Source organism: Manis javanica, chromosome 2, assembly GCF_040802235.1.
Source record: "Manis javanica isolate MJ-LG chromosome 2, MJ_LKY, whole genome shotgun sequence".
NCBI classification, from domain to species: Eukaryota; Metazoa; Chordata; class Mammalia; order Pholidota; family Manidae; genus Manis; species Manis javanica.
The window spans coordinates 138,098,734-138,170,822 of record NC_133157.1 but is presented as its reverse complement, the minus strand read 5'-3'; the positions used below and the strand labels follow the sequence as shown (position 1 = coordinate 138,170,822).

Genomic DNA, 72,089 nt, shown 5'->3' with positions numbered 1-72,089 from the left:
ACTTTTTCTCCCCTTTATAAAAATATATTTCTAATGCCATGAAATTTATTTGACATGGGATGCAGATATAAATTAACTTCCCTGATATTCATGTATAAATGTCCCAGTAGCAAAAGTAAATAAATAAATGATTTTCTTCTTGATTGAAGAACTTTATTTTCTTGTATTAATTTATCCCCATATTCTGATTTTCTGTTTTTTACATAATAGAGCAGAATATTGATATGCACTTATCACTGTTCTAAAATCTGGTAAACAGAGTGATTAATATAGTTTCACATGAAAGTTTTGCTTGTAATGTGTACATATAATATGGTTAGTTAAAGTTCAGGTGGCCACAATTCAATACTTATGCTGGAGGCTCTGAAATGTTGACTGCTTTGACTATAGTGTTTGTGTACTTACGGCAGAACAAAACAGAGAAACAGAGTCAAGGAGAAAATGAGAAGCAGAAGGAGAATGTGTGTGTGTTTGTTTAGTTGTGAATAGTTGTAGCATCTCTAGAACCTAAATTACATTAATTTAAATTTTGTAATACCTTTTTCCCAAAATATTGCAAGAAAATTTTTCCATGGGTATCATAAACAGTTGAAGATCAGAAAAAGAAGTCCATAAATTCATAAAAAGAAATATAACTATCATAGATCTTAAATCAGGAAAAACATGAGCTCATAAAGAGTAGAGAGTAAGATTGTGATTTTTGTAATTTTAAGAAATTTTATGTAATAAATAATTTCTGACCCTCCTAGAATAAATATTTGCTGATTACTAGCTATCTTGTTTAATTTTCAGAATAATAGTCTGCAGAGAATACATTTTTATCTTCCACTATAATAAATATATGAAGATTGATGTGCCATTAATGAAAGTATATGCATTGCATAAAATACCCAAATTCAGAAGTTTGATATCTCAGAAGAATTTGCAGTTGGAAGAGAATGAAACTATTGTACTGTATGATAGGAAAATAGTGATATCTTTGCATATGTGGTATTATTAAATAGACCTACGCTTACACAAACCTGTATTTATAATGAGAAGAGTGACCAGTATCTTTTATAGACCATGAGATCAGGAAGAACTAATAGAAAGAAAGAAATCTGCAAAACCTTATTTATGTAATCTGCCTGTATCTAAGGAAAACAAAAAAACAGGTCAAACACAGCATTCGATATGCTTGTAGCTGAACTCATTTATTTCGATTGCAAACTGTCAATAAGGCAAAAACTCCTAAATCCATCTGCAAAAAAAGCAGCTCTGACATCAACTGGCAATGTGCAGCCCTGCTGTGCTTTCGAAAGCCTCCCCATGTAGACAGCCTACCAATCACTCACCCCAGCCTGTCTCCATCTCTGTAACTACAGCTGGGGTTTCAATTCTGTCTATTCAAGTCTGCCTACAAATGGACTCTCATACTTCCAATATGAACTAATTAACTGAAAAACAGGGATTTTTTTCTATTTTCTAAATAAAATTTCTATTTTCCAAACTATCACAATCAGTTTCTTTAAACAGTCACCGTTTATAATCAACCAGTAGAGATTACAGCTCTATAACCAGATTGATGAGGAAATGTGAAACAACATCAGTTATGTTAGGATAAATGCTTCCAAATATTGAGATATTGTTTCTCAAAGTGGCAAATCTTTCCTAGAAGTTTGATCGATTGTTTGGGTTTTAAAAAATTTTTAATGTAGGATTGACTGCACTAGACCAGAGTTAACTAATCCATGTTGAATTCCATTTACCCTTGAATCTTTGACTCTACACTTTTTTGGTTACAGATATATCTTACATTCTAAAATTTTCAATCCTAAGAAAACATACATTTGCAAAACCTTGCTATTTATGTTCCCTGTTGGCATTGTTATTTTTGGCATTTGATACCCATTAACATAGTTTACACTTGAGTTTGTATTTAAAATTAAAATTACTTTGATTTAATATGAACATATTTGACTGGAAAGAAAGTACATGGGAACTTGTGTAGTGAGCTGAATCAGGATTAGGATTAGAAATTGTTGAAAGACATGTGTTTGGGTGTCACATGAGGAGTAGAATACTTACCAGTGACTGTGAGAAACACGTTGGCCACAAGGCCAAGTGAGTTCCGAGCCACCCATTCATTTCCCCCTACTCATAGCCTGTGAGCAGGACTCCACCATGGATGGGGAACGACCACTCTCCCCAATCTCAACAACTGCCTAGAGAGGGAAAAATAATTGTCACCAAAGAAAATGTGGTTCATAAAAAAGAGCATCTTACATTTTGTTTAATATACTTTTATTTGTTTGACAAAGTGTGGTTTGTCTGTCTCAAAATAAAAATAAATATCATAATCCAAAGGTCATTTATGTCATTATTTAATAGAATGATTATTATAAAATCATCATTCCAATGGATGAATTTTCACAGTTTATTTCTATCTTGGTTACTCCTAAAAAAGAATTCTGACAGCAGCAACAATAAAATTTGAAAAGAAGAAAAATGTTTACAAATCCACCACCTAAAAATATCAAAATATTTTCATATTTCTGATTTTTCTTCTATTTCTTCTTTACATGTATTCAGAAGTTTTGTACAGCTGCCAAGTTTTTATACATTGGCATTTCTCAGGTAAAATTATACCTTGAAATGATAAAAATAACTACATACCGTATGAAATATTAAATTATATACATTTATAATGGGTATGGATTTATGTGCTTCTCATTATTATGCTATTAAGTTTTAAGAAAAGTAAAAAAAATGGCCTTAGGAAGCTGCATTTGGAGTGTAGTAGGGGTGGAGATGCCTCTCTTCCGCCCCTCCCCAAAGACTCATAGGAAATAGGTGGGAGATACTTTTTCAGAAAAACTCACACCTCAGTGATGGCTAGTAGACCACTATGTAGCCATAAAGGTTCAGGTGAAAAGCGTGTCCTACTTGTTCTGATTCTTGTGGTTGCCTTTGGCCTGTGCTAGAGGACCAGGCCAAGGTGATGGGGAGCTGGTTATTCAGGTAGGAGATGGGAAGTAGCAGGGACCTAGCTGGTGAAAGGGCAGAATAAAGTAGATCAGGTGGGGCAGGAGGTGGCCAGGGGCACAGGCAGGAGGGCCCAGAGGGTGTTTCCGTCAGGAAGACCCCTGAGCTTTTCTCCCCACCAGCACTGCACCTCCTCCTCAAAATTGCTCCCTTTCTATCTGCCTTCCTCATGTACTGCCAGAACTCTCAGACTAAACCCACAGTTCTGATTTTTGTTTAGTCTCTGACCTATCAGACAGCTTTCCTATAAATTCTTTATCCATATACTTTAGGTAGTTTCTGTTGCTTGCAGCAGAAGTATCCTAACTCATACTCTTCAAATTTGTGCGTTGTGGAGGGTTATTATAAAGATTAAATGGGATAGTGTTTGTAAAATGTCTGGCATATCATCAGCCCTCAATCAATTTGTTTGTGATTTGCTTGTGATTAGAAGCCACCTTTTTAAAATTAGACTCTGAGATATTTGCTGATATGATTATATAGTAAAGCATTTAGTAGAATGTCAAGTAAGTCATTAGAGACTGATTAAAACATGTATTTATCACACTTCGTATTTGTGCATAAAAGTATTTGAATTACATGATAGTGCACATGGTTTGTATGGGGTCACAGGGAAGACAGTATAGCTCAGAGAAGACAAATAGGGACTCTGGCACCTTACTACACCGATGGACAGTGGCTGCAATGGTGAATGGACGGGAACTTGATAATAAGGGTGAATGTTATAACCGCATTGTTTTTCTTGTGAAACCTTCATAAGAGTGTATATCAATGATAGCTTAATTTTAAAAAAGTTTTTGAATAATATAATATTAAGCTCAAAAGGAATTATTAAAAACAATTAGACTATTTGAGAGAGGACATGAACCTAAGGATTCAAGTTTGAGACCATCAAACTTACTCTTAGAGGGAACAGCATGTGATGTTCAGCTACAGCACAAAATAAGTGAGCTAAAATACAGGACCTTGTTATATGGTGGCAACAAAAATAAGCCAAGTGGTTGTGGAAAATAGCTTTGTAAGCTTTCACAAATTCTACAGAAAATTTTCCATAAAAACTACCATTCAAGTGTATGCAATGTCATTTATTTTTAAGAACACTGGAATCTGAGACCATTTGCTTCATTTTGATAAAAAACTTAAAATGGAAGAAGCAATTATGTTGAAAAAATAGGGCTCAAAGAACCGAAGAAGTAAGCTATGTAAATAAGGATGTCATTTCTTTAAAGTCATTCTAGTTTTGAACCCACACACATAGCTTTTTAGGTCACTTTGTTTTAATACCAAGTTTTCTTGGCTTTCTTCTTTCAGCTAATGACCTACTTTTAATCCACTTCTTAGTTAATAATTCAGAATCGTCTCTTGCTAGCCACTGAAACTTCATTTATTTTTGACAAACACATTTCTTCTGTAGAGGAATTTGGTTATGCTTATAAAGCCTTCATCACCAAGCCAATGAGAAAGGGTAAACTTTACAAAAGCCTTGAGCCATCATCAGATACAGTCACTTTAAAAAAGAACAAGCACCAAATAAACCTGCTTCAGCATAAAAAGTGTTACTTGCTTTCAAAAATCACAACAACAATAAATCAGTCTGAGAATCATTACCTCTACTTCAGTGGGTCAACAGGTGGTTATTTTGGTGGGTCAACACATCAGTCTGTGTTTATATTAACCAGCACTTTTGGCTGAATTCCTATCTTAGTCCAAGTAATTATGGCTGCAGTTCTTGAGTGTGACATGAAGTATTTATGCTCTTTCCAACCAATATGCTTTTGTCTGAGGTGGTTAAGTAAACACTGGGAGAGCTGTGTAAACAACCCAAATAATGTCATATCGGTATCAGTTTTATCAGTATGTACAAGTCAAAAGGTAGAAATCTGGATATTATCTTGGTTAGCCACACTAGTTGTTCAAAAATCAATTACTGGGACATCTGAGAGAATAAGAAACATCAAACCCAGGGTAGTGGTTATTGGGGTTGAGGTGAGAGCAGGAAAAAGGGAGAGGGAGGCACACATACATAACTCTATTTATAATATTTATTTCTTCAGATGAGCACTGGGTACAACCTTAAAAATCATTATTATTATTATTTGATACAGAAAATATTTCAATATTGCCTAGATGCTTACCAGTCTCTCTGCTCACCTTTGCATCTTTAACAAATCTCATTCTTTCAAGATCTTTTTCTTCTTTGAAATGCATAACCTTTAGAAACTTCTGAAGAGTTGTATTATGGTTGGCAATTTGTTTACTGAAAATAAATTCATTTAACACTCATTCTTGAAAATTGATGGTTATATAAGACTAGATTTATAGTGATTTTTCTTGAAACACTCTGAAACTTGATTCTAACATTTTGTAGTTTCTTCAGCTGCCAGCATGAAACCTGTTGTAAGTTTAATTGTTAGTGATTTGCCTTTTCTCTCTGTACAGTGATACCCCTATTGTGGCTATATAGTAAGGAAACCACCTGTTTAGTGATACCTCTGCAGAGACTATATAGTGAGGAAACTATATCAGCAGGGGTGCAGAACAGACCAGCTCTAAGAGAAACAAGATTGGCTGAAAGGCTGCCAAACCAGGGGGCTGAACAGCAGGGGGACCTCAGAGTAGCCTCTGAATAATGCACATGGGATCGCTGGAGAACAGCCACAGAGAAGACCCTGACAACCAGGTAACACCCCGCAGCCACAGACACGAGACAGGCACCTGCTGCCTCCAGTCTGTAGGCCAGTCCCTTGCTCTTCTTCCTCCACACCACCGCCTGCAGGAAAAATGGGAAGATAAGGAAGAAGACAGCACACAGGAACAACTGAAGCTTGGTCCTTCCCCAGTCCTTTCGGGGTGTATGGACACCAACTGCGCTGGAGTTGCTCGCTCAGTCTGCTCTGAGAGCAGGCAAGGGAAGGGACTGTGTGTACATTGTGAGATTTCAAATGAGAAAAGACGTGGATCTGGTGGTTTGGTAGCATAAAGGTGGCATTTCCTTTTCTGCATCCAAAAATTAATCCAACAGCAACAAGGAGAATGAGAAACAGAAAAGCTACCTCTAGTTTTGTTTCTAGAACGACTTGGTTTTATTTTCAGTAAAAGTCAGGGAGCTCTAAAGCACACACCACCCGTGAAGTTAAGGGAATTACTGTGAGGCCAGGGGACCAGGTCCTGACATGCAGACAGGCCTGCAGGTGTAGGAGGGGCCCAGGCCTCAGCTTCCCATGGTGAAGGGCATCTCCAGAGCAAGCTCTGGGTGCCACGCAACCAATGCGGCTTTTTCATGTGTTCACCTGTTACCCATGGATCTTTACTGAATTGTTACCACTTCTTTACTGAGAGGAAGAGCCATCTTTTCATGTTATATTCCCATATGAAATTGAATCAGGTTATAGATTATAAATTGTGTTAAAATATACTATCTGCCTACTATTCTACTTATGGTAGCTTCATTTTATATCTTACTATTTAGTATGATTGGTCCTCCGTAAGTATGGCTATTTTTCAGAATTTTCCTGGTTATTCTTTCTTGTATCTCTTGGATAACTGCAATGATTTTCTCTCCAAATCTACATTAAACGATAGTAATGATAGCAGAAATCCTTGGTCTACTCCTTTCTCTAATGAAAATATTTCTATCCCTTTTCTGTTAAGCAGGATTCTGGCTAAAGAGTTCAGTTGATCTATTTTACTATGTTCAAGAAATATCCATTCAGAGCTATGTTATTGAGAGTTTTTAATGAGAAAAAATGAATTTTATCAAATGTCCTCTTAGTCTCTGTAGAACGAATTATGATTTTTATCCTTAAATCCATTAATATATTAAAATATATTAATCGTATTATCCTTGAATTCTGGAATAAACACCATTAAACTGTGGACTGATTATTTTTTAGTGTGCCACTGGATTCTTTATGATCTGTGATTATATTAATTTATTTACATTACTGGATTTTTTGCATAGATACAAGAGATAGGTTTTCTTTTTTTAATATGTTAATGAGTTATTAGGATTATGTTATCAAGATTATGTTTTATTAAAAATATTTGAATAGTGTTCACTATTTTCTAGTCCCTGAAACAATTTAAATGGAACTAAAATTGTTTGCTTTTTATAGATGTGATGGTTTTCCTTGGGAAACCACGTGGCAATATGCTCTTATTGGAGGGAACTGTTTTGCAAGTTTAATATTCAGAATAATTAACAATCTATATAGCCACGCCGGGGGGTAAGAGCCTGGTATCTGCACTGCTCTGATCTTTGGTAACTCTTTTTCTCCCCTGCCATATTCTGTTTACATTTCCACATCTTCCTGTATTAGTTTTCATTAATTATATGTTTCTATAAAATTACTAGTTTCATACAATGTTTGTAATATTTGCACAACCCTGAGCAAAATATTAATAGAAACAGGAGAATCACTGCATAACTAAAGGTTGGAAGCATGTCTGACAAGTGAATAGATAGTGTTGAAAACACAGTGAAGGGCACCAAGGATAGAAATGAGATAGGCAAGTGAATGATGTGGAAACAGAGTTCAAAGGGATTGGAAAGAAGAATGAAGATCTAGAAATTAGGCAAAGGTGATCCAGCAAAGGAGTATTCCCCAAACACTGTGGTCTAAGGAATACCTCACACTTAAAATTATTGAGATGCTCAAAGACCTTTCATCCCTGGATATATATGCAGCTTTGTTCACTTTTTAGAAATTAAATCTAAGATCTTTAAAATTTATTTGCTTATTTTAAAATTAAAACTATAAACTCATAAAATTTTTAGGTCAATAACACATTTCTATGATTAATTTTCCAAAAATACAATTAGTGAGTGGCATAGTTCTGTACTTTGCAAATCTCAGTAACAGAATAACTGCTTTTTAATTCAATCTCTTGCAACTATTCATTTTGGTTTAAGTAAATGTATAAAATATGGCCTCAGAAAGCCAAATATTTGTAAAAAGTAGTGATATTTTGAAAGCCTTATCAAATAATTGTGAAAAATCTTTGATATTATCCCAAAATTTGACAATTGGCAGGTTCTTTTGCTAATTTCCTTCCTTGATAGGAGGGTCAATTTAATAAAAGTAATAATTTCTCACTGTTTTATCAATAATATTATCAAGCAAAATTATCATTTTCCCCCACTGTAAGTGAAAAATGCAAAGATCACCAGAACAGTGTGGTGCCAATGGCTTGGTTCACGTTATGGCACTGGCATTTTTACCCACCATTACTTTTATACCATCAATGCTAATGTCAACCTATCAGAAAAGGCAATAACATCCTGGTACTATTATGAGATAGTTTGAACCTAGAAATCACCCTGTCAGGGTCTCGGGAATCCCTCCACTAGCAATCCACAGAACACACTTTCAGAAGCGCCGCAATACAAAAAAATGGGGTCTGCAAAATATTATCAGGGTAGTTATTGAAAAATAAAAGATTATTGTTCCTAATCGCCAAGCTAAAGTGGTTCCACTTGTTATGTTTACCTGAATTCATTCCCTCTACCCTCCCCACCATTGTGGATGTTCAGGTCTCCCAACACATTACCTGTTTATACTCGGATCCCTAAGAGTTTCTTATTCTTAGTGTCTCTTCACTCCAACCTTAGTGGCTATTCACTTTGGGATGATTAATATTCTGCAGAATAGATCTGATAACACTTTCAATAGTTCCATAGCCTGAAGTCAATATGTGATATGTTCAGCCTCAACCATCCCACTGTCCCTCCCTGTGGTCCTGTGCCCCTGGCCCACTCACACAGTCCATGTTCAACATATACAGCTCTCTGTCCTTGGAAACACTTGTTTCTTTGTATCTACATTTATACTTATTGCTAATTATATTTTGTCTGCTGTGGATATTTGATAAATTTATCCAACTCCTCTACACCTGTCAACAATTAGACTAAATGGTATATTCTAAAATTAATTTCAACAGGGGAATCTTATGATATCTTAGAGAGCCAATAAAAGGAGACCTCCTTAGGGAAGGAGAGTTGCTGCTAACCTGGGATCCAAGGATCAATGGTAGATACCTACTAAGATAAGAGAGGATATAACAAAAGAGGACAAAACTAAGAGCAGTATATTTAGCATCTTCATGCTGTATTTTATCTGATTAAAATTTATTGATTTGATATGTCCTCCCTTTTAAAATGGCATTAATGTAAAAACCTCCTAGTTTTTTAGTTGAGTGAGCTGTAAACCGATTCAAAAATAGTGTTAAACATTCTACAGACCAGCCTTCAGCTTTTCCTCTTCAACAGAATGAGCCAAAGAACGGGGAGTGTCCAGGGGCACGGTACATCCTTTATCTTTCTACAGCAGTATTTTCAAATCTCCTCATGCATTTGAGTTACTAGTTACACACCCTGCCTAATATCTTTTCTGCTCTCATAGAACCTCAACTTTCATAAAAGAAGGAAAGCATTTGCTGTTTACTGTGTCTACCATATAATGAGAAAGTAATCAATCATATTGGTTCCATGTAGATTTATGTCTATGTCCCAACACCATGAGCCTTTCAGCATCACTAATATTTCTTCTCATGCCCAAATTGCTGCATCTGATGGACCTTTGTTTCTACTTTCCATGTGCTCTTACTAAATGTGTGTTACCTCTGACTTTAGATCTACTACATCAAACAAATTACAGCAAATTTGTGGAGAAACTTGAGAAATTATATTTAAATGTAAAGCAGTGCAGAAAATGAAATTTAGATACTGTATATATTGTAACTAAGTTCCTTCATTTCCACATAAGCGAGGAACTAAGAAGAAATTTCAGTAGTATTTGCTAACAACCATTTTTCATTCTTATATTGGAATTAACTTTAAAATTTTAAACTTTGAGTTTTTCTCTTCTTACATGACAGTTAACAATAAATTATGGACATTTAATACCACCTCATACCAGAATATTACTGTTTATGATAAACCAGAGTTTTATATTTTACAGGATGAAGCAGGGTATCTGCAGGATATTTCCAGTAACTCTGAGCATAAAAGATACATCAATATAAGACCAAGATTCAGTCCATCAGCTGTGCGAAACTGTACTCTTCTGTGAGACAGTCTATACACCTATGGCTAATTACTTAGCTTTAAAAAAAATGTTGCAAAAAAACACAACGTGGTATTTTTAAAGAAAAAAATGATATTAATAATTCTTAGTAGTAGAAATAAAATTGTAAAGTATAAAAGGAAGACTGATTGGAAAAAATTATCAAACTGGCAATTTCTTAGGTCCGGTGCAATAAAAATACCTAAGTGATGTGTGTCAAGGACACATAGAGGTGCTCACTTGAGGATGTGTAAACCAAGACACGTCAGGCAGTACCTTCGGGTTTTACACTCCCAATGGTTGACTGCGTGGCATTCATATGGACCCTGACAGTGATGCCTTGTGTGGTCGGTCATTCTCCAAGTACCTAGGAGAGAACTGCCTGTGGAGACTCCTGAGGGAGCGGCCCTCCTGCAAAGAGGGAAAGGAAGAACTGTGGTTTGCCTCTGTGTGGCTCAAAGAGCGAAAGCTAGGATTGCGTGGCTGTCCTGTCCAGGAAAATGATGGGCCCTGCCTTTCAGGAAATCCCTGGTGTCAGGCAATTCTGTGTGGTCCCCGCACACTGCACCCGGGAGCAGTGGTGCCACCTTAGCCAGCCCCCCAAGGAGAGGCCCAGCCTCCTCCGGAGTCCCCACCTTCACGCTTGCCCCTAGGCTTTACTCACCACTTAGAGTGCAAATTTCACAACTACTACACTAATCTTATCAGCCTTGCTCTCCGTGGCTTCCTATTACTCTTAGAATAAAAACTAATTTGTGGAAGATAAAAACAAAGCAAAACAGAATGAACCAAACAGCAGTTGACTCATAGACCCAGAAGTGACTGGTGGTTACCATGGAGAGGGGTTGGGGTAGGTGGATGGAGATGGTGAAGGGGATAAAGGGGCACAAAAATTCTCAATCATAATATAAGCTGGTCATGGGGATGGTAGTACAGCATGGAGAATATAACCAATGATTCTGTGACATCTTTCTATGCTGACAGATAGTAACTGCACTAGTGGGGATGAGGATTTAATAATATGGTTAACTATTGAACCACTGTGTTGTATATGTGAAACCAATATAAGGTTGTATATCAATGATACTTCAATAAAAAAAACCTAACATTCTTAACAGGCATGTGAGGCATCGCAGAGGTGAGCTATGCCACCTTCCATAACCCACTGCCCTGCCCCTTACTTAACGTGGCATAAACAAGGCAAAATGTGGCTAGCAGAGAAATTATTTTAACATTTGTTTATACTAATAGTTTTTATTCCTGGATTTTCTCCTCCCAAATTACTAAATGCAATATTCAAGTACATAACCTTACATGTTTATCACATGTAAGCAGTATTTGGAATATAAAAACATTACTGGATCATAGCATTTAAAGTCTGAGGCAGCATGTCAAGAATGGCAATTCTGCTATGCTCATGCTGTCAATGGTCACAGCCACACCCCAGGCCACCACTGCACCTCTGAGCTTGTCCTAAGCCTACACTCCTGATGGTCACTCACAAGTAAATGTGTTGCCATTCTCCACTAGTCCAGTGAAAATGTGGGACTTATTAAGTATTTTGTTATAGAAGGAAAAAACAATAGCTAAACTTTATTGAATAAGTACACAAATATGCTAGTTACTCTTCTAAATGTTCACAAGTATAAGCACATTCAAATAAATTCCCACGACCACCCTATGCTGGAGGAAGTATCATTACACCCAGTATACATACAGATGAGGGAACTCTGGTCAGCAGCAGCTCACGTATTTGCCCAAGTTCACACTACTAGGAAATGAGGGACAGGGGATGGGAACCTGGGCTTGGTGGATCCAAAGTCTGCCCCCTACTCACTCTAAACTTCTAAAGACCAGAACAAAAATTTTAGCAAAACAAATTCACCAATGTTGATATATTTAGAATGAACCTAATACCTGAACTAATTCAGAAGTTAGGAATTTCAAGCTCAGAGAAATCTTAGACAAACTCCCTCTTACAGATTGTTGACCTTGTCCTGTAACATCCTAGGACTCCCTGAAAGTGCCCTTCCTGGGACGGTGGCTCCCGCCTGCCGGACTCTGCTTCCTACTCATACTCCAAAGACAGCAGCTGTCTTTCATCCATCCATCCAATATGACAGAGTTTCACTTGTGATTGCATTTCGCCTATAATTTCATTTCATACTAAGAGAATTATGCCACTTTAAAAAATATCTAAAACGCTTGAACTTTCAACAGTTTCATTTTAAAAATCAGGGAACTGAGTCCCAAAGAGAATAATGTCAGGAAGGCCCCATATTCAAATGTTGAAACTTTGAATGTACAGAATTGTGATGATATATTTATATCAGAGATGACTTTCTGTGTGATGTTTGCATACCTATGATATAGCTATGATGATTGCTTTAATGATTTTTATACTCTTGTTGAAAAGAAGTTCTTGATTTCTTCCCACAATGATGGTTGCATATGGTCACACCTGCTTTTTTCCAGGTCCTTATTGGAGGTGGGTTGCATTCAGCTTCACAAAGAAATTCTACAGTGTGACCCTCTGGCACCACTTGATCCTGGGGGCTTAAATCCTTTTGCAGAGGAGCTAAAGAGAATGAAAATTTGCATCAAAATTGAAAAGTGCTTATTCATACCAGGGGGAAAAATGAAATATGCTTAAATATGTTGCATAATTAAAATTTGTTTCCAATTACTGATCACTAAGGTGTGATAAGAGTGTGTAGGTGCTTGTGTGTGTTTGTACCTGCTGAAAAGAAGCATACATATCTCATATCTGGTGTGCAAAGCACAAAAGCAGTCACTAATAAGAAGAAATTATTTCTAAATCTTATGGGAGCTTCTTCACTCAATTAAATCCTCACAGTTTTTATTTACTGTGATAGACACATTTAAAACTACAAATCGTATCTAAGTCATTAATAAAATTATTTTCTCTGGACTTCCGAACATATAATAAAATTTGAAGCTAGCTGCTCTATTAACTTTAGAAATAAATCATATGGCCCTCATAATGAATGTTCTTATAACACAGGATATAGTACCTGTGAATAATTCACAGTTAAGTCAAAATCCAAAGATTTCCAAATAGATCTTTCACGATTGAATTTATTTCAATAGTGAACAGCTAAACAGCATATACAGTTATAGAATCTGTTCATTAGTCTTATATTAATATGAAAAATAAGTCCATATGGTCATTTAAAAAGGGCACAATTGATCTCCAATAATACCAAAATTTTTCTAAACAACTTTCTGAGATGGCCGAACAGGTCCCTTCTCTTTGTTGTTAGATCTTTGCCCATTCCCTGCTACTCCTTGCTCCCACCCACCATCTGAAAATACAAAAACCCTAATAAAATAAATAAAAGTTGGCAAAATATATTTGTTTCAGGTTTCACATTGTATGCAAGAATAAAGATTTTTAAAAGTTTCAATTTTAAGTAAGGTGCTAGGCTAAATTGTGAAGGTAAAAGATAAATTATAAGGCCACGCAAATTCATGAAAGCCTTCAGGAATGCCTGCAAGATGCTGCTACTATAGCCCCAGGAAAGTCGAGCGAGAGAAAAACTCACAGGACAGTCATCTTGGGCTCTGTCTTCCACAGATGAAGAAATTCAAGTGATTGAACTGAATCATTCTAATTAATTAATACACCGTAGAGATAGTATGAGAATCTAGGTCACTCACATTCTTTCCAGAACATTATACTAACTCCTAAAATTGCTAGGGATTTTAAATGGACAAAAATATTTCTACATTAAAAAATGGACTCATGACACAATAAAAGCTGTATAACAAAAGCAGGTCATACTTAATTCAGATGAGTCATTTAGTCAGCACCAGCACTGGGAAATTTGATTTCAACTTTTTAATAATAACTAAAGCTCACAATTAGCCAGGTTTAGATAAAAAGCATTGTTACATATAGTTCATGTGTTCTCATAGAAAAAAAATTTTTTTTAATTCTCCAATATTCTACACCCTATAGAAAAAAAAGAAAAACTTTAGTAAATGATCATTTCATGTTTATACCTAACAGCTTGCTTGGGCAATGAAGAAAATGGGGAGAAAACCCACAGGATGAACATCACAAAGGCAGGTTGTGTAGATGGAAGGAATTAGATGGGATGGTGACTTGACATTTCTGGGCCTTCTTCCACTTAAAATGGTGGCCATCAGTTCCACCACCAGTGATAAAAGTGTTGCTTAGGTCAAGTTATGGTGCCTCATACAAAAAATATATATATATTTTATTTAAATTGTTGATGGCTATATTAACACTGTGATTCACACCTCTCACTGAAGCTTTTTTCCCCCATTGCATTTATCATTTGTTCTGCCAAAGGGAAATTAAGCTCTGGGTAATCGTCATCTTGGCTTAAATGGACATGGAAAGAACTAAAGAAAATTGGTAGAAAAGTTTGAAGATGGCACAAAACAGGTATCTCTTAAAATATTTAGTCTGCTCTAGGCAAACCAAAGAAGCCCCTTTTATAAATGTATTGAATGATTAATAGACTATTTCAAGACCAATCAAAAACCTGTACACACAGATCTACAAATAACACAAAAGCACAGTTGCAAGGGACAAAATATAAGCAGATGGTGATTTCAGTGCAAACTATCAAAAGGAAATCCTTAGCTTATTGTCCTATGAGAAATGAACAGGACCATAAATGTTGTTAGGGTGTAGTTAAATATCAACTGATGCAGATGGACAAATAGGCATAAAAGAAACTAAATGCAAGAAGCTGAGAAACAAAAGGCTAACACGGTGTGAAATGAGATTGTTGTAAGGTAATGCTTAATTATGCATTATGAACTAAATAACAGACATTAAATATAAAATAATGCAAGCAAAACAAAAATCAAACCTTATTTCTGTGAAAGTATTTTTCAGTCTGGAAACACTGAAAAACTAAAAGCAAAGTCCTTTGAAAGTAATTTCTCCCAGGAGTTACCAAAGACTTGAAGAAAATTTCCATTTCTACACCTTCTTGGACTCTAGAAAGTGTTTTTCATGCTATTAACATTCTAGGGGAAACACAATTTTCTCCTTAGATCTATCGGTGGAAACAAGGAATCAATTGATCTACTGCTACTTAAAGAGCTGATGTCAGACAAAACAATTCAGAAACATTGACAAATGCGGGAAACCCAGCCAGGATAAAGCACTGGGCCTCCTGGTGGACCACTCAGGCCTGAAACTGCTCCAGCTCCAGCACTGAACGAGGCTTGTCAGTCCCACATTTCTGAACTGTTTTTGTTCTCTTTCTCTGGATGTGGTTTTCTGTAGATGACATCCTATGCAAATATGTTAAGTAAAATAATAACATTTCTTAACTAAATCATCATGTCCATGGCTCAGGAATTCTCTTAAAATAGATAATTGTATATTATCATGCTCTTGTCAGCTGATAAAACAGTTTGGGATAGAGCAGGCTCTTGGCATTGCTACTGTGGCACTGTATTCTGCAGTCTACTAAACCTCTAAGCCCACAAGGAGTACTGAATGCACATGGGCACACACATGCACACACAGCCACACCCACACACATAACAACTACAGCAGAGAGGGAGCCTCGGGTCAAGAACAGAAGGAGTTCTTTACAGCATGATGACCTATCTGTGCTTGTAAATCATTATGTTGAGAATAGTTTCATTATTGCTTTTGTTATACCACCCAGGCTATTTGTAAGAGCCATCAGCATATTCTTTAAGCTACAGTGTGTAGAAAATAAATTATGGACATAGGGCATAACCTTTTCACTTTATCTGGAGGGTCGTTCCTGCACCTATAGAGTATTCTGAAGCACAATATCTTTTGACAGTTTGCTGTCAGATTAATGGCATTTGGATAAAGACTGAAGTGAAAAAAAAATCCAGATTTTAATGTAAAGGCCATTAATTTTTTAAATTCTATAGGGTCAAAAAATAAATAGCAAATAAAAATCTCTCTGCTGATTTACATGATATTATTTCTTAAGTGGAAAAATAATTTTCTGAGTGTGGCAGCATGAACATTTCAATCACGACCTTCTGCGCCCATACCTTATACAGTCATGTTTGCCGTAGCTTGAACAGAGCCTTGGTTGTGTTGGCACGACAGGGAAATCGCCCATGAACCCGCAGTGTGATGCTCTGTAAGTAGAATCCTCTGGAGGTAGCCAGGCACCTGCATCCGTCCAGTGCCTCTCCCTTGCCCTGGTCCAAGTAATATGGAGATGTGGGTGCCCTGTGGCCATACAACCCAAAGCTGCACTGGTGTCACTTAAAACCCTCTGTGTATTGGGGCTGGATTACAAAACTGGGCTTGGCTAAGGGAAAGCAAACAAGACAGAGACAGCCAGTAGCTTTAAGAAGGTTTATTTTCTCTACATTGTGGTTTTATGATGATTATATTTTCAAAATGCCTCTTTACTAAGTTTTATGCTAAAATTTCAAATATGCCTTTATGCTAAAGCACATTAAATTCTCAAATCAGTAAATCCAAAATAAATAAAGTCTAGATTTAATAGAAATACATGATTAAAAAAAATAATGCTGACTTGGATGCTATGAGGCATCTGAGACACTGATAGTGCCTACCTATTTTTCCTTATCTTAGTTGCTAAATGTTCAAATGTCCTGTTTAAAAATGCCTCCTTTCCAGACTCCCTGCAGCTGGGGGGATCTGTGTGATACAGCCCTGGCAATGAGATGCAGGCATGAGTTTTCTTCCCTAAAACAAGGACAATGTCTAGCTCTCATGGCTCTTCCTCCTATTTGCTGCCTGGAACCTGGGCATGAGCCTGGGCTGTAGGAACCTCCTGTGACCAAGCAGTGACAGGTATGAGTGGGAGAGAAGAGTCCAACATGCAAAGGATGGAAGAATAGAAGGATGTCATTGGCGCTTTGGGCTCTAGTGGCAGCTCTGTGCAGATGACTCCTGCACAGCTCGTGGCCTCTAAATTAATGCTCACACTCCCACTGTGCATTTAAACCACATTTTCAGTTACTTTCAGCCAAATACAAATTCTTTCACCAAGCACCCTTGTAAATACAAGATTTAGACTTCCACATAAGACATCCATACTAGACTTCTGTAAAGACTTTCCAATCTTATTGACTCATATATGAATTTCATCTTTTCTGGGTTTGGGGAAGGGGTCTCAGGCAGAAATTAAAGACTTATTAGGTATTAAAAATGCCTAATTATTGGATCTAAGTTTTGGGAGCTCCTTAATTCCTGAGATGAATATACCCTGTAAAGATAAGTTGATTTAATCTAATTTAAAAATCAAGATCTAATTCGATTTTAACAGTCTTGAATGCCTTGAGTCTATTAGGAAAATGTAGAAATTGAAAAGATGCACAAGACACATTTCTTTGCTTATGTACTTATGTCATAGCTATAAGAACAGAAGACAAAACATGTAGTCAGTAAAACTACCCTATGCCTTGAAAACCATTTTCAAGTTAGATGTAAAGTCCTAGAGAAGAACGTGTGCCACACGAGGGAGGGTGCTTAGGAAAAGCATGATAATAACTGAGGTAAGAATTTTTGACATGAGTCAATGGCAGCAGAAATGGAAAAGAAGATAATATGATATATCTTGAAACTAAATTTGTAGAGACTTGAAGAAAAGGTAGCAGTAGAGGCTGAATCTGATCTGTTTGGTGGCTATTTCAACAGAAATGGGAAACATGAGATGACGGGTGCTTGAGGAATGCAAAAAATTCACACATAAAAATGAGTGAGAAGGCAGGGGAAATATCTCAGGAAAGGTATCAGCAATAAAAACTATGGATTGTTTTTATTAATTCTTCAAGCTTGAATGCTTGGGATTGCTTTAGAACTCAAGGCAAGCTGCAAAGAGGCAGAAATGTAGTTAGGCAGGGCATGTGGAGGGGCGCAGGAGGGCTGGGCTGTGCAGAGCAGCACATTTCAGGGAGCTGTAGAAAGCAGGACGAGGGCCTTAGCAAATGACCAGAGGGCGTCAGGGTCCAAACCTCCTGTGTGTGGCAACAGCCTTGAAGCGCAGGGAAAGAGGGTGAGGCTCTGGAAGAAGCTAGCGGGTTTGCCAGCTAAAAATTCCATTCGAACTAGGAAAGGAGTTTCCAGTGCAGTTGATGTCCAGCTCAAATACATATTTATCCTGGATACCTCTGCTCTTGGCGCCATTGTCCTGTTCCTTTCGTCACCGCCCGTCCCTGCCACCATCCCCCTGCTTGCACTCCAGACCACTGCCAGAGAGATCTTTGTGAAAGAAAAATCCAACTCTGATCACTCTGATGGTGCAGCCTGATAACTGACTCTGCCTTTCACCTCGTCGAATCCCAAACCTCATGTGACTCCCAACCCTCCCAGGCCCAGGAGTGTGCCCTTATTGTCCTTTCTATTAAAATAATATTTCAACTCTATTTGTCTGGCTTTCTCCCACTTGTCCTTGCTTTCAGCCTAGGTGTCACTGGTCCTGGAAAAACCTTTCTTGAGTGAACACTGCTTTCCAAATCTGTTCCAAGGGCTCCTCCTCTTTTAGGAGTGTGTTGGAGCCAGTTACCAAATTTTCAGGATTTTGCCAATTGGTTGTTCCACACAGCCATTGTTCGGAATTAAATGACACGAACTTACAACTAATAAATTTCATTAATATCAAAGACCCTTATAACTATCCCACACTTTACTGTTATCTGGTGTCGAGATGATTTGCGCGTGTTGTGTGTGCACACAGAAATACACTGCTGTGGTGTGCTTCTCCGCATCTCCTCCCTGCTCCACATCCAGTCATGTCAGTAGCTTGGAATGGGCCATGGTGGGATTATTTATGTAACCCAGTGAAACAGTTGGCATCTCACCTGCATACTCTGTCCCCTTTGCTGCCTTAACCTTTTGGCCAAAAGAAAAAAAAAAGGAAAAAGGCTTCTGCTCAGCCTGCAGCACTGCACTTAGGCTTGTTGATCATCAAAAGGAATTTTTTTTTTTCGAATTTAAGATTTCTACAAATAGCTCCTTCCCCAAAGCTTGCTTCCTTCAGCAGATAGGGAAATATGTATAAACATAAAGACTGCCCTATCAGAGAGTTTTAGGGACATCATGAGCAGACCTGGGTCAGTGAGACTCAGCTTAGGACACAGAGCTTCTCAGCTCATCTCGGACCCTCTCTGGTGCCCTTGTCTGCAGCCTTGTCACTCCTAACTGCCTCCATTACTGCTCCCCCTTGCCTTGCATAGAAGAAGCTTGGAGCTGACATGATGGGGCTTTAGGGCATGCCCACCATCTTCTCAGTCTGCTGGCTTTCTGTATAAAGCTGCTTTCCTTTCCCCAACATCTTGTCTCTCGACTTATTGGCCTGTCACATGGCGAGTGGCAGGAGCTCAGACTCAGGAACATTTATAGCATGGAAACTGCCAAATGCTGCAAGTCAGGGTTTCCTCTTAACCCACAGAACCAATTTTTAAACATTTCTCAGCGCACAACTCTCCTCTAAGGGGAGTTTATAGGAGAGGGGCTCTAACTTTCTCTGTTGCCTCTAATCCCTCTCCTTACCCATCATCAAACTAACCATTTTGTTGAATGATGGCAATCACCTAGTAGACTGTAGGATCAGTAAGGCGAGAAAAATTTGTCACAGTTATTGTGTCTGGTTTATATCAGCTGTGGACATTATGGCAAAGCTCCTGGAAAGCTGAGGGGTTGACCTGTGTGCATCTAATAAAGCTTTGTTGAGTGAATTAATTAGGAATGAAGGACTGAGTGAAATGTTTAAAGGATGATGTTCCTGCCCAGGTGCCACAGTTTCCCTCTGCTCAGGGTGCTGGGTGATCTTCTGAGGAACCTAAGCAGGTAACAAAGTCAGGACAGCACCTATGGTGACTGGAAGAGACTAGAACTAAGGGAGGAAACTAAGCTTCAAGAGAAAAAAAAAGTCAAGTTTCTCTAAAACAAGATTATATGGTGACATACAATGGCAACTGTCTCCCTTTTAAGCATCACATACTTTAGAGGCTCTAGAAAGTCGTTCTAATGGGAATACCTGCTGGCTAACTGATGCGCTTACACTGAGTTCAGTCAGGAAGGAGGAGCTTTACCTGGAGGAGTGGAGTATCTGGGCCTGGCCTTCGGTGTCTTTTCTTCCCCAGATGAGTTTCAGACCACACATTGATATGCACCTTGGTCTGACTCGTGCATGTTTTCGATCACGAGTGTTCCACCATCAAACAAATCAAGTTGAATGTTATCTCCCAAATCCAGTGAATGGCTGGAAACATTTGGTTTACATACATATTATTTAATTCCAACCATATTTAAAACTCTAAAAAATACTTGAATATCAATGTGTTAATTTTTTCTTCACAGTCCAAATTATTTTAAATAAAAATTCTACTGGTCCCTTCCCATTTCTGAAACCACACCCTGAACACAGATTTCAAGTCATGACATGGTAGAAGGGAAAGAGGTCTCCATGCCCTGCCTTTCCGGGCAGTATGATTTAGGCACTAAGGCAATCTCTCCTATCTGAGGGACACTCCTGCAGAGTTACGCCTCTGAATTCCCATTTTGAAAAAAGAGCAGAGGTAGTTTTACCTGTTGTCTGTGAGTTGTTCACTGTACTTTCGTATTTTTTCAAAGTGTAAAAGAAATACATTCAAACCAATATTGCACAAAGCCAAGTGTAATTATATGGCTTCACCTTAAATAAGTACACCCCACTTGCCCAGTTGTTAAATGTTAAGCCCTCTTGACTGACCTGGACCATCTTAGAAACACTAGGAAAATGCCATCTGTCACTTTTAATGGAAAGTCCTCAGAATACAAGCAGTGACAAATTCCATCCAGAACATTTGGACATATGACATCACATTACGTCAATAACCATGAGGGAGGGAGTGCTGGCATGGGTTGTTTTTAGCAATAAATGCAAACCTACCGACACACAGCATATGTTGGACATTTTTGCAGGGCTTTTTTCTGGCCAGGACTTTTTTTCTCCTTGGAATATATTTAATGATCATGTGTGAAGAGGAATACAGATGTTCACACAAGCATGCTTAGTACTAGTGAATGTATTAGGTGTAGAAAGGAAATCTACCCTCCCCACCATTCATCACTCAACGAACATTTATTAAATACCTACTGTATGTCACCCACCAATAACATCCTTCATAGAGGAAAAAGTCTGTTTGAAGAATCCACTTTCTTTCTTTAATTCATTTGCTTTACAGAGTCTCTGAATTCCAGATAAACATTTGTCTACTAATTTAAAAATGTGCAGATACTGAAGAATAGTAACTTAGCCTATTTTCATATGTATATAAAAATGTAAACATGGTAAAATGATGGAGAAATCATCTTGTTCAGCAATTTTTGTCATAAAAGATAAAGAAACAGACAATGGCCATATTGCACTTTTGATTTTTAGAGTAGAGCAGGAGAGAAGACAGTACAGAAGCACTCTGTTCTTCACCCACTGAAAAGCCTAATTAGAAGAAAAAGTATGAATTAGTCAAATGAGAAATTCAAGTTGTTATTTTTGAAGTGAATAGCTTTAGGGAGAACATTGCTTTTGAATGACCAAGCAATGCAAGATGCAGACAAAGACACTAGATACTGGAGGTTCCTGTAAGTATAAATTGCCAGAGCTTTTCCTAGTGTAAATTACATGCAGTGAACATCAGAAAACATGTTTGTTAAAGTGTCTGAATTCAAAAAGCTCATTTAATATTAAGCACCTTAATGATTTTAAGCACAATTCTAAAATCATCTAACACTGAACCCAATCAAGACTATTTGCAAATGAACATGCCAGTAATGATGGAATTGCATCTTTTCTGAAGATGCTTCAGTTTCCTTAAAAATCTATTCTAGGAGCCTCAGAGTTTCATGAACACATGGAGGTTCTGGGACAGTGTCTCACTCAGAGAACATGGGGATGTTCCACACACCTTCTCAAATGCCTACCCTGTGTATCACTTCCTTCTGGTGTTTTTTTTTTTTTTTTTTTTTTTTTGAGAGGGCATCTCTCATATTTATTGATCAAATGGTTGTTAACAACAATAAAATTCAGTATAGGGGGGTCAATGCTCAATGTACAATCATTAATCCATCTCAAGCCTAATTCTCGTCAGTCTCCAATCTTCTGAAGCATAACGAACAAGTTCTTACATGGTGAACGAATTCTTACAGAGTGAATAAATTCTTACATGGTGAACAGTACAAGGGCATTCATCACAGAAACTTTCGGTTTTGATCATGCAATATGACCTATAAACCATCAGGTCAAATATGAATATTCATTTGATTTTTGTACTTGATTTATATGTTGATCCCACCTTTCTCTTATTATTATTATTATTTTTATTTTTAATAAAATGCTGAAGTGGTAGGTAGATGCAAGATAAAGGTAGAAAACATAGTTTAGTGCTGTAAGAAGGCAAATGTAGATGATCAGATGATCAGGTGTGTGCCTATGGACTAAGTATTAATCCAGGCTAGACAAGGGCAGCAAGACATCCACGGATGCAGAAGATTTCTCTCAAAGCAGGGGGGGTGAGGTTCTGAGCCTCACCTCTGTTGATCCCCAAATTCTCACCTGATGGCCCCCCTGCGACTGTGCCTGTCTTAGGTTGTTCCTCCCTTGAGGAATCTTACCCGTCTCTGGCTAACCAGTCATCTTCCGGGGCCATACAGGGAAATGTAAAGTTGGTAAGTGAGAGAGAAGCCATATTGTTTGCAAAGGTTAGCTTTTTACTTCTTTGCAGATTTATGCCCTGTGGCTTCTATGCCCAGCACTTGTCTCGAGGTATCTTTACCACCTGGAGGAATTATGATACTCGGTAAATTCGATATGAGGCACGAATTCTATTTAAGGTTTGTAATTAGGAAGGAAGAAGAAAAGCTATAGATGTAGCATATGAAGGAAACTTGGGAGGATTGATTATTTCTTTGACATATCTTCTTGTATAGTACCTTAAGTATGTATAGGTTTTAAACTACTAACTAATTTGCACACACATATTAACATAATAGGAATACGGTGACATAAACAAAGCAAATCTATAATTACCAGCCATCTCCAGTGAAGCCAAGAAAACCATTTAGGCACCCTAGGCATTTGTGAAAATTTATCTATGATATGATGGATATTTTCCAACTGTACTTGAACCATCAGACAAATTAAAGCAGCCCATTTCTGGGATCTGTTCACATCCCATATGTTCTTTTAACCATAGATAGTCTATAGTCATGAGATTTTGGGGTGCTACAACTTGCACCCCTCCCAACTCCTGGTTGAGTTCCAACAGTACAGATCCAGTCAAATTCGTTGTCTCACTGTATGCACATGCCAGCCTAGACATCTCCCTCCTCCTTCTTATGGCAAGTCCAGGAGACGGTGGGCTGGATGCAGCCACAACCGCAGCATCGTCCGGATCCCTGTGGAGGCTTTTTGATGATCATCCCCCGGCACGAGTCCTCCAGAGAGTGCTGATGCCGGAAGCTCCTCCTCATATCGTATCTTAGTTCATTTTCTGGGTATCCAAGCTAGGCCTTGATCTTCTGCGTAGAAACAAACAGACCCTTTGCCCACACTTTGACATGCCCTCTATACCACTGTGCAGAACTCATTGGAGGTCAGCACACAGTAACTGCTTTTTTTTTTTTTTTTTTTAATTAAGAGAAAGGAATATTATCAGAAAAGAGTACCTCCATAGCTGATCATCTGACACCCTTTAAGTGATCAACATTAAGGATATTTAAAGCATGCGTTGATCTTTGATTTACAAATAGTTTTATCCTGTTAAGGAGTAATCCCCCTTTTCTTTCTTTCTTTCTTTTTTTTTTTAAATTTTTAATCTACACTTACCTGAAGAATACTATGTTTACTATGCTCTCCCCTATATCAGGTCCCCCCTAACAACCACATTACGGTTACTGTCCATCAGCTTAGCAAAATGTGGTAGAGTCACTACTTGTCCTCTCTGTGTTGTGCAGCCCACCCTCCCCTTTCTCCCTCCCCCCCATGCATGCTAATCTTAATACCCCCCTTCTTCTTCCCCCCCCTTATCCCTCCCTGCCCACCCATCCTCCCCAGTTCCTTTCCCTTTGGTACCTGTTAGTCCATTTTTGGGTTCTGTAATTCTGCTGCTGTTTTGTTCCTTCAGTTTTTCCTTTGTTCCTATACTCCTCAGATGAGTGAAATCATTTGGTATTTCTCTTTCTCCGCTTGGCTTATTTCACTGAGCATAATACTCTCCAGCTCCATCCATGTTGCTGCAAATGGTTGGATTTTTCCACTTCTTATGGCTGAGTAGTATTCCATTGTGTATATGTACCACATCTTCTTTATCCATTCATCTACAGATGGACATTTAGGTTGCTTCCAATTCTTGGCTATTGTAAATAGTGCTGCGATAAACATAGGAGTGCATCTGTCTTTCTCAAACTTGATTGCTGCGTTCTTAGGGTAAATTCCTAGGAGTGGAATTCCTGGGTCAAATGGTAGGTCCGTTTTGAGCATTTTGATGCACCTCCATACTGCTTTCCACAATGGTTGAACTAATTTACATTCCCACCAGCAGTGTAGGAGGGTTCCCCTTTCTCCACAGCCTCGCCAACATTTGTTGTTGTTTGTCTTTTGGATGGCAGCTATCCTTACTGGTGTGAGGTGATACCTCATTGTAGTTTTAATTTGCATTTCTCTGATAATTAGCGATGTGGAGCATCTTTTCATGTGTCTCTTGGCCATCTGTATTTCTTTTTTGGAGAACTGTCTGTTCAGTTCCTCTGCCCATTTTTTAATTGGGTTATTTGTTTTTTGTTTGTTGAGGCGTGTGAGCTCTTTATATATTCTGGACGTCAAGCCTTTATCAGATCTGTCATTTTCAAATATATTCTCCCATACTGTAGGGTTCCTTTTTGTTCTATTGATGGTGTCTTTCGCTGTACAGAAGCTTTTCAGCTTAATGTAGTCCCACTTGCTCATTTTTGCTGTTGTTTTCCTTGCCCGGGGAGATATGTTCAAGAAGAGATCACTCATGTTTATGTCTAAGAGGTTTTTGCCTATGTTTTTTTCCAAGAGTTTAATGGTTTCGTGACTTACATTCAGGTCTTTGATCCATTTTGAGTTTACCTTTGTATATGGGGTTAGACAATGGTCCAGTTTCATTCTCCTACATGTAGCTGTCCAGTTTTGCCAGCACCATCTGTTGAAGAGACTGTCATTTTGCCATTGTATGTCCATGGCTCCTTTATCAAATATTAATTGACCATATATGTTTGGGTTAATTTCTGGGGTCTCTAATCTGTTCCACTGGTCTGTGGCTCTGTTCTTGTGCCAGTACCAAATTGTCTTGATTACTATGGCTTTGTAGTAGAGCTTGAAGTTGGGGAGTGAGATCCCCCCTACTTTATTCTTCTTTTTCAGGATTGCTTTGGCTATTCGGGGTCTTTGGTGTTTCCATATGAATTTTTGAATTATTTGTTCCAATTCATTGAAGAATGTTGCTGGTAATTTGAGAGGGATTGCATCAAATTTGTATATTGCTTTCGGCAGGATGGCCATTTTGACGATATTAATTCTTCCTAGCCATGAGCATGGGATGAGTTTCCATTTATTAGTGTCCCCTTTAATTTCTCTTAAGAGTGACTTGTAGTTTTCAGAGTATAAGTCTTTCACTTCCTTGGTTAGGTTTATTCCTAGGTATTTTATTCTTTTTGATGCAATGGTGAATGGAATTGTTTTCCTGATTTCTCTTTCTATTGATTCGTTGTTAGTGTATAGGAAAGCTACAGATTTCTGTGTGTTAATTTTGTATCCTGCAACTTTGCTGTATTCCGATATCAGTTCTAGTAGTTTTGAAGTGGAGTCTTTAGGGTTTTTTATGTACAGTATCATATCATCTGCAAATAGTGACAGTTTAACTTCTTCTTTACCAATCTGGATTCCTTGTATTTCTTTGTTTTGTCTGATTGCCGTGGCTAGGACCTCCAGTACTATGTTAAATAACAGTGGGGAGAGTGGGCATCCCTGTCTGGTTCCCGATCTCAGTGGAAATGCTTTCAGCTTCTCACTGTTCAGTATAATGCTGGCTGTGGGTTTATCATATATGGCCTTTATTATGTTGAGGTACTTGCCCTCTATTCCCATTTTGCTGAGAGTTTTTATCATGAATGGATGTTGAATTTTGTCAAATGCTTTTTCAGCATCTATGGAGATGATCATGTGGTTTTTGTCTTTCTTTTTGTTGATGTGGTGGATGATGTTGATGGATTTTCGAATGTTGTACCATCCTTGCATCCCTGGGATGAACCCCACTTGGTCATGGTGTATGATCCTTTTGATATACTGTTGAATTCTGTTTGCTAATATTTTATTGAGTATTTTTGCATCTACATTCATCAGGGATATTGGTCTGTAATTTTCTTTTTTGGTGGGGTCTTTTCCTGGTTTTGGTATTAGGGTGATGTTGGCTTCATAGAATGAGTTTGGGAGTATTCCCTCTTCTTCTATTTTGTGGAACACTTTAAAGAGAATGGGTATTATGTCTTCTCTGTGTGTCTGATAAAATTCCGAGGTAAATCCGTCCGGCCCCGGGGTTTTGTTCTTGGGTAGTTTTTTGATTACTGTTTCAATTTCTTTGCTTGTAATTGGTTTGTTTAACTTTTGTGTTTCTTCCTTGGTCAGTCTTGGGAGGTTGTATTTTTCTAGGAAGTTGTCCATTTCTTCTAGGTTTTCCAGCTTGTTGGCATATAGGTTTTCATAGTAGTCTTTAATAATTCTTTGTATTTCTGTGGAGTCTGTTGTGATTTTTCCATTCTCATTTCTGATTATGTTGATTTGTGTTGACTCTCTTTTTCTCTTAATAAGTTGGGCTAGAGGCTTATCTATTTTGTTTATTTTCTCAAAGAACCAGCTCTTGGTTTCGTTGATTTTTGCTATTGTTTTATTCTTCTCAATTTTGTTTATTTCTTCTCTGATCTTTATTATGTCCCTCCTTCTGCTGACTTTAGGCCTCATTTGTTCTTCTTTTTCCAGTTTTAATAATTGTGATGTTAGACTATTCATTTGGGATTGTTCTTCCTTCTTCAAGTGTGCCTGGATTGCTATATACTTTCCTCTTAAGACTGCTTTCGCTGCATCCCACAGAAGTTGGGGCTTAGTGTTGTTGTTGTCATTTGTTTCTATATATTCCTTGATCTCTATTTTGATTTGTTCATTGATCCATTGATTATTTAGTAGCATGTTGTTAAGCCTCCATGTGTTTGTGAGCCTTTTTGTTTTCTTTGTAGAATTTATTTCTACTTTCATACCTTTGTGGTCTGAAAAATTGGTTGGTAGAATTTCAATATTGTGGAATTTACTGAGGCTCTTTTTGTGAGCTAGTATGTGGTCTATTCTGGAGAATGTTCCATGTGCACTTGAGAAGAATGTATATCCTGTTGCTTTTGGATGTAAAGTTCTATAGATGTCTATTAGGTCCATCTGTTCTAGTGTGTTGTTCAGTGCCTGTGTGTCTTTACTTATTTTCTGCCCGGTGGATCTATCCTTTGGGGTGAGTGGTGTGTTGAAGTCTCCTACAATGAATGCATTGCAGTCTATTTCCCTCTTTAGTTCTGTTAGTATTTGCTTCACATATGCTGGTGCTCCTGTATTGGGTGCATATATATTTAGAATGGTTATATCCTCTTGTTGGACTAAGCCCTTTATCATTATGTAGTGGCCTTCTTTATCTCTTGTTACTTTCTTTGTTTTGAAGTCTATTTTGTCTGATATTAGTACTGCAACCCCTGCTTTCTTCTCACTGTTGTTTGCCTGAAATATGTTTTTCCATCCCTTGACTTTTAGTCTATGCTTATCTTTGGGTTTAAGGTGAGTTTCTTGTAAGCAGCATATAGATGGGTCTTGCTTTTTTATCCATTCTATTACTCTATGTCTTTTGATTGGTGCATTAAGTCCATTTACATTTAGGGTGACTATTGAAAGATATGTACTTATTGCCATTGCAGGCTTTAGATTCGTGGTTACCAAAGGTTCAAGGTTAGCTTCTTTAGTATCTTACTGCCTAACTTAGCTCGCTTATTGAGCTGTTATATACACTGTCTGGAGAGTCTTCTCTCCCTTCTTATTCCTCCTCCTCCATTCTTCATATGTTGTGTGTTTTGTTCTGTGCTCTTTTTAGGGGTGCTCCCATCTAGAGCAGTCCCTGTAGGATGCCCTGTAGAGGTGGTTTGTGGGAAGCAAATTCCCTCAGCTTTTGCTTGTCTGGGAATTGTTTGATCCCACCATCATATTTAAATGATAGTCGTGCTGGATACAGTATCCTTGGTTCAAGGCCCTTCTGTTTCATTGCATTAAGTATATCATGCCATTCTCTTCTGGCCTGTAGGGTTTCTGTTGAGAAGTCTGATGTTAGCCTGATTGGTTTTCCTTTATAGGTGACCTTTTTCTCTCTAGCTGCCTTTAAAACTCTTTCCTTGTCCTTGATCCTTGCCATTTTAATTATTATGTGTCTTGGTGTTGTCCTCCTTGGATCCTTTCTGTTGGGGGTTCTGTATAATTCCATGGTCTGTTCGATTATTTCCTCCCCCAGTTTGGGGAAGTTTTCAGCAATTATTTCTTCAAAGACACTTTCTATCCCTTTTCCTCTTTCTTCCTCTTCTGGTATCCCTATAATACGAATGTTTTTCCTTTTGTATTGGTCACATATTTCTCTTAGTGTTGTTTCATTCCTGGAGATCCTTTTATCTCTCTCTATGTCAGCTTCTATACGTTCCTGTTCTCTGGCTTCTATTCCTTCAATGGCCTCTTGCATCTTATCCATTCTGCTTATAAATCCTTCCAGGGATTGTTTCACTTCTGTGATCTCTTTCCTGACATCTGTGATCTCCTTCCGGACTTCATCCCACTGCTCTTGCATTTTTCTCTGCATCTCATCCCATTGCTCTTGCATTTTTTTCTGCATCTCTGTCAGCATGTTCATGATTTTTATTTTGAATTCTTTTTCAGGAGGACTAGTTAGGTCTGTCTCCTTCTCAGGTGTTGTCTCTGTGATCTTTGTCTGCCTGTAGTTTTGCCTTTTCATGGTGATAGAGATAGTTTGCAGAGCTGGTACAAGTGACCGCTGGAAGAGCTTCCCTTCTTGTTGGTTTGTAGCCTTTTCCTGGGAGAATAGCGACCTCTAGTGGCTTGTGCTGGGCAGCTGTGTGCAGACAGGGCTTCTGCTTCCTGCCCAGTTGCTTTGGGGTTTATCTCCGCTGTTGCTGTGGGCTTGGCCTGGCTGGGGCTGTTCCTCCAAAATGGTGGAGCCCCGTTGGAGGGGGAGCAGCCAGGAGACTATTTATCTCCGTAAGGGGCCTCTGTGCTCCCTGCTGCCCAGGGGGTTAGAGTGCCCAGAGATCCCCAGATTCCCTGCTTCTGGTCTAAGTGACCTGTCCTGCCCCTTTAAGATTTCCAAAAAGCACTCTCCAAACCAAAACAACAGCAGCAACAATGAGAGAGGGAACAGAAAGAAAGAGAAAAAAAAAAAAGGAAAAAAAAGGAAAAAACAAGCGATTTTTTTTTTTTTTTTTTTGTCCTCAGGTGCCGGTCCCAGGCACCCACTCACTGGTCCTGCTGCCCTGTCTCCCTAGCACCAGGGTCCCTGTCCTTTCAAGGCTTCCAAAAAGCACCCACCCAGCGGTCCCGCAGGGAAGGAACGCTCAATATTCTTTGTCCTCAGGCACTGGTCCCACGCACCCGCTCACCAGTCCCTCCGCCCTGCCTCCCTAGCACCGGGGTCCCTGTCCCTTCAAGGCTTCCAAAAAGCACTCGGCAAAAAGAGAGGAAAAAAAAAGGGGAAAAACGCGCGATTTCCTCCGTCCTCAGGTGCTGGTCTCAGGCACCCACCCACCGGTCCCACAGGGAAAAATGCGGGATATTCTTTGTCCTCAGGTGCCGGTCCCAGGCACCCGCTCACCAGTCCCGCCGCCCTGCCTCCCTAGCACCGGGGTCCCTGTCCCTTTTAGGCTTCCAAAAAGCACTCGCAGAAAAGAGAAAAAAAAAGGGGAGAAATGCGCGATTTCCTCTGTCCTCAAGTGCCGGTCTCAGGCACCCGCCCACCGGTCCCGCAGGGAAAAACGGGGGATATTCTTTGTCCTCAGGCGCCGGTCCCAGCCACCCGCTCACCAGTCCCGCCACCGTGCCTCCCTAGCACTGGGGTCCCCGTCCCTTCAAGGCTTCCAAAAAGCGCTCGCCAAAAAGAGAAAAAAAAAAAAAAAGGGGAAAAACGCACGACCTCCTCCGTCCTCAGGCACCGGTCTCAGGCACCCGCCCCCCAGGTCTCGCAGGGAGAAACGCGGGATATTCTTTGTCCTCCGGCGCCGTTCCCAGGCACCTCCTCACCGGTCCCGCCACCCTGCCTCCACAGCAACGGGGGCCCGTCCCTCTAAGGCTTCCAAAAAGCGCTCGCCAAAAAAAAAAAAAAAAAAAAACCGCTCCGTTTTCTCTCCACCCGCAGGGAGCCGGGGGGAGGGGCGCTCGGGTCCCGCCGGGCTGGGGCTTGTATCTTACCCCCTTCACAAGGCGCTGGGTTCTTGCAGGTGTGGATGTGGTCTGGATGTTGTCCTGTGTCCTGAGGTCTCTATTTTAGGAAGATTTTTCTTTGTTATATTTTCATAGCTCTATGTGTTTTTGGGAGGAGATTTCCACTGCTCTACTCACGCCGCCATCTTGGCTCCGCCCTCCTTCTGGTGTTTTAAGTTATATCCTTTTATAATAAACTGGTACTCTGTCCCTTGCCAGATGCTTGGAGCATTGATATGACCGACGCAGTCCCTTCCTTTGTGGAAGTTGCATCTCATAGGAGGACGGACTAGTAACCAGCTAGCATTTGTCTCAGCCACCATGTGATGGAGAATTCAGACAAAAAGGATAGAGGAGAAAGACACATACACACATAGTACACACAGAAATAAAGCAGATGTGGCAAAACAATTTATTCTAACTCTGAACTTAAAACTATCAGAAGTTACCTAGTTTGTACATGTTGCCGGTCTTATGGCTAGATAGTGAAGCAGAATTCACCAACACTCTCTCTATTAAAAAATGACCAAAAATAGACAGTAGTACATCACACACATAAATTTAAATGTATCCTTCCTTTGCCTGGGTTCTTCCCTCCTTGTTCATATCTTTCTCATTGTGCTTGGAAACTGTCTGCTCATGAATCGTGATGTTCCTACATAACTTCAAAGCAAGTCGTCATGGTTCACTACATTCCTTTCACATTGTCAGTTGGATGCAAACCATGTAGCAATGGTATGTAAGAACACGAAGGTTTGCATAAGTAGACATGACTTAGCTTTTTTCCTTGAAAGTGCTCCAACAGACTTATTTGACTTCATGGAAAAGTTTCAATAACCTTTATTAAAGGCAATTCATTGCAACAAGCATACAAACACGTTCTGAGAACTAGACTGTGGCCAGGTGCTACACATGCGGAGATGAGTAAGTTACCATCCTTGCCCACAAACTCAAACTACCTTCCACATATGAAGGCATCTTAAACTGTAAATTAGAATATAACTGTAAAACTTGCTTATAATCTACTGTAACTCTTATAATAATATTTGCCACAGTTTCCATTTTTTTAAATGGCCAAAATTTCTGTGATGGACAAACTTAAAGTTAAGAAAAGTATGACTGGTTTTAGAAATCCCTTTCATCATGTCACTATCTTGCTCAATATAATCTGGTGACACTCAAAGATTACAAATTAAAAGCCAAAGTCATAAGCCTATCCAATTATTTTACAATCTTTCTCTATTATTCTCGTAGGTAAAACCTTTATTCCAACAATCATGATCTACCCTCTTTCCTGACTCCAATCTTTATGAATTTCCATCCTTTCTCCTGCTGAACACTTCCCCTTCTCTTTGAATTTAGTCAAATCATTATTAAAAATGTACTTTTGATTGTTATTTCTAGATATTGGTAATCATTTTACTTTCCTGCTTAAGAAGCCTAAAGAATCCCCAAAATTACATTGACACATGGCTGTTCACTCTTTCCCTTCTCCTATACAAAAGTTATATTCTCTTCTTCTTTTTCTAGTATATTATCATAATTTTAACAGGTTTCTTGGCTTATCAAAATCAAAAGTTAGTACCACTTTCTATATCAAAAGTGAGGCAGGGAAAATGATTTAATGATATCTTCTCTCTGACGTTTTTATTATTATTGTCTAACATTTTATTTTTCTCTTTATTTAACCTTGATCAATCCTTTATTTAACAATCTCTTTATTCATATTCATCAATATGTTTAAAAATACTTAATTTTCCCCTTTGCTTCTTGCATAACATATCACCCCATGGATCCAATTTCCTACTTACTGATGCACATTTATTTGTAGTACTTGTAGCAAATATTCCTAAATTAGGCTCAATTCTTTGTCTGACAACATCTATATTTTACTTGTCAGATAATTTAGGTGATATAAGGCTGAAGGAAACCATGCATTTCTACTTAACACCCTAAATTTAGGTCATTGCCTTCTGGCTGATAAAGTTAACGGTCAGAGTGATTGCTATGCATTTGACATTAGTCTGCAAATTATCTTGGAATGGAAGAGTTCATCTCTGACTTTCAATTTTCTGATAATGATGCATTTTTATGCATATTAAAGTTTCTTTTTATGCAAACTTAAAGTTTCTTTTTAAGTCCTTCTTAGGAGTCAGTATAATTCTTAATCTGACATCTCATGATTTGTTTTTCATTTCTGGAAAAATCTTAGTTGTTGCTACTACAAATATTGCCTCCCTCTCTACATATCTGACCTTTATTTCTTAAACTTCTACTGGACATGTCCAGGACCTTCACACTGTGGTCTTCATGTCTTTTAACTGCTCTGAAATCTACTTGACTCCAATAAATCTATCATCTAATTCTCTAATTGTACATTTGCTTGTGTCTAATCAGTTCATAATGCACTCCTTTGAAAACCCAAAAGTCAGGATACAGGTTATCTACAGGGGATGGGAAAAGGATAGTGTTAAGGAAGGGACATCTAAAGAACTGACAGTATTATTTTCTTAGCTCAGTTTATGTGAAATAGATGTTTCAAATTATTTGCTGTACTATATGTTTCTATAATTTTGGTATACAGTATATTATTTTTTATTAAAAAATACTCAACAACAAATAATCAGTTAGTTAAGACTTGATGTTAAACATTTCTTGGCATAAATTCTGCATTATTTTTACACAGTAATACTTGTACCAGTTTAGACATCTGATATATATTCAACTTAAACTTTAGAAGTTTGAAAGATGTAATTCATAAAGGAATCTCTAATGAAGCAAATTAAGTCCATATCCTGTGGTTTTATTTCTATATGAAATGTTTTATATTTAAACAGACATTTCCACCCATACTTCACCTTTCCTTCATTTTACTCCTTTTTAAATTCCTTTGTGTCCTTTTAAATGTATCTTAGCTCCTTTACTCACTGTATTTAAAAACATTGTATCATACTTTATTAGGCAATATGATCTTTCATCTCTTCCTTTATAAATACTAGTCAGTGCATTTATAACCTTGAACACATAATAACTGAATTCAAACTGTAAGAAGACAGAGCAAGCAATTTTAAGACATTACAAGCAGATATTTCAGTTTTTCAAGTACTCTTGAACAATCTCCAGATGAAAATAAATTTAAGTCTTCTATCAGTTAAAGTTTCTCCTGGGCTAGATTCCAGATTTAATAGTATTCATACTTTCCTTCCTTCCAAGATATTTTTAATCTAAGTTTATTAGTTTTTGTAATACTAAATACATTTTATAAACATGTCTGATTTTGTGACTACAGTTACAAATCCAAATTATTTACAGAAAGGACACAAACTATTTTATCTCTTGGAATATTTTATGAAGAAAAGCATAAAAATTAAGAGGTGATTACACACATGGACAGAAGAAATTCAATGAAATTTTGTTCAAGAACGGAAGAGATAGGTGAAAACCATGTTGGTTAAAAACAATGTAATTAACAATAATTGTCTAAGTGCTACCACTGAATAGTATCAAGTACATAGTTCATTTTATGTATCTTTTGTATTACTTCCCCTTTCCTTTTTTAGACTTCTATTCTAATTTTTTAAAAAGCTTATACTGCTTGATTATACATTCATAGGCTTTTAGACTCATCAGTTCTGTGTTTTATAAAATAGTGCAATGTGAATAGAATAAATGATTAGTATTTTAAATAATCTTACATATCATTCATTGACAATTCATTTACAGAATCCTTTACTTATATGAAAGTTGTAACACCAAATATGAACTATCAGTTTGAACATAAAATAATTAATATGGGGTTATATCTAGTTACATTTAGATTTAAAACATAATAGTTTGTTACTAATCCCAGTATTTCCTTCTAGACATAATACAAAATTCTTTTAGTCAATTGCACTATCATTGGTGTCTAGAAATACACAATTTTAAGGAGAAGTCCTCTAAATACTTCAGGCAAGTTAAAAGATGGGAGTTAAAAGACATTTTTGTGTCTAAAAAAATTCTGATAATTTTGGAAATTTCATCTCTAGATAAACTAGCTGAAGTAAGACAAATTACAGAAGTTGGAAAAGATTTATAGCACATGCCCAACACTTACTTGCTATGTACCCAAATGGTCAGGTTTGGGGTTTCCTTCTGCTCCTCAAGTGAAATAGACTGTGTTTCCCAATGTTACCTCCACACGTTGGGGCTCAAAAGCAATTGGAAGACTCTCTGTAACGAAAGAATTACTAGTATATTTTTAAAGATACAAAATCATATAACAATCTAAGAGACTTTTGAGAAGAAGCTATATTAATTTCTTTTTACATTAAACTTTACACATTATACTGCATATTTTTACACAGTAATGCCTGTACCAGTTTAGACATCTGAGATATATTCAACTTAAACTTTAGAAGTTTGAAAGATGTATTGCATAAAGGAATCTCTAATGAAGCAAATTAAGTCCATATTCTGTGCTTTTATTTCTAGTCGTTCAATCCAACTTTACTTATGGAAGGAGTTTGATTTTATGGGTCAGTATTTCAAACCAAGTACTTAAATGGAGCTTGCAATTTTGCAGGTGCTCCCCCTAGACATTAGTCATCCAACTGCTTGCTTTATATACTTTCACAAGAATTCCTATGTTTACACCTCAAAACCTGGCTAAGCAAAGTTACTTATAAATGTAAATGAGTGCTCCCATTTTGAAATAATAATTGATTGGCAAAACACAGAAACATTTTCATTATTTAAATAAGGAAGTAGAATGATTGTTTTTAATGAATTGGATAAGATGATTGAATTTAAATTATAGAGAAAAATGTACAAAAGGAAATATCACTTTTCTATAGCAAATTTCACATCATTCTCTTTAAACTTTTCTAAAACTCTTCCTTATATAAGTGCATCATTTGAAATTTCCAATCATTAACAAATAACCATACCTAATATGTCTGGAGAACATTACGTAGATCTCTAGTAATCTTACCCCTTTCATTAAACATCCATATAATTAACATCTTAGCTTTACCTCCCTAAGAAAATGGCTTGATTCATTTATATATTTATTTTATAAAGTAATTCAACATGCCCAGCATGTCCAGCATGTTGCTAGTAACACCGGCAGTGGAGCAGTGATGAAAACAGACCAAGTCTCTGTCCTCACAGGCTTATAGATTTATTGGAGCAAATGAAATAAAGCAAACTCAAAATGTATAATAACAAATTTTGATAAACACCAAGACGATAACTAAAAATGTTTTGCTAGGATCTAAGAAGGGACCTGATGCAGTGGGTGGGTGTGTGGTAGAAAGGAGGTATGTAGGAAAGGGAATTTAATTAAACCTTTACAAGCAGTTAATACTTAAGAAGAGAGCTATTAAAAGGAGGGGTGTAAGGATAATATTATAGGCAGGAAAACAGCAGGTCGACAGTCCTTGAGTCAGAAAAAAAGCTGAAGAACTTCTAGGAACTGAAAGCACATCATGGTGGCTAACCATCAAGGAGCAAAGGGAAGAGCAGAGGGATGAGGCTGTAAAGAGTAGCCGGGGCTGCAACCTGCCGGAAGTGTTGGCCTTGTGAAGGATTCTGTCTTATATTTAAGATGCTGAGATCTATAAAAGGGTTAGAGCAGAATGATATGATTAGATATATTCTTAAAAGATCTCCCCAAATACAATAGATTGGAGAAGGATGAAAATGAAAGCTCAAACATCAGTTAAAATGTAATGTATCCCAGGCAAAACTCCATTGTAGCATCAACTAGAAGTTGGTAGTAAGGATGGTAGGTATGGAGAATTTGAGATTTATTCAGAAATAAAGACCAAGTCATTTTTCCTAGAAATCTCTATGGAATTGAATTCTGTTATTATAATTTTCCAAATTACCTGTTTAGAGAAATGCAAAAATCAACTTCAGTGTATGAGGCAATGGAATGCAAACTTCCAGTTTTTGTAAGCTTTCATCTGAGTAAATTTCCAAGGAGCCCAATTATCACACACACACACACACACATACCTGTGTGCACACATACAAAAACATATATATGCATGCATTTATATTCATTTAATTATATTTGAAGCTATAAATAGGAATAGAAAGATTAGATAGATAAATAGGTAGGTATTCTTTTATTTATATTAAAAGCTTGAAGTGAGAATCAAATAATACCCTAAGAAGTCACACTCAGCTCTTTAAGTAAAACCTGATACCTTTATTAAAGCTCTCAGAACATGAACCTGTACTTATTAAATCCAAAGTTTTGATTATTTAAAATATACAAGAATATATTATAACAAGTTTTCATTGTTGCCACATCTTATGTGTAAAAAAGAAAAATGATAAGTGGATTTGTTGAGTTTTTATTAGCAATGAATATTAGCAATTAATCTAAAGTTGAGAAACTTAAATTATTGATTATTAGCATTAAAACACATTGAGGCATTAAGTGGAGAATTTAATGCTGCTTACAGTGTCCTGTGACCTTGCTGGAAAATAATTTTCTCTCTATTTCTTCTTTGAAATTCAGAAGTTGGATTAAATGGTGGAAAACTCTCCCAGCTCTACCAATTTATCATGATAAAACTTCCTTAAATGAAAATGCAGATGATGAAAAGGAAATTGACCATCTTTTAATAAATCCCTTAAAAACATTTTCTGATGTTATGCTCTTCCAAATGCAACATCATATAATAAACCTTTATGGGAAGAGGGCAAACAAAAGACATTTCCATTTTATATGCACAGACAAAAATCACTTATCACAGTTGAGTTCCTCTGTTGTTACTGAAACGATCAAGCATCCCTGGAGTCTTCTCAGGTGTTCACACATAACAACAGCCTCATTTGGGGCACAACCTTGCAAAGTTCCCCAAGCCACATTAAAACACAGTCACAAACTAGAGCATTGGAATCCGGACACCTGGGCACACAGGCAAGAATTACAACTGTTAAAAGTGACTATTAGTTTCTGTTTTGGATCTTCTGAATTAAAATATTTAATTTCATGTAATTGACCTTCTCTGTTACATTTTTGACATTTACCTATTGACAGATTAAAACAAATGTTTACCTGGTCACACATCTTGAACAGAACAGATACAGTTCCATTTCCATTCAAACAATATGCCTGGAAAGCACTTTGAGACTCAAAAAGTGGTTTCTCCTTAATATGCTCTATATTATTTGATTATAAACAAATCATTATAAGATAACATGAACACTTATTCATTTTAAAGAAAACTTAGAATTAAAACTATACATACCAAAATGTTGCAGTTCATTTACATGTTAAGAATAGAGAATTTATGTTTGGAAGTGTTTTATTTTTTAAATTTTTTCATAGAGATTACCTAAAAGAAAGAGGGGAGGCTTTGTTACCCAGTGTAGGCTTATAAATGTGCTGTGTATGATTCACACAAGTGCCCCAAATGGCTTGGTCTTTTCCCATATAAACCTCCTCAACATCAGTATGGAAAGTCAGGTGTTCCTCAGGCTCTCAATTTTCCCTAGCAGATAGAGATAGGACTTTTTATTTTTATTTTTATGCTAACAGGCCCAGCTATCACTGGAAATGACAGTGATCTTGAATGTCTCTTGCAAAGTGCAATGGGAAGATCCTCTACATATTTTGTGGTGTTTCCTACTCTAGCTGAGCAAGTTAATCACTGTGCTAAATTTTACTATCCTTCCTAGCATTTTTTTCTCATGAAATAAAATTGATAGATAGCCAGAGAGATCTATACCATATGTCTCCATTCTTTCCAAAAGATATATAGAGAAGGGCACAAGGATGATAAATTTTCCCTTTAATTCATCACAAAGGTTGAAAGGGGGGCGGGCACTAGCTAAGTGGCATCTGCAAGTCTGTCTGTAGCGGTAATCAAGTCATACTCTACACAAGAGAACTCTAGTGATAAGAGGATAATATGAATATATTTATGATAGGGACAAGGGTTATGTTGTTTAAATTTTATCATAGTAAGTAATGCTTTGCATGACTTAAGCAGAGTAATAAAGGCTACTGTTTTTAACAACTTTTTTAAACATCCTTTAATGACATCTGGGAAACAAAGGAATTTAAAGAACAAATTTGCATATAAAATAAAAAAATTATCTGGCTGTTTTAATTTAGAAGTTCATATTAATACCAACTTACTGGAACAGTACCTTTTTTCTGAAAGTCAAAAGTCATGTTCTTTAGATTTAGAATTTAGAATACTTCCAGAAAGCTATATATATATTTATTAATTTAAAAAAAACTTGTCTAATGATTTTGTAAGGTATATTATAGGTGCTAGGTCATAAAATTACATTATATTGTAACTTAAATTGTATCACACTGAAAGAATAGCTATATTAAGCAAAATAAAGTTCCTAAATTTTAAAAATCTTACATTCATTAAAACATTACATAATGGCATAGATTTTATTTGCTTAATGCTGCCATCAAGACTTCACACTAACCTGAGAAAGTAAAATCAGAGCTGATATAGGAAATGCTTCTAGCCTTGTCCAGAGTGACCTTAAGACATGGGAGTTGGCCAACATTTGTTCAGGAAGGTATTGTTGGCTTCCATGTCCTTGACTGTCTTTGTCACTGACTGGCTTATTGTATCCATTATTTGATTAAAAACAGATCTATTTCATATGTCACCCAAGGGAGAGATAGAGAGTAACATACAAAGAATGGAGGAAGAAGGAAAAGGTGGAAAAAAAAGATTCTTTAGGTCTGTTTGAAATAGCTTATGAAGTGAGTTAAATTAGACTGTTATATAGTAATAAAATTACCCTTGAACCTTTGGTAACCACAAATCTAAAGCCTGCAATGGCAATAAGTACATACCTATCAATAATCACCCTAAATGTAAATGATCTGAATGAACCAATCAAAAGACATAGAGTCACTGAATGGATAAAAAAACAAGACCCATTTATATGCTGCCTACAACAGACTCACTTCAAACCCAAAGATATACAAAGACTGAAAGTGAAGGGATGGAAAAAGATTTTCATGAACTAATAGGGAGAAAAAAGCAGGAGTTGCAGTACTTGTGTCAGACAAGACAGACTTCAAAACAAATAAAGTAAGAAGAGACAAAGAAGGACATTACATAAGGATAAAGGGGTCAGTCCAAGAGGATATAACTGTTAGAAATATCTATGCACCCAACACAGGAGCACCCACATATGTGAAACAAATATTAACAGAATTAAAGGTGGAAATAGAATGCAATGCATTCATTTTGGAAGACTTCAACACACCACTCACTCCAAAGACAGATAAACCAGACAGAAAATAAAGAGACAGAGGCATTGAACAATGTATTAGAACAAATGGACCTAACGGACATCTACAGAACACTCCATCCAAAAGTAACAGGATACACATTCTTCTCAAGTGCACATGGAACATTTTCAGGAATAAATTATATACGAGGTCACAAAAAGAACCTGAGTAAATTCAGAAAGATTGAAATTGTACCAACCAGTTTCTCAGATCACAAAGGTATGAAACTACAAATAAATTACTCAAAGCAAATGAAAAGGCTCACAAACACATGGAGACTTGATAATATGCTCCTAAATAATCAATGTATCAATGACCAAATAAAAACAGAGATCAAGCAAAATATAGACACAAGTGACAACAATAATTCAACACCAAAAACTCTGTGGGACACAGCAAAGGCCATGCTAAGAGGGAAATATATTGCAATACAGGCCTACCTCAGGAAAGAACAATCCCAAATGAACAGTCTAAGCTCACAATAAATTAGACTAGAAAAGGAAGAACAAATGAGGCCCAAAGTCAGTAGAAAGAGGGACATAATAAAGATTAAAGCAGAAATAAATAAAATTGAGAAGAATAAAATAGAAACAATCAATGAATGCAGGAGCTTGTTCTTCAAGAAAATAAACAAAATAGGTAAATCCCTAGCCAGACTTTTCAAGAAAAAAAGAGAGTGTACACACATAAACAGAATCATAAATGAGAAAGGAAAAATCACTACCAAAACCACAGAAATACAAAGAATTGTGAGAGTATACTATGAAAAATTATGTTAACAAACTGGATAACATAGAAGAAATGGACAATGTTCTAGAAAAACATAACCTTCCAAGGCTGACTGAACAAGGAAGAAACAGAAAATCTGAACAGACAAATTACCAGCAAAGCAATTGAATTGGTAATAAAAAACCTACCTAGAAACAATATCCCTGTACCAGACGGCTTCACTGCTGAATTTTATCAAACATTTCATGAAGACCTAATACCCATCCTACTTAAAGTTTTCCAAAAAGTAGAAGAGGAGGGAATACTCCCATACACATTCTATGAGGCTAACATCACTCAATACCAAATCCAGGCAAAGGCACCACAAAAGAAAAGAAAATTACAGACCAACATCCCTGATGAACATAGATGCAAAAATACTCAATAAAATATTAGCAAACTGAATTCAAAAATACATCAAGAAGATAATCCATCATGATCAAGTTGGATTCATCCCAGGGATGCAAGGATGGTACAACATTCGAAAATCCATCAACATCATCCACTATATCAACAAAAAGAAGGACAAAAACCACATGATCATCTCCATAGGTGCTGAAAAAGCATTTGACAAAATTCAACATCCATTCATGATAAAAATTCTCAACAAAATGGGTATAGAGGGCAAGTATCTCAACATAATAAAGGCCATATATGACAAACCCACAGTCAATATAATGCTTAACATTGAGAAGCTGAAAGCTTTTCCTTTAAGATCAGTAACAAGACAAGGATGCCTACTCTCCCCATTTTTATTCAACATAGTTCTAGAGGTCCTAGCCATGGCAATCAGACAATACAAAGAAATAAAAGGCATCCAGATTGGTAAGGAAGAAGTCAAACTGTCACTGTTTGCAAATGACATGATATTGTACATAAAAAACTCTATAGAATCCACTCCAAAACTACTAGATGTGATATCCGAATTCAGCAAAGTTGCCAGATACAAAATTAATACACAGAAATCTGTTGCATTCCTATACATCAAAAAGGAACTAGAAGAAAGAGAAATCAGGAAAACAATTCCATTCACAATTGCATCAAAAAGAATAAAATACCTAAGAATAAAGCTAACCTAGGAAGTGAAAGACCTATACCCTGAAAACTACAAGACACTCATGAGATAAATTAAAGAAGAAACCAATATATGAAAACATATCCCATGCTCATGGATAGGAAGAATTAATATTGTCAAAATGTCCATCCTGCCTAAAGCAATCTACAGATTCAATGTGATGCCTATCAAAATACCAACAGTAATCTTCAATGAACTAGAGCAAATCATTCTAAAATTCATATTAGACCACAAAAGACCACGAATAGCCAAAGCAATCCTGAGAAGAAAGAATGAAGCTCCCTGACTTCAAGCTGTACTACAAAGCCACAGTAATCAAGATAATTTGGTACTGGCATAAGAACAGACCCATAGACCAGTGGAACAGAATAGAGAGCCCAGATATAAACCCAAGCATATATGGTCAATTAATATATGATAAAGGAGCCATGGATATACAATGGGGAAATGACAGGCTCTTCAACAGCTGGTGTTGGCAAAACTGGACAGCTACATGCAAGAGTATGAAACTGGATTATTGTCTAACCCCATACACAAAAGTAACCTCAAAATGGATCAAAGACCTGAATGTAAGTCATGAAACCATAAAACTCTTAGAAAAAAACATAGGCAAAAATCTCTTGCACATAAACATGAGCAATTTCTTAATGAACATATCTCTCCAGGCAAGGGAAACAAAAGCAAAAATGAACAAATGGGGCTATACCAAACTAAAAAGCTCCTGTACAGCAAAGGACACCATCAGTAGAACAAAAAGACATCCTACAGTATGGGAGAATATATTCATAAATGACTGATCTGATAAGGGGTTGACTTCCAAATTACATAAAGAGCTCACGCACCTCAACAAACAAAAAGCAAATAAGTCAATTAAAAAATGGACAGAGGAGCTGAACAGACACTTCTCCAAATAAGAAATTCAGATGGCCAACAGGCACATGAAAAAATGCTCCACATCGCTATTCTTCAGAGAAATGCAAATTAAAACCACAATGAGATATCACCTCATATACCAGTTAGGATTGCCACCATCCAAAAGATAAACAACCACAAATGTTGGCAAGGATGTGGAGAAAAGGGAAACCTCATACACTGCTGGTGGGAATGTAATTTAGTTCTACCATTGTGGAAAGCAGTATGGAGGTTCCTCAAAAAACTCAAAATAGAAATACCATTTGACCCAGGAATTCCACTCCTAGGAATTTACCCTAAGAATGCAGGAGCCCAGTTCCAAAAAGACATACTCACCCCTATGTTTATCACAGCACTATTTACAATAGCCAAGAAATGGAAGCAACTTAAGTATCCATCAGTAGATGAGTGGATAAAGAAGAGGTGGTACATATACACAATGGAATATTATTCAGCCATAAGAAGGAAAGAAATCCTACCATTTGCAACAACATGGAAGGAGCTGGAGGACATTATGCTCAGTGAAATAAGCCATGCAGAGAAAGACAAGTATCAAATGATTTCACTCATCTGTGGGGTATAAGAAAAAAGAAAAAACTGAAGGAACAAAGCAGCAGCAGACTCACAGACCCGAAGAATGGACTAACAGTTACCAAAGGACAAGGGACTTGGGAGGATGTTTGGGAAGGGAGGGATAAGGGAGAAAAGAGGGTATTATGAAAGGGAGAAAATTGTGCATTATTATTAGCACACATAATGTAGGGGTGGTCACAGGGAAGGCAGTATAACACAGAGGAGAGAAGTAGTGATTCTATAGCATCTTACTACGCTGATGGACAGTGACTGTAATGGGGTATGTGGTGGGGACTTGATAATAGGGGTGATCTAGTAATGGTAATGTTGCTCATGTAATTGTACATTAATAATACCAAAATAATAATAATAATAATAATAGAGATCTATTTCAGCATTAACAAGTTGCAAAATTCACACATAATTTATGTTTTGAGTTTAATGTCTTCTAAATTTATCAAAAGCCGTATGTAGATTTTAAATGTCAAGGAGTAAATTCTCACTCCAGAATCACCATGACTTTTCTCAGAGTTGAACACCAGCAAGGATGTCAATACAAATCTCTTGGAAACATCGCCATCAAACAGCTCCAACAGTCTGGAACGTTCCATTCCCCTGATGCCATTATTGTTTACATATTACCCTACATCGGTCAGTGATCCACATTTTCCTTCTGTATCTTCATGTTTGTGTAGCTTCTGTGAGAGATGAGCAAGGAGTTTGATTTCTTCTTTTTATTACTATAAACTTCAGTTAGGTATTTATCCTATGTGTGAGACAGAAAATATGAATGAAACTATAGGATATATATATTTTTTTATTTGCCACTTGAAAAATTCCTCTATGTTTGGAAAAAAATGTAATACTGGAACTATATTTTATGTAAAAATCTGTTTGGAGACCCTTTATAAATAGAGTGTTTACAAATTTGTACTGGAAAAGCGTTATTTGAAACATTGCCTATAATTTAGAGCCATGAATTTTGAAAAATAAAAAGCTATGGAGTAAATCAATAGGAAAGTAGGTTATCTTAATCTTTATTAGACCACACTAAATATTAGTATACTCAGCTAAAAAATAATTAACATTTTACTCTGCTCCACTTTGAAAGTGCTTTAACATAAAATATTATGCTAAGGTAAATAAAAGACAACTGCCCTTTGATAGTAGTCAGTCCAGAATTACAACATAAAATACTTGTTCCTATTCACTGCTCAATGGGCACTTACAAAGGGAAATAAACACCAGGTAAATTAATCTTTTCTATTTGAAAATAGAGTAATATGTCACTTGTACTCACACATCCTTTTCACTTAAAGATCCTAAAACACTTTTGAAAAGGCATTTCATTAATTTTCCCGGTATATGCTTGTGAAGAGTGTAGTTGTCATGAGTCAAAAGTGATGTGTACAAATGGGAAATCAATGCAGGTGTCCTGCAGAGACCGTAGTGGTGGGTCAAGCTTCCAGCGCCTAGGGACTCTGCACTCCTCCTTTGGTGAAGACTGCCTTGCTGAACACGGAATTGATTCCGTAGTAGGTGTAGCTTATTTATTAGCCCCCAGCTGCTTTCCTGTATTCTGGTTCTCTTATCTAAGTTACAGTCTGGATGGGTGTGAGTCTGAGGATTTCGAATAGCTCCTTCCCAGCACTCACCTCTCAGACCAGTCAAGATCGCAAGAGCCCTGGAGACGTTTGCCCAAGTCATCTGTCTGTCAGATTACAATGAATGTAAAGGGTCATTTACCATCTATGAAAATAGATACTTCATCAGTATACTATACTGACAAAATCATCTTAAAGGTGTCTTAAAACATTTGAGATAAATACAGTACATGTTTATAAAAGCACACACTGGCCCATCACTGTAAGTGGGGTCCCTCTCTGCTTCTTTATTAGTATTTACTTCTCTGTGTGTGCTCCAACAATGCAGTGAATGCTGTTTAATTAAATGTGAAAGGTTATAACAACTACAAAAAAACACTGCTACTTAATTTTTACAAGAAAGTATAATGAGAATAGAAAAAAAACAAGAGATTTACCATTTCAGGACTTTCTGAGAGTCTTAAAAGCCAAGAATGATACCCAGGTATAATCTATGTAGAGAAGTAAGACTTAACAGTAATTATAACTGCAAATATATTAAGATAGTGGCTCTAACCATAAAGAATATAATAAATCCACCAAAAGAAAAATAGGGCAAGTAAAAAGTAAAACACAATATATGCTCCTATCAAATAATGCATCCTATAACCTTGCTACAAAATGTCTTGGCATTTTCTATTTCCCATATATAATTTAAAAATAAGAAGGTTCAAAGAATGAGATACACACCCACTGGGATAGCCAAAATCCAGAGCACTGATAACACCAAAGGCAGGTGAGGATGTGGAACAACGGGAATTCTCATTCACTGCTGGTGGGATTGAAAATGACATGATCACTTGGGAAAAGAGTTGAGCAGTTCTTTACAAAACTAAACCACTCTTTCCATACCACCCAGCAATCATGCTCCTTGATATTTATCCACTGTAGGTGAAACCTATGTCCCCTGAGAGACCCCCACAAGGATGGTTACAGCAGCTTCATTCAGTACTGCCAAAATTTTGGAGGAACCAAGATGCCATTCAGCAGGTGAAAGGAGAAACGGCCTCTGTGACATCCAGACAGTAGAATACTATTCAATGCTATAATGAATTGAGCTGCCGTGCTACGAAACAACAAGGAAGAAGCTTAAATTCATATTGCTAAGTGAAAGAAGTTAATATGGAAAGGCTGAGTACTGAAGGATTCTAACTATAAGATATTCTGGAAAAGGCAAAACTATGGAGGCAGCAAAAAGATTAGTGCCAGAAATTAGGGGAGGAAGGGATGAGTATGTGGAGCACAGAGGAAAGCTTTAGGACATGGAAGATATTCTATCTGATATTATAATGATGGATGCATGTCATTATAAATTGTCTAGACTTTTAGAATGTACCTAAGTGAACCCTAAGGTAAACTGTGGACTTTGGGTGATTATATATGTCAATACAAGTTCATCAAGTACAATAAATGCACCATTTGGTGGAGGATGTGTATGTGGGGGACAGAGGGACCATGAGATATCTTGGTAGTTTCTGTTCAAATTTGCTGTGAACCTAAAACAGCTCTAAAAAATAAAGTCTATTAAAAATAAACACACAAACAAGAATGGAGGTTTGTATTAGTCCACTGGATGTGGTGCAACCAGTTCTGACAAGTAAGCAAACTTTGGCAGAAAAAGAAATATGAAGGGCACATTTGTGGGTTTGAGCACAGCCAGGAGGAAGGAGAGGCAGCACTGGCGTGCCTGCCGTGAGAACTGCCAGGAAAGTAGGGGCACAACCTTGAAAAAGTGGATGAGGATGGGATGAACTGTCCCCTTGATTATTCACGATCCTTTAAATGCAATTAAGCACAAATTTACTTCCCGCGATGTTCTGATTTTTATTTAATCTACATACCCCATTGCTCCAGACCTGGACATCAGAAAGGCAGCAGCAACCACTGTGCTTTTTCCACTAGCTGCTCTCTGACCAGCACTGGAATCATGACCCTGGATCTTTTACCTGATAATAGGAATTTATGTTTGTGTGTACTGAAGGAAGAAATAACAAAAACGGAAAGCATCGATTCTGCAGAAGTCATACACATAGATCAGGATAGGGAGACAGAGTAAAGGAGGAATTCACATGGACAGAAGGAGAAATGAGGCAACCAGAGACGCTGGGTAGATTGGGTTGGGATTTTATTCTGCTTTGTTTCCTGTAGGAAGAGCTGGGAACCATCTCTGCCACAAGGGAGGACTTCTGAAGCCTGGACAGAGGAGTTTGACTTTCTTTAGAACTTTTCACATCTCTTTTTGTAATAAAAAGTTAAAGGAAAAGGAAGCCTTGGGAGTCTTTAGATTTGACCAGCAAGGAAATGACTGAGTAGTGAGGATAGCTTCTATCTTCAATATTCCTTTTGAATGCCACTTCTAAGGGAATACATGAAAGCTCAGTCGACTATCTGTGTCCTCTATCACTTTGCAGTTAACAAAACCGTTCTCTCCCTTACACTCTAGAATTGCAATGATCCTTCACAGCAAAAGGAGAGAAAGGCAAATCATTGTTTGGGATTTATTTATTTGGGAGAAAATCATAAGTTTTTTCTGTTTATGCACTGAAACTCACATACAGTCTCTTTAATGACTCCAGATGAGAAAAGCTCCCCACCAGTATTTTAGATAATTTGTTGTTATGCAAAAATATGAAAAATAAAAGATAACTTTTAATCACAATGCAGTAACGATGAGTTCAGGGTACAAATGTTTTTAAAACTAATTGTGAATCCAAATATATTTTTCAAAATATTTCAGTGAGAAAGGGTGAGTACAAAGCAGAGTGTCATTTATGGAAGCATTTGCTTTAAAGATTTACATGTACGTATCTACCACTATACTGATACCTTACCATTCATGGTCTTTTGAATTTTTCATTTTATTTAGTTAGAGATTGCAAATGCTAAAGAGAACTTTACAAAAATACATCTTTAAACACATAGGAAATCAAGATAGACAATGTATTCATCAAAAAGAATGGCACAATATTGTGACTGCAGAAGCCTGCAGAAGAACCATGATTAACTGGATCCGGCGGATGGCCGCCCTCTGTCGGTACTGTACCTTGTTGGCCGCCCCAGGTCCGCCACACCACAGTCCCCATTATGTGTTTCCGTTCAAATCCATTCCCCGGGTGGAATTGCAGAGGAGCATTTCCCAGGCTGTGCTGCGCATGGCTTCCTCTTCCTCTTCCTCCCCCTCCCTCCATGGACGCTGTGGACGGAGGCCATGAAGGGAAGCCACGGAGAGTGGGAGGAGGTGGAGGAGACCAGCCACAGTATCCTTTCCCCTCCTTCCACCTGGACAGTCCTGCACGGGTTTGAGCTTCCCCAGTAATGGCTTGGCTGTGCCCCCTCCCCCACTGGTCCAGTCATGAGCAGCCTGAATGCATATTCAACAAACAGCACGTGTAGGAAGGGAGAACAAAACAGTAATCTCTGCCAAATAGAGAAAGGCTATGCCATTTATATCTGAAGACTTGAGGAAATGAGCATAAATATTCTAATTATGTCTAGACAATGATAACGATTACCTTACCTACCTCCAACCTCTCTCCGAGTCCACTTCATGACTAGTGTCTCTGTCTCAAAATTAAATAGGAGCACCTGACCATGTTGTCTTATCAGTATTGTTTTTAGCTTTATTTTAATTATTCTATCAGGGGCTCATCCTTCCCTGCCCCACCCAATTCACCAAACTCGGAAGCAATGGCTGGAGAAGGAGTTGGAACAGTTAGGCCAAAACAAGTATGTGGATGGAAGTCATAGCAATTCTCATTCTCCACCACAAGTCATAGCCATTTCTGTATCTCAGGGAATACTGGAATGGATTTTCACATGGAGAAATAGCTTCTACTACATTGCAGCTGAACCTTGGGAAATCCCATGTAATTTGAACAATTTATGCATGTTTTATTTTTGCTAGGCTACAAGCTTACTTCATTATTTTACAACTAGTGTAGTTCAGTGTGGTAACAACAGTAAAAGGGCTGCTGTTCATTTCCTTAACATTCTTAAAAGGCTGGGAAGTACACCAATAATCACAAACTGAAAAATGTTATCTATTTCCAAGCCAGGTGGACTAGAGTTAAATGTTTAACAGGCAAAACAAATCAAGAACAAAACAGCATTTCCATTATCACATATTTCAAAGCAAGGAATGTAAATATTGAAAAATCATTGTCAAGACTTTTTTATTAATTTTGTACAAATGGTGACAAAATACCCAATTTAATGTTATTTCAGCATTAGTTTATGTCCTACATATTATTGTGGTTCCCAAATCATATATTACTGCTACTTGTTATTTCTATAACTGTTGTCAAGCAGATTAATCTCTTCAAAGCCTCAGTACCTTTATCTGTAAAATGGGGATTTATTATAATAATTATTATTATCATTTATCTCCTAGGCTGTAACCCAGTGACAACACTAAAACAGTAGTACTGATTCAGCTGTACTGTTTAATGGGGGCACAAAAACATATGCCCATACCTTATTTTTTTATCTTTCTTCTTTCCAATTTCCCTGAAGCTAATTCTCAAAGCACTTCTGCAATGTATTTGTTGATTTCTGCTTGCGAAAGTATCACTTTGCTTGCTTTACTCCCAGCAACAACCTAAAAAGCACTTCTTCCTGTATCAGAGAGTTTGTATATTTATTTGCTGGTGATGTCTCCTGTCAAAGATACTTGGTCAAAAACATAACATTGCAATATCTACAATGAAAAAATTAGTAGGAAGACTGATCTCTTTCCTGTGACAGAGACATACCTGGTAACAGAAAAGTTATGCCATGAAAGAGTTTTTTCAATATAAATGTTCTGAGAGAAAATAGAGAATCTTCTGCCTGAAACTTCAGTGGTGCTTCAAGATACAGCCACTGTAAATCCAAAAGACTTAGGAGAAATAGAGAAAATTTCATAGTCAACTCCTGCTTCTTGAGAAAACTTCTTGGTAAAGTGATAGCTTGGGTGAGGAGCATGCCTAGTAAAGAGCAGCCTAGTAAAGATGTTTTTCAGGCCAGCACTCTTTAAAGCAGCCAGCACAGTGCTTTCTCCCCAAACCAACGAAATCAGATGTGTTCCCAGGCACCATAAATGTTCTTTCTGGGTACAGAAGACTAATGGTTTCTTCCTCTTGATGTGTTTTTTTTTTTCATTTTTCAAAACAAGATCATTAATGATTCCCAAAGCAACATAAAGAAGTACAAACTGTGGCTTGACGAGATCAGTATACAATAGAAGAGAAACAGGAGGACCCAGATTTACCAAGAATGTCCAGTCTTGCCAATTTGCAATTTGCAAGTGGCATTGGAGAAAAATGGCATGGCTGTCAGGTTCTTCAATACCAATCATAAATTATTAGACTGAGTCAGAATTCTGTGTTACTGCAATTTTCTGCCTGTGTATTAAGCTCTAAACCTGCTTGAACATTTCAAATGCAGCATCACCAAATGTGCATAGATTCTTTTGCTTGGTAATATAACAATAAATATTAGTGATGCTTAAAGAGAAGGCTTATCTATTGGAGAAAAATGTAACTTAGGTAAAGTGCCAGGGTTTTCAAATCAGTCCTTCTATTCATAGGAAATAGGAAGGTACAAGTTTTCTCTTGTTTGTATTGGCATCATGCCTCCACTGAGAAGAACATTCCCATTCAAGTGGTAGGGATTATTTTTTAATGTAACTCAGGGGCTTTAATCAATCCTTACCAACAAAGAACTCTTCTACATATCCTGTCACTGCTGCTGAGTGCACATCACCTGAGGATATATGGTGACAGGCAGTCATGCTACATTTCTTCAGATTGAGAAATACCTTCACAGGATAATTTAATTTTAGGATTTTAAATATTGTCTCAACAAACAAATTTCCAAGTTATATGAATGAGAATTCTGATGCAAAATAATGAGCTTGGGTATACAAATTTGCCTCATTCTCTTTTAGGACTCCACTGAAATAATAGCCCAGATGCTCATTGACAATAAGTAAAGTTGTAACAATCAAGAGGACAGAACGTGGAAGATCACCAACAGCTAAGAGTCCTCATCAAATTCTGGAAACATAAAATGCATGGGAGGAGGTTGACAGATGAATAGAGGAAGAGGTAGCCCAGAGAATAATAGTATGAGGCAAGAACAATCTGACTGTTTGGGCCCAAAAACCCCGAACAGTTAGGTGGGGGGATGGGGTAAGAGGTGGGGCTGAAATAAGAGGATTCCCAGAACATGTGTGTGGAGAAATACAATTCAGTGGTAGCTGCCACCCTGATAAGGACACCAGCTCCTAAGAGGAACAATTTATATATATATATAAAATTCTTCTTCTCACAAATTCTTCTCTAAAGAGATTGAACAACTTGACAAAAGAAAACTGATGGATTTTGTGTGGAGCAGGAAGTCAAGGGAAAGCCTTTTTCATTCAGTATTTTGGGAGGAGAAACCTGTCATTTTGCCACCCAGTTTTGTCCAAACTAAAATTCCCACCGAGAGGACATTTTGGAAGAAAGCAGACATATAGGAGAGCAGGGGAAACTCAGAAACTCAGACACCTACCCAATATTTTCAAGTATAAATAGGCAGTCACAGATCACAAGGCACAGGATTTTAATCACCAATCACATAGGAGTTTAATAACAAAAAGATCAAGACAAAATGGGGGAATTCTAACCCCAGAGGAAACAGGGCAACTTAAAAATCTGAGGAAGAAAAATGTAACAACATAGATTGTGATTAATAAAAATATTTTTCAAGATATGTGTGTATATATATTTATTTACACAATAGGAGGGAAACTAAAAGCTAACACCTTTCTGTGAGTCAGTTCCCTGCCCCTTCAAGCCCATTCATGGATCCTAAGGTAAGAACCTCCTGGATAAAAGCAGGACCTGTTATCACCTTGTAGGGCATCTGAGGGCTCCAAATCTCCTGTAGGCAGCAGGGACTGCCCCTGGCCTTCCCTGTAGTCTCCAGGGCTGCTGCTGGGACAGGACCTGGGGTGTGGAGAATCATAGGGGTTCCGTGCTCTTGTGCAGGAGGAAAGCCATGCTGGTTCATCAGCAAAATTCTACCCCACATTAAAGTGGTGCCCCAGGTTTGTTGAGGTTATTAGCCAACATGACACTAAACCTTGACTTGCCAACATAGGACTCACTGCTCACACATGCTAGAGCAGGAATCAGAAGTACAACATGCTTGAACTACCAGTGCCCTAGACTTCCTCACATGCCTCCAGCAGAAATAAACAAAACAAAACAATGCAACTTTATGCATTATGATTGCCATACTTTTATATGCAAATAGCATGGGAAAGTGGTTCACTAGATCTTTTTGTCTTTTAATATTACTGGTCTGTTTTGTGTATTTATATTTAAGAACATCTTTATAGAAATCTACAGAGTGCTCGCTCAGATTTTTTTTCATATCTGTTTGAATTCAAATAAATTTCCCCAAAGTGAAGGCAGGTGTATGGTGCCACCAAGGACAAAAAGAAAAAAGACAAACTTGTTCCGACCACAGAGGCTCTCTCCTGCCATTCTCAGTCACCTCTTTCTCTGCAAGGTAACCACTGTCTGACTTCTATATGCTATGTATATTTCTGCTGTTTTTTTTTAAATTTCTTCTAAAAATGAAATCAAACTATGCAGTATTTAGTGTTTGTTTATTTGGGGGTTTTTTTTTGCTCAGAATGTTGCTGAGAGTCATAGGTGGTGTTTAGTACTCGATTTTATGAATGTGCAACTTATTTCTCTTTTCTTTGGTTGGGTGCTCAGGTAGTTTATGGTGTGGAACTTTTAGAAGTGACGCTATCCTCACACTCAAGAACACATGTCCTGGTGCATCTCTCTGGGTGTGTCTGTTGTGTCTTTAACTAGAAGTAGAACTAATAGGTCATAATATAGGTGTGTATTCAACTGCAATAGTTTCACTGTAAGTTTTCAGAGTGGTTTTATCTCATTTGTGAAGTGCTGTTCATTTCTTTTGACCTCGTTTTAATTGGGTTATTCATCTTTCCCCATTGATTTTAAACTATAGAATGTCTTAGAGCAACTCTACTTTTTAGTACAAAGGTGCAGGCTCTGCTTCTTAGGCTTACAATAAAGTGACCTGATCTAGGGGCAGTCAGTATGTTGTAAAAACACAATATGTAATTCAGAAGCAAAGGACGCCTGAAGAGTCAACACTTATAGTCGCTCTAATTTCAGGAGGTCTACAAAGGTCTCTGGATGTAGTGTTTCTATTTGGTTGAAATGAATATACCCAGAAGGCACAAAATCAAATTGGTTATTCTTATGCTGGTGAGTAAATAAAATGTTTGAAGAATTAGCAACAGCTGCAGCTGAAATTCAACTCTCAGCTATTTCAGGTCTCTTCTGCTTTTCTGAGTCCTGAGTCTAAAAACCTGATGATCCAACAGGGAACTGGGCTCTTCTTGTCCTTTTTCTTAGGTGGTGCTCTTGAGTAGAAGGATGCTAAGTAATTGGGGAAGTTACTACTCATTAAAACTTTTAAAGTAACTGAACAATAATGAAGATTGGAATCATAATGGGATGCAAGTGACCACATGCTTATTTACATTCTCCTGTCCAGAGAAGACATATTTGATACAGTATAATGCATATTTGAATTAACTGATTATCCCAGAGGATATATGAGAAGTAACGTGTCTTGTTTTAATCCCTTCAGAACTAGACTTTTTCAGCCCTTGGTTTCCTCAGTGCAATATTTCCAGGGGGCATTTCCAAACTTGCTGTTTCAGAAATTCTTCTTCCCTTGAAGTACCAAACTGCGTGCCTGAAGATGGAAAGTTTTACATTTCCTTCAGAAATCCTGTGATGAAATGGAGATGCATGCCTTCAAAGCAGAGAGCCAAGCAGAGAGAGTCTTAGATCCACAGATAAGGCTGCATACTTTTCTACCAAATTGTCAATACCCACCCTGCTCCTGACTTCCAAACACAGCTCTTTCAATTCATCAGAATGAATCCAACCACAATATACAGCAGGCTATAGTGATTTGCCTGCAGAAACAACACAAACACCAACGTCACCGTGAAAAGGAACAAACCAAGTTCTTGGACTGAATTATACCCAAATGGAAGGATGCAGTAGACTGCACTTACCTTGGTCAGCAGGAAGTTATTTGACTTGAAGTGAGGACACATAAAAAGAGAACCCTCATATTTTAATTTTTTACATGAAATATATTTATTTAATCACAATTAGGGATACTTATGAAAGAAGAAAACTTTTTAAATTAAGGAAAATTTCAGTATGTCATTCATAGGCTTCTTTCTTATAAGATCATTATTATAGGATGCACACTTCAAGACACCTAATGCAAAAGCATAATTATGATGGAGCAAGAAGGAGCGATCACTTCAAACTACCATAGCTTGGATCCTAAAGTCAGTGCTGCACCTTCCCACCCTCTGAAATTTGGCATCCTGTCTCATGGTCACAGCATCCCTCCCAAGGGCTCCACTTACCTTAAAAGCTACAAGGGCACCGTAAGTGACACCACAATGATTGCTTTAGTATTTGCATAAAACAACTTTGTTACTTTGAATCACATACACACTGGTCACACTTGCACACACTGCCCTCTACAAAATCATTACCTACTTTGTACATGGTCTAGCACATCTGGAGGAGGTAGAGCCTGGAAGTGTTAAGGAAAGCAGAGATGCAAACGGGGGTTGGGCTGACTGGGTGCTGGAGGAAGGAGGAGGGAGTGAAGCTTCAGTGCCTGCAGTGAGGAGGATTTGGAAGAGGTTCCCTTACAGGAGTTTTCTTTCCATGTGAAATGTATTACATCACTGGATTCCAAGCTCACTAATACAGATACAAGTAGACACTTTATGATGAATACCAGTAAGTTTTAACTAGGGCTTCAAACTTAGCTAGGTAATAATACTAACCACACCAAACATTTGTTGTTCTAAGTGCCTTATGGGCACTTAGGTTCTGTGAATACCCTCGTTATTTAAATGAGGAAATGTGCTACAGAGAAGCTAGCTAACTTGCTCAATGTTGCACAGCTTGAAAATGTTGGGACCAAATTCAGTTTAGATGGATGTTTCTCAGCATCCTGGCCCAGTAGTCTGTCTGATGGCACAGAGAGCAGTGCACACAGACTCAGTGGGCAGATGGAGCACACACAGAGGCCCAGGGCAGCCTGACTAACTCCGCCAGGAGCTGAGCATTTCTCAGGTATGGAAATGATACTCCATGTGGAAGAGTGAAATGCCAGGCCACACAGTTGATCATGGTAAATTCAAGCCACAAATCAAGTGAAAGCCATGCTCACAAATACCGCAGAGGCTGCTTCTCCATGTCCCTGGTGGCCACTTGCCACAGTTGTGCCTCCCTCTGTGGGCAGATGTAGAGCTCTTACCTGAAGGGAAGGTCGTATTCTGGGTCATGGAGGAACCTGACAAGACACAAGGGGAGAGATCACAGGTCAGGGTCTGTCATTTAGCCACTTGATGTCAACTTTCAGATTTGGAAAGTAAATATTATAGTATACACAGTCAAATGCTCTACCACTGAGCTACACCCCCAATGAATATTCTAGCTCATGAATGAGCTGGGCTCCTGTTTTTCCTCCTTCCTACTTTTTAAACCTCTTTTGTACAATTTCTTTTATGTTTAGCACTTTTGCTGAGGTGAAACTGATAGGCAGCACACTCCACAAAGGATATGTACAGTTTGTAAGTTTACCAGATGTGTGCACCCAGAAACCATCACCCCCATCGTGACAGTAATGGATCCATCAGCCCCCAAAGGCTCCTCATGTACCTCTGAAGCTCTTCCTCTTCCCTGCTCCTTCTTCCCCTTCCACTGGGAACCCAGGCTGGCTGTCATTCTAGGTCAGCTCACACTTCCCAGAAGATAATATAAATCAAATCGTACAGCCAGTACTGTTGTTGATCTGCCCTCTCTCACTCAGCAAAATTGTTTTGAGATCAGTCTCCCTTATAGTGTGTATCCATAGTTAATTGCTTTTTTTAAAAAAAAAACCTTTTATTTTGAAATAATTGTAGGTTCACAGGATATTGCAAAAATAGGACAGAGAGATTCCATGTACCTTTTACCCAGTTTCTCCCCCTTGATCTTTGCAAGCCTGGTGCTTTATGTAGTTCAAATCTCTGCTCATTTGCAATCTGCTCCAGCAGAGCTTCCCTGAGCAGCCAATATATCATCAACCCCTAGGTCTCCACCTCTCCTTTTATTTTCTGCCTAGAACTTATTAATATCAGATAATTTTAATTTGTTTATTAAGTGTATTTGTTTATTGTGACCTCATCCTATTAGAATATGAATTTCATGTAAACAGAGTCCTTGACTGGCCTAGTCAGTGGCAAGCATAATTCCTGGTGGTCAATAGATAACTGTTGAATAATAAAATAATAAATCTTCTTGCAACTGCATAATACAGACATTATTCTTCCCATTTTACAGGCGAGAAACAGGATTGGGAAAGATGAAGTGACTTGCCACAAACCACAGTCTATGGTAATGGTGGTGGGGATACTGGAGTCTGAGATTTGAATCGCTAATTTCTAACTACACACTACACTTGCTTTCTAAAAATCTGACACAGGAAGCAAGGCAGAATGAAGCTGATTGCATTTATCTCCTACTACCGAAGTAGCCCTTAGGTTTATTTTTTTTAATGAGGTATAGTTGATATACAATATTATATTGGTTCCAGGTGTACAATATAGGGATTCAACAGTTATATACATTACTAAATGCTCACCACAGTAAGTGTAGTCACCATCTGTCACCATGCAAAGATATTACAATGCTATTGACTATATTCCTTATATTGTACTTCCATCCATATGACTCATTTATTTTATAATTGGAAGTTTGTATCTGTTAACTTCTTTCACTTATTTCACCCATCCCCCACTCCTCTCCACTATGGCAACCACCAGTCTATTCTCTATACTTATGAGTCTATTTTGTTTTGCTTCTAGGTTCCATATATGAGTGAAATCATGTGGTAGTTGTCTTTCACTTGCTGGCTTATTTCACTTAGCATAATACCCTTTAGGTGCATCCACATTGATGCAAATGTCAAGACTTTATTCTTTTTTATGGCTGTGTAATATTCCTTGTGTGTGTGTGCACGTGTGTGTAATATATACACCACACCTTCTTTATCCATTCATCTATCAATGGGCAGTTAGGTTGCTTCCATATCTCAGCTGATTAAATAATACAGCAATGAATATAGGGGTACATATATCTCTTCAGATTAGAGATTTTGTTTTCTTGGATAAATACCCAGAAGTGGAATTGCTGGATTGTATGGTAGTTCAATTTTTAATTTTTTAAGAACTCTGTGCTGTTCTCCATAGTGGATGCACAAGTTACATCCCTACCATAGTGCATAAGTCTTCCCTTTTCTCCACATCCTCACCAACATGTTATTTCTTGTCTTTTTGATACTAGCCAGTCTGACGGGTGTGAGGTGATATGTTATTGCAGTTTTGACTTGCATTTCCCTGATGATTAGCAATGTTGAGAATCTTTTCATGTGTCTGTTGGCCATCTGTATGTCTTCTTTGAAAAAAATGCCTATTCAAGTCCTCTGCCCATTTTTCAATTAGATTGCTCTTTCTTTGGTGTTAGATTGTATGAGTTCTTTTTCTATTTAGGGTATTAACCCTTAATCAGATGTAATATTTGAAATATCTTGTCCCATTCAGTAGTCTGCCTTTCCATTTTGTTGGTGGTTTCCTTCACTGTGTGAAAGCATTTATTTTGCTTTTGTTGTGCTTGTTTAAGGAGATAAACTCAAAAAAACATTGCTCAGACCAGTGTCCAAGAGCTTACTGCCTGTTTTCCTCTAGGAGTTTAGGTTGTTGAGCAATTTCATTATTTAAATTTTTGCCATAAATAAAATTGGAATTTAGTGTAAACATTTTCTATTGTCACTATTCTTTCTTCCATCATCAATCAAATGTGCATTCTGCATAGTTTATAGTTAACTGGGTTGCTAGAAAGAAGGAAATGAGAATGAAGAGGCTTTCTGTTGCAGACTTCTAATATACCAAGCCAACTAAAATAAGAGCCAGAAGACAACCTAATGGTTAAGATAGCACACAGATTTTATTTTATATCATAGCTATTGTGATGTAAATAGAATTAGAAATTTGTGCTCCACCATAATTAATTGACAAATATTGATTTTTACATTGAAATCTTTTATAGTTAGTAATTCATAAACTATGCATAATCTCTTTCAATGTATACCTACTGTGAACCTACTGATTATAGCCCTGTTTATTCCCCATTCCAGCAATGCTTCCCCAGAATAAAATTCCCCAGTTCTAGAGTCACCCAGGGATACCTTGCAGCTCAGATGCTTTCTGCTGGGCTTCAAGCTAATAAGATAGCATATTCAGTGAATATTTGAATTCACTAGTAATGAGTGTGAAAAATGCGCAAAAGTAGATTTTGTTTCTAGCAGAGAAACAAGACAACCCAGTGAGTTCTATTTGATTATAGTGTAAATGTCTTTTAGCTTTATGTGCATATAATTTGACAAATCTCCAAACAATTTTTTGTTCTTCTTACTTTATACCAATTCAAAACAGTATAATGTTTTAGTTATGATTTTTTTGATTTGTGTCATGGCTTTTGCCCAGTCAAATAAAGAGGGATTTAGTTTGATTTTCAGCCCCTCCTCAACTTGGTAACATAACAAGCTATCCTCTCCTATAAAATTATTTTTACTAAGCTGTTGAAAATCCTGAAGTTTTCAGGCATCTATCACAAGTAGATAAATGTGAGTGATCACTTGAAAGGATCTGTAATCTAGTTAAGCCATATTAAGCAATTTAGACTTAGATGGATCAGTAGCTATCTCTACATATGTTGAACCTTTTATGTTTATTCCACACAGCCTCCCTAGATAAAGTCATCAATACCCATGGCTTCAGTTATCATCTCTATGCAGAAGGTGTATAAATTACATCTCCAGGTTTACCTCTAACATCTAGTTTATACATCCAACAACTCCTTAAATATCCTCTGGATGTCACAAAGGCACCTAGAACTCAATGTGTCTGAAACCCAATCCATAATATTTCTCAACACACTTGCTTTCCTCTGCTGTTGCTTGTCTCAGTTGATGCAACCAGTGCATATCGATTTATGCAAGTTAGAAAACTAGCATTGGCACCTCCTTCCTCACTTCCTGTATTCCATCCAACTCCAGATTCTTTTGAGTTTTGCCTCCCAGCTATCTCTTGAATTTACTCCATTATCCTTTCATCCCCTCTTTCTACACTAGACTAAGCCATGACCTCAGACACTGTCTTTCCAGAACTATTCAGCTGGTTACCCAAGTTCTACTCTCTCCTCTATAGAAACACTTCTTAAAACTCTTAAATTCTTTCAACTTTTACAAGAACAAGGGTAAAGCTCTTTGTCACAGCCTGAGTGACTTCATGATCTTGCCTGCAATGTCCCCCCAGGCTCCCTTTCTCCCTGCTCTCTACCATCCTGCCTCCGGCCTGCTTGCCTTCTCCCAGGGGCTTTCATATTCACCACACTCCTGCCCACCGAGGTCTTTGCACAGTTGTCTTCTCATCCCAATAACCTCTCCATCCTCATTTTGTCTGGTGAATTCCTACTCAGTTTTTGAATCTCAACTTTGTTACTTCTTCCAGGAAGGGTTCCTGGAGCTCTTTGTCAACCCCATCCCCACCTCCAACCCTTACAGACTCTCACAACACTGCACAGTTGCAATTTTGTATTAGCTTGAGTGACATTTTGGTCCATATCTATCTTTCAAACTAGAAGACAGAGACCATATTGGGCTTAAGCTCATTTCCACATCCAGTGTCCCAGCACAGTTTTAATGAATAGATAATACTTGACATACAGTTGATTGCTGAAAGAATAAATGATCAGCTAGTATTTTACACAGGCATTGCCTTTGCAGATATGAGGCTAAAATATGAAACTCTAAGCACATTCTAAAGCATATAGAATAAAATGTGGGTTTATGAAGCTTAATAAAAAATTTCTGAATTAATACTGACTCTATATGCTATTAGGGGCATTGCATATATTTTTTTGAGGAAGAACCATGTCAAATTTTGATAAAAATAAGCTTGATTTTTATGAGACCTGTAATAATATATGCATTTAATTATATTTCATAAAGCCTTATAAAATAATTAGGCATTAATGAACATAGAGGACATCTAGCACATTATTCTTTGGGCTTCCTGAATCAATCTCAGTCCAAAGAGATGTTTCAGAATCACAAGTTTTGTGAACATTGACAATGGGTTTGACAGCTCTTACATGAGTAAATATTTACTTATACAACCACTCCCAGGTTTAGGTCACCAAAAGGAGAACAATCTTCCTAAGCTTTTTAAAACACGCAGGGTGAGAACATGTGGCCAGAGAATGAGAACAAAAATAATGGAGAGAGAATTGATTCTCAGGGTGAGAAGTCACTGGTATTGATTTAGCATTCAGCATGAACTCACTGAGCCACAAAAAACAAATCCACTGCACCATAACATCACCTTGGCAACCCCACTCTAATGTGAGAGCAGATGGGGAGAAGAATACTATATTTATCTGTATCTAACTGCACAGTCAAAACAGAATATAAGTTCAATGTTCCTGAACTTTTTGTAAAATGGAACTACAAACATCTTGAAATCATAAAGAAAAAGGAGCACTGCTGATGGGGCAAGTTGTTTTTGGGTTGTCTGTGCATATCATTTTGTATGCATCTATGTAACACATATGCTAAGGAAATGTAAATGGAAAGTGTGCAGCTAAGATGTTTAAAATAAGACCTCAACCATCCTTGCACATTAGACAGATCTCAGAGAAGGAGACTGAGAAGACAGCTGACTTGTCCTGCCTCCACATTCACCAAAGAATTGTACATGTGGATCCATCACTGTGGCTCCAGCTCTCCGTGTAAATCAGATCAGGTTAAAATATGCATTTTTCAGTTTCATTGAACAATAGCAAGGAAGAATGATCTGTAAGAGCCATAAATCATCCATATAGTTTGGGAGTTAATTAAGCATCTGAGTGGAGATCTTTATTTCAGAGCACAGTAAATGATTTTACTTTGGACAAAAAAGTGGACACAATTACCATAATCCATTAGGTTCCAGAGAAAAGCTTTCTAGTATCTTATTTGCATGCTGTGCAGAGTCAATAACAGTGTATTCTACTGAAATCTATTATACAAAGGATGTTATTTGTTCTTAAAATGCCAGAATCAGTTAAAAACCATATTGTACCAGTTTGACTCAAGAAGTTATTTTAATCCTCAGTTGGAATAGTTGTGGGAAAAGCCATGTTTCTTAAACAGTTTAAGTGTAGTGTAATTGAGAGTTATGAAATTTTTTTCACACTCTTATTTCAAGTCTCTACTTCATTTTGCTGAACTAATAGCTGTAAATGGTCCAGCTAAATCAAGTCTCTTCATTCCAGTCTATTACATTGCCTTACCTGATAACTCTTGCAGAAGAAAATGCTGCTCTACAACCCCTTCATTAGGATCGCTAGCATGTCCCCACAGTCTCAGCCTAAATTCAAAGTTTCCCAAGACCTTTGCCAACTGGTAATTCCCCTCCTTCCTCAAATACATCTAATTGTCCTCAAACCAAAGTTCTGATTACCTCTTTCTGAGTTTTTCCTTTCTTTTTTATAATGTGCAACATTTAAAGTATTTCTTATCCATTTAGGCTCAGTTCAAATGGTCCTTTTTTCACTAGACCTTAATGATTGTTCATGCCCAAAACAATTTCATTCCTCTGCTGGTCATTCATGACAACACAGATGGCCATAAAGGGTATTGTTGCTGCATGACATCAGTCAGATAAAGGAAAACAAATACTGTATAATTTTACTTGTACTTAGTGCAATTAAAAAAATAAAGCAAGCAAACAAAACAGAAACAGACTCATAAACACAGGGAAGGAACTGGTGGTTGCCATGGGGACAGAGTGGGAGATGGGTAAAATAGTTGATGGGGATAGAGAGGTAAAAACTTCTGGTTATAAAACAAATATGTCATCAAGACAAAAAGTACATCATGGAGAATATAGTCAATAATATTGTAATAACTTTGTATTATGGTGACAGATGGTAACTACATTTATCATGGTGAACCTTCAGTAATGTATGTAATTATCAAACCCCTATGTTGTACTCCTGAATCTAATGCAATAGTGTACATCAGGTATACTTTAATAAAACATAGCTTCACTCTTCTATTATCCTTTATCATATTAAAACATGAATAAGCTTTATGGAGTGCCTATGAAGTATACGACTAGATCATTGACCTTCTCAGAGATTAGAGTCTGTCAAGAGGTAAAAGACAAGAAATCAATGAGCACACTCTAATAGGATATGGATTATGATAATGGTATGCAAGGGACACCATGAGAGTGTAAAAGACCTAAATCCAAGTTAGAGATAAAAGTTGTGTGGAGGATTGTATTCTTCAGCTAATTTGTATGGACGGGCTGCACTTACGCAGATGAAATAGAGGAGAGGCAGTTTGGGAGGTGAGGAGGCAGGCACACGTGAAGCACAGAGGCAGGAAAGCACATGACTCCTTGCCAGATGTAGTTGGCAGAGGCCCAGTGACCTGCAGAGCTTTGGAAAGATAGGGTTGGCCAGGAGCCAAATCACACATTTCCTTTGTGCTCAGTGAGGAAGTGTGGACTTTATCCTGAACACTGTCAGGACATACTACAAAATTTAAAGAAACAAGCTCTTAATGAAATTTTCATTTTAAAACATTATTCTAGCAGAGTAGCAATGTGAACCAAAGATTGGAAGTCAGCGAGAGAGAGAGAGAGAGAGAGAGAGAGAGAGAGAGAGAGAGAGAGAGATGACTTCCAGGTTGGTTCTGCTCAACGCGGGGACACTTGGCAATGTGTAGGGTGTTACAGGCACCTGGGGGGACGAGGCCTGGCTGCTGCTGAAGATCCTACAAGGGACAGGACAGCCCTACCACATCGCCTGGCCCCACCTGTCAACAGCAACACTGAGAGAGCTCCTGGAGGGATTCTTAACAGGAAGAGTGCTGTTGACTTTGCAGCTGGAGCAAAGACTGAAGGTCTGTAAGAGTGGAAGAAACCACTTCAGGAGAAAAAAACGTACTAGAAGCAATTAAAAGGGCTCCAGAGAATAAGAGAGAATTAATGGGAGCAACCTGAGGAAGCCTCTGCAGAGTAAGGAAGGGATTGGATGGCACAAATGTGCACTGGGAGGCGTTACTTTACACAGGAACCAGGAAGTGTGCCGTGAAACAGGCTGGGACCACTCTTTACTGTCTCCCTGCAGCCAGGAAAGCTAATGAGACATATGCTAGCTTTTGCCTTCAGTTTTCTCCATACGGTGAAAGGCAGAGTCTACTGCAATACCAGGCAAATGTACGAAGCAAGGGCAGAGGAGCATGCTGGGGCCACTACAGTGAGCTCAGCTCATCCAGGCCACTGCTAAGGCCTCTCATGTTGAAGGCAATGGTCTGTCCTGAGGCTTTCCCCTTTTCTTTCCACACCCAGTGCCATCAGTCTCATAGCTGCAAACTCCTCCTGTATGCCAGTGATCCCCAAATTGCCCAGCCTGACCAGACCATACTCTCACACCCTGAACCTCTGTGCCCCACTGCCCACCCTGCAGGACCCCCAGCCATATAGTAGCCACTGGAAACTTAGCAGGAGTAAATATGCATTCCTGGTGATGCCCCATAACCCCCCATCTCAGTTTAGGACACCTCCTTCTAGTTGCTTAGGCCAAACATTTTGATAATATCCCTGATTTTCTTTCTCCAACATCCTACATCCAAGTGGCTGGTTTCAAAACATCCAGGATGTCCACCCATGCAAAACCTATACTGCTACTGTGTGGTGGAAGGCTCCACCTCTCTCGCCTAGTTTACACCAAAGACCTCCTAAGTACTCCCAGTATATTGTCAGCACAAAAATCAGAAGAAGGCAAAAAATGCAGATGTCAGAGTGAGCATTTCAAATCCTGTCAGATCAATCCCATCATCTCTTTCTTTGAAACTCTGCAGTGTTTGCTCAGAACAGAAAGCAAGTTGCTCACAATGCAAAACTGCTCCTTTGATGGACAAGATCCTGCACTAACTGAACCTGTCTCCTTGCTCTGGGTGGCTCCTCTAACAGGCCAGGCCCACTCCTAACTGGGAGAGGCTCCATGGCTGCCTCTCCGCCTGCTCTGAGCCTCCTCAGTGTCTATTTCCTGCCCCCTTCAGGTCTTGCCTCAAATGCTCTGCTCACTGAGGCTGCTGTGCCTCTTCCTCTTTCACTACAGCCACATGCCCACTTCCCTCCCACTCCTCAGCCCTCCCTCCCATTTCCACTCAGATATATAACTATCTTTTTAAACCTTTTCCATAGACTTAAATAATTCTATACAATATTTTGGTCATTCTTTTTATGGCTTGTCTTCCCTAATAGTTTTGTACTTGTTTTAGGGAGTAATTACAGGGTTTGAGGGACTGGGAATTGATATGATCAGTACTACCATTTAGGGGCACAATGTGGCCAAAGAGGGTCAAAAGCCCAGGGGCTGCACTCACCTCCTTGCCTAATCCCAAGTCACCTGTGCTGCTGGGAAAATCACTCCCTCCCTGCAAGATGGAGCTAAGGATGCCTCATTTCAGGGTGGCCAAGGTGGCCAATCACATACAGAAACCACCTGCTGCCTCCTTATATATGGCAGAGAGTCCCTGGCATGCAACTGGGAGTAGAGGGCAGAGGAGGTTGAGAAAACCCACATGGTTTAGGACTTCAGACCAAGGTCTGGAGTAGAGATTCTTTAGCCAAGACCTACCACCCATACTCATCTCCCTCTTACCACATCCTTGAAGGCCAAGAGACAATCAGGAAGCAATTATTACTATTTATCAGCATTCTGTGATGCCCAAGACAGAGTTCTTGGCAAAAAACTGGAATGGACAATTGACTTGATGCTGCAGCCAAAAGAGGGCCTTCTACTGCCTGCTTCCAAATCTAAACCACAGGGTCCTCCTTCTCAAGTTCATTTCAGGAATACCCCCAGGACCGGAGAGCATGCTCCCCTGCCACTGAGCAAGGAGTTTGCATGGTGGGGGTGGCAGGCCAGAGGCAGGCAGGGCAGACAGAACATGTCCAGCCTGCCGTCCCTGTGGCTCACAGAGCATTCTGGCCCAGGAACTCAGTCGCCAACCCATCAATCTGCTCCTCCCTTTTCTGAGTGAAGATGCAAGGGACATGGGAGACATGGCCCATAACAGGATGCATCACTCTCTTGTGCTGGATACAGTAAGCTTGAAAGGAAACGTCAGAGAAACATGAGAAGGAAGACATGTCCCTCTTCCCTTGTGTTTGCTGTATTTCTTCCAAGCCCCCAAGACCAGCCAAGTTACTTGCTAAAATACTTTAGTTGAATCTATAACCAAGGCAATAGCTCCATAATCTCACATTTCCTTCATACACTGTAATTTCATGACATTGTCATAGTGGACAATATTCATCAGGTCAGAGATCATGTCCATAAAATCTCCTAAATGGAGCATTGCACACAGTTTGTACCTCTACTAAAACTGTGAAAATGGAAAAAGTATAGAGTATTTCAGAAAAAAACAACATAATGTGGAAATGTCAGGGTCACACTGTGAAGAAAAGAAAATAACACAGTTAGACCCAGTAGAGGGGAGACATCTGATGGAGAGCAGAGACTAAACCACCTGATTATGTGAAGACAGTGGGAGAAATAAACTTGATGTGACTGTACCATGGGCTGAGGAAGTAAGGAAGCATTGCAAAAGTCAGACAAGCAGGACAGAAGTCAAAGGGAAGAAATGTCCCAGCATGGCCTCCAGGCCATTGGTGCAGATGTGTTTGTGAGAGCAGAGTACAAAAAGGAAGGCATGTGAGACTGAGCCTCAGCAGATGGATGCCAGCCAGGGAGGGCTCCTGTTCAGGTGCTGAAGAATGACCCACTGCTCCCTCAACATGCAGTTTTCATACAAATAAAATCCATTTTCTATAAGCACCAGGAAGTAGAGATTTGTTAAAACTGAATGGCTTCTAGCTCACAGGCATGTCAATGACCTGGATCCAAGGGGAACATAATCCAATAGGTGAGGTAAAGAGCTCTTCATGCAGGCTCACGTTTGAAGTGGCTCCTGGGAGCTGCAGGCTGGTCCTTGGCAGAAAGAGTCAGATGAGTGAAAGAAGACTCTGGGGTTGGGGGTGGTGAAGAAGGCACAAGAGCCAGGGTCTGATATGCCACCTGGCCTTATGGCTGAGCCCCTCCAGTGCTCCTTCCAAGCAAAAGTCACTTCAGACCTGAGCTGGGATAACCAGATGAAAGTGCAGGCTCAGGGCCCACATGGGAGAAACTGGAAGCTGCATCAAGCTGAGCGAAGGACCAGAGAAATCCTTAGTTCACACACCAGTGTGACCTTCCTGCCTTCCTTTTATGACCAGAGACAAGCCAGCATTTGACTGCTGTATGAATAACAAAACTGTCAGAAAGGAAACAGAATGAAGCTATAATGAAAATTATTCAAAAACCTGTATAGGTCACAAGATGCTCAATACAAATGTATTTGTTCATAATAATGAGAGACATGCATTATTATTTGTATGCATGTATGCCTGCCTCTTTTTGTTTCAAATGGCTTCAGAAACTCAAATTCACTTTCTACAGACAAACATTGCAAAAGTTTGGTTTCAGTTTGCTCCACAACATTCATACCAACTCTAAAATCCTATAATTCTCTAAATGTTCTGGGCTGGAACACACTCTCACTTGAACCCATAAATCCAATTTCCAGGCATGGTTGACTGTCACCTGGGGCTTTACACCTCTGAGACAATTAGAAATGTTTTTGACCAAAGTGTCCCATAAATGAATATTGTTTCTCTGTATGTCTACAACTATTGTTCCTCTTATATTTCATTTCTGGATTTAAGCCACATACAGATTTCAGGAGGCCTCTCAACCATAAATAGACCAGCTTATGATAACTGAGGAACACAGAGCTGTATTCCTCACCAAGGAAGTCTGTTGCTGTTGTGATCAGGGCAGCACTGGATTGAGAATAAATTGCTTCTTTCTCAGTGGGAAGCATAAGAAATACATGAATAATAAATAAGCTTTTAACATGTAGATGATAAGATAGGAAAAGATATAAAGACAAAATTATGATAGTTGTATGAAATAATTAATGAATAAAATTGCAAAGAAGACACGATTGTCCAGTCAGTGAATGTGACATTTCCAATGATCATCTTTGTTCCTTTCTTTTTAAGCCAATAATTTCACATTTAATAGAAAGTGTCAGATTTCTATATACAGAACATCACTGAATGAAGCTTTCCAAATGCAAATTTTCAGACCCAGTTCAGTAGATTCAATACTATATTATGAAAATTCACATGATTTGGTCATGGAAACATTGATGATAAAATTGTTTGAATATGCCAATCATCCAGTTTCCACTTACAATAGTACAATCTAAATCCCTTCCTATGCACAGAACTGATAAATGAAGGTCAATTATACATCAGTTTGTGTTGTGTAACTCCCAAAGATCCCATACTTCAAACAAATGACATCAGCTGATATACATCCATTGCCCCCAGACAAAGTTGAGTCCAGGCAACTCTGTAAGACTCTCCAGGTCTCTGTGGAAATAAATACAGTCCTGGAACATGAGGAAAAATTGTATCTTCACACTGACCTCTGGAAGCCAGTAGCGTGAAGAAAAGAGACATTTGCCAATAAGCCAATACCTCCTTTTGCCTTTAAATCATTACTGCTGTGCACAAAATTCCTGCTTCATATCATACACTTCAGAGAAACAGTGATCTGAATCACCATGGCATTATCTCAGACAGAGAAATGCACAGTAAGAAATAAAGAAAACTGGTGGAGTGAAAAATCACACTTGCTGCTGAACAGCAGTGGAAAGCAGGGGGCTGCTTCTGCCTCCTGTGGAGCTAAGCTTCTTCGGGTCTACAGAACATCGGTGCTGGAGGAGCGAGCCTCCTGCCAGCTGAAGAGAGAAGGTGGTCAGAACCTTCAAGGAAAGGCGTGAAGATCTGGCAACAGTTTGGTGGGTGAGCTGCAAGGCTAAATTTCACGGGGACGAGGGCACGGTGAGGAGGAATCGCAGGGGAAAGTTCAACCAGGGGAATGAGGCATCCCTGATGAGGGCTGGCAGCGGGGGTGGCTGCCCCCAGGGTTACACTGTGTTTGGAGGGTGAGGCGAGAGGAGAGGAGGCGATCGCCATCCATCTCTGTCCAGCACCGCTTTTGGTGGCTGGTCTTGCTGGGTCTCTGGCTGGCCCTCCTCATCTTCCTTAGTCCTAATTTGAAGTTTTGGGGTTTACTCTTTACTTCTCCCTTCCAATCTACCTACACTCACTGCCTAAACTCACTGATCTTATCCAGGTCCCCAGTTCCATGGCTTTCAATAATATTTGTACTCTCAAAACTCCTCAATTTATATTTTTAGTTCCTACCACTGCCCTGAGGCCCAACTGCATGATGAGCTACATCCTCGAAAACTTAATATTCCGTAGACATCTCAAGTTTAAAAGCCCAGTCAACCCCCCATAGACCTCTGTCAACCAAACTTTCTCTCTCACCTGCCTCGTATCATTCCAAGCCATCAGGAGCGCCCTTGTCTGCTCAGGTTTGCACATTGTATATCCAATCAGTAAATCTGTAATCGCCCCTTTCAAATACACCAATAACCTGACCGCTTCACCTCACCTCCACCCCCAAGCCAGCATCATGTCACCCAGACTATTTTAAGTGACTCTCCCACCTTTATGTCACCTGTCTGTTCCCCACGCGGCAGTGAGTGGGCCTCTAAATGTGTAAATCCAGCCCTGTTACCCCTGTGCTCAAGCCTTCCCATGTCTTCTCATCTCACCTTTTTAAGTAAAGCCAGGTCACCAACACATATATTCTTCTTCTCACTGGCACCAGTCAGCTTTATCTGCCCTCTAGATCTTTCCAGAAGGGTGACACCAGCCCATTCTTACCTCAAAACTTCAAAAAAAATACTGAAAAAAAGCTTTGGAAATGGTCTCTTCTCTTAAAGCCAGAAGGGAATACTTCGTGTCCAAAGTGCTGGCAATGATATCTAAACACAGCTCTTTCCAGAAAAGGCTTCTTAAAAAATCCTTCTCTCCCAAATCTTTTATTTCTGATGTGGACAAGTGCTCATGGCCTTTGAAATGTTTGCAGTTGGCTGGCACCTCACTTGGGGATATTCCTCAGCTGCACCTTATATTTTCAAAGCCATTAGTAATGTGTTCATTTTGTCTTGTCACTCCATTCTGTATACTGACTGACACCCTGAGATCTTGACTTTGTTTTGCTCACTATAGAATTCCCCAGAGAACCCCAGGGGTAAGCTCTCAGAGCACTGGCATATGGTAAGTGCTCATATGGTTGAATGAATGAATGAATGAATGTTCTTTCAGCTTCTTGGCAAGTCTGCTCAGGAGCCAGACAGACTGGAAGAAGCTGACTTGGTGAGGGCCTCTGGAAGTCACCTGTGCTTCAGCCCTGCCACTGGCCTTTCGCAGGCCCCCATCTGGCCTCAGGAGACCTTCCTATGTGGCCTCCCACTGGACTCTTGGTCTTCAGTCTTCCCTGCTCCAATTCTTTCTGCTGCAGGCCTTTAGTACAGCTCATATATAATTACTCTCCACAATGTGGCTCTAACCCAGTTTTTTAAACTCAGTCTAAGGATTTGCAATATAAAGAACTTGAAAACATAACCCTCAGCTACATTTTCAAAACTATCTCAGCCTCTCCCCACCTTCCATAGTTCCTGTTTGCTCTATCCCTGCCAGACCAGAGTCCCTCAGGATTTCTGTTGTGTCCCTGCCTTGTGTGAGGTGCCTTACTCATTTCTCTGACTGGAAAATTTCGACATAACCTTTAAGACCCAGTTAAAATGTCATGGTTGCTGTAGACTTTGTTCACCATCCAGGCATAATTTGTGTTATTTTTTTTCAGTCGTTGCTGTATAGCAAAATTTACTTATTGGGCACTAGCTTAATGCCTGATATGATGATAGGAGTCAGTATTTCACAAATAAAGGAGATATGCCTCCATGGTCTAGGGGCTTATAGTCTGGTACTGAAAAAAGGACGTAAATGTTAAAAATGTATTGAGATATGGGATTATGAAGCAGCCCATCTATTGATGAGGGTTTGGAGATTAGGAAATATTTTGCAGAGTCTGAAATGTTTAATTAGTGTTTTGAATGATAAAAAGGAAGTTGCCTCTATTTTTGGTGGATATGGTGAAAAGAATATTCCAGTTAAGGGAAACCTTCTGTACATCAATTCAGACTGTATTGAAGGAATTATAAGCTGAGGGTAAAAGCCAGATAATAGGGAAGGAGAGGGTGTGAGGTCAGACATGTTCTGGACATGTGTCTAATTATTCTGGAAAGCTGATGCAGAAATTAAGCTCTGAGCATCAATTTCTCAGGGCATGCTATACATGCATCCATTAAACATTTATCCAATCCATTACAGATGTCTCTCCAGAAGTTCATCTTTGCATCCGTAGCTAAAATCCTTGTGAGTCATAAGGAAAGCTCCATCTTCACGTTTATTTTCTGTTTCTCTTTCCCTTTCCTCATAAATTTAGCACAGGGTTTGGGCAGAGGGCAGCCCTCCTCCCACAGGACAAAGAGTGCTCTTGGCATGATCTGTGTGATTCTGGCACTTGACCTTAACTCCCTGAGAGCTAGTGTCCTTACTTGCCACAGATGAAAATGAGAATATTTTGGAGGCTTGATGAAGGTGAATAAAATGATATTTATATGTAGAGAGAAACATATAAAACACAAAGTGCAGACTGACACTTAATAACTGTCACCATCTTGATATATTTCAGATAGTTCCTCCATGTCTCCTTCAGATTTAATGAAATTTTAAATACTCACCTGGCTCAAGATTTTATATTAATAAAAATATATAATAGTTTTTGAAACCCTCTAGGTAACTTTTTAAGTCACTCAGATGTGAAACTTCAATTTAGAATCATAATCAAGATATAAGAAGACATACTCTTTTCAATAATAAAACAATTTAAAGGATATGGAGTCAGCTTTGAGTAGACTTTTTTTCCCTCTATGCTTTTGACTCAGAAGGGTATTATTCAAGCTTTCTTTAAACAAAATTATGCAATTTAGAAAGCAAATTGTATATTTATAAAAATCCTTCTGAGATGAATAACAGGATCACACAATTTGAATCAAAGAATCAAGTCATTCATATTTATTCTATTTGATTTATTCATATAAAATATGCGAGTTGGAAAGTTGGAGTGCTGATGAGAAAATACTACACATAACCACTTTTGATTAGAATATATATTAATGTTAACCCTAGAAAGAAGTTGATTTTCACTTGGCCCATGGAGCAGATAAACTGGTACTTAAGCCTGAGTCTCTGTAAGAACTTGGCTTTGACAGACATAAATTACAGCCTTTCTAAGAATATACTTTCATTTATATGTCTGCTTCAAAGTAAAAGGATTGATAGTCAGAAAATCCACCATGATAATCAGAATTTTTTCATGGCTCTTCACTTTACTTTAAATTGACATTCTATCTCAGTATATTTCTAGATAAAATTAGTTTAAAAATATTATCGTTCCCTAGAGAGTATAGTATTATTCTCATTTGCCAGAATGATGTGAGAAATGCAAAGAAATTATATAACTTGCCTCAAGTTACACATCATCTCTGTTCTTACCATTGTCTGTATTATAAGTCACTCCTTGGCAGTAAAAGGCCGCTGGAGCAGCTTTAACTGCTTCATGACACTAGGGATAGATTAAGCTATATAAATTATGCATTAAATAGATCTCAGTGTCTAAAAGAGTTAAAATGCCTCTAAGGCCCTACTTTATTACCAAAGTCTGGCAAAGAAAATAATTAGAAGCTATGAAAGCCATAGAGCTTGGTACTGTTAACTCCTATTTACCATGTATGCTGATTATAAAATGTTCTAATTATCTATGTTTTTGTTTGTTTGTTTTAGCATATTCTGTCTTTGTCTTTCTTTGAGAAAAAATACAAAAATAAGTAGAACAATACTGGCAGTCATTTCAATTCAATGGAAGTTTTTATAAATGTCTCAACCCTAGTTGAACATTATAATTGCTTGGAGAACTT

General features: G+C 38.2%; 1 protein-coding gene across 1 annotated transcript; it reads right to left on the bottom strand.

The window, feature by feature from the left end:
* Positions 1 to 20,133: 20,133 nt before the first annotated feature.
* On the bottom strand, positions 20,134 to 48,052 carry PXDNL (peroxidasin like). Its single transcript, XM_073220276.1, is given in 7 exon segments — positions 20,134 to 20,323; positions 34,719 to 34,736; positions 34,738 to 34,830; positions 37,363 to 37,471; positions 37,474 to 37,526; positions 47,421 to 47,510; positions 47,763 to 48,052. Coding segments are annotated over 7 exon segments (843 nt in total).
* Positions 48,053 to 72,089: the final 24,037 nt, after the last annotated feature.